We start from the raw sequence: 60,948 nt of genomic DNA, 5'->3' as shown, positions 1-60,948 counted from the left end.
TACCTTAATAATCTGCTGACCACATACAGTACAATCCCCCACGCTTGCTTTGATCTCAAGGTGCGGGATATCTGTTAGTACCTAGGGTAGAAAGATCTACGGCAGGCTGCAGAGCTTTCTCCTATAGAGCTCCTCAGCTGTGGAACGGTCTTCCACCGGATGTGCGGGTTTCAGGCTCACTTTCAATATTCAAGTCTAGACTAAAAACACACCTATTTAGTTTAGCTTATAGGGACACTAGTTCTAGCTCTAGCTAGCTTCTCACTCCCAGTTAAACCTATAGTGTGAGGTGTAGAGCTGGGTGGAGATCGGTGCCATTGGCTTTGGATAAACTGAATTGACAGTGCTGTCACTCTAGCTTCACAATTGCTTGTGGGATTGGAGTGCTGACATTTCAGGGACTCCCCATGCCTGCATTCCCACCTGCCTCTCCCTCCTACTTATGCTGCCATAGCCATATCTGCCGGAGCATTGCACTTCATATTGCACTCATCTAACTTTTAGCACTGCCTATAGTCTCCCTTACTTTGACTAATTGCATTTATTTCCACCACCTTCTCCTGGGTGGTGCTACCTGGAGCTTTCAATCTATCAAGATGTCCAGCACACCCTGCAACATGTGACGTCGCCACTGCCAATGACGACCGTGCATCCAGCTCGCCGTTCTGCCAGTGTCATCTTCCTTGTATGACCCGCTCCCTGCCTTCTGGCTGCCTGGCGATTGGAGGAAGTGTTGGCACCGGCTTTTCATCTCCCCCCTGCTCCCCGTTTGTGTTTCAGACTAAACTGTATTTGACTCTCCCTGCCGGCCCCTGGAGGATGGGCTCCCCCTTTGAGTCTGGTCCCTCCCAAGGTTTCTTCCTTCTAGGGAGTTTTTCCTTGCCACTGTCACCTATGGCTTACTCACTGGGGGCTTTGGGTGGGGATGCTGTAAAGCGCTTTGGGACAATGTAATGTTGTGATAATGCGCTATACAAAAATAAATTTGTTGTTGTTGTTGCTGTCGCTAGTGGCGCTAAGGAGACAGGAGCCGTTCGGGAACAGTGCCTGCCGGTAGTGGCAGGTCTAATGGCAGGTCACGTGGCAGCTCTAGTGGCAGGTGCCATTCAGATACAGTAGAGAAGCACCTACCAACCGCTCATGGAAGTAAACCAGAGATTCTGTGAATCGGCTAGGATAAACTGGGATACGGAAATAAATTGAGGACTTGTTTAATCTTTGTATGACTACGAATTATATTATTGTTGCTGACTGTACATCTCTTTAAGATAATATTTGAGAAAACAATGATTGTACTGTCGCTAGTGGCGCTAAACAGTGACAGGAGCCGTTCGGGAACAGTGCCTGCCGGTAGGTGGACAGTCACCAAGTTTCTTTGTTTCTACCATGCTATGTTAAAAGAACTGAATTAAGGTGTATCTTATCCATTCTGGAGAAGATGAATTGGCACAAGCCACACCAAACAAAATATGTTGTTTCCAGATTTCCAGATCAACTTATATTGATATTACCACAAAATAACGGCCACGCCTATCAATGGATAAGATGTGCTGTTTGTAATAGGAATATTCGATGTAATATCCGCACAAAGTGTAACATCTGTTGAGGTGCAACCCAAAACCCCTGTATCCTATACTGATGTGAGTCAGTCACAAAGATACAATAATTAATTGTTTAATCAATTAATGCAGATGGTATGAGGTATGTACCTGTGAAGCTGGTATGGCATGTTTGGTATCAAACTGATTGTTAATCACCCCTGATTCCAAATCTGGTCAGTGATTACCATAAAAGTGGATGTATTAAAAGTTATAACAGCTTAATGAAAATCATCAGTAAAGGGAGAATCAGTCGGGCCATAAATCCCTAAAGGACTGATACAGACCCCCTTCCGAAAGCCCGCCAAATGGATGGCCAGCCATTGGGCCAGGATTTGAATTCCTGGTCATCCCTATTCATGAACTTTAGACCATAAAAACCTGGACCTCAGAATAAAGCAGCGTAGAGAACACCCAGCAGCCGTACAGAAAAGACCATCATCCCGGGAGACGAGAAGCCCACCAGAAACCCTCCGGTGAAGGCCCAGCTGAACAGAGAACAGCACCCAAGACAAAGCTTCACCAGGAGAGAGAATCCAAAGGGGCTCCACTCCACTGCTTCAAACGCCGCGCCTTCCTGAGTGCCATCGGCTCAGCAGCTCTGCCATCAACTGCCAAGACCCCCCCCCCCCACTCTTCAACCAAGTAAACCAACTAGGAATAAATGCATGTCTTTTACACAACTTTAGCCTCCGTCATTGAGTGTCTCATAATAAGTTCCTGCCTTTGTGCGATCTTGCTACACGCTCTGAACCTCAAACTCGCCTGAAACATCGCGAGACTCTCTCTCATCGGCCGTGAGGGGGGCTTCGCTACCCATTGTTTACATTACCTGGTGATGCAGCTCACTGGACGAGCCTTCTAACCCAGGTTACTAAGTGATACTGGTAATTAGTGAATCCCATTTAAGTCTCACATTAACAGACTCATTATTATAGAATGTTTTTTTATAGAATGTAATAAAGATGATTCAGAAAGGTAAAAGGCTAAACTATTTCATGTTTGACTCATATGGTTTTTTAAAAATTATTTATTATTTAAAGAATTTAATTTCTATTGTTTGTCCACTGAAGGTTTATAGGGATTTTAAGAAGTATTTAGTTAAATTACTTATTGAGTAATTAAGTTACTTTTCAGACACAGTAATTAGATAAGTATTTTAAATACAACATTGATTAAGTAATTAGTAATTAGTTACTTTTTTAAAGTAACTTACCCAACACTGATCCTGCGAGTGCAAATGATGTGCAATGTCCCAGAAATCTGTCATCCTGCTGATCAGCGGGGGTAAAATTAGCCAGCAAAACATTTACCGCTGTAACCTTGCTCCACATTTTACTACCAATCTATCCTGCCCACCAAACCCCAACCACACCCTAGTCTGCAATATATACATATATATGATACCAGCCATTAAAGCATTGACCAGCACCCCCGCCCTCCTGGATGCCCCTCATCTGCCTCCCTGAAAACAATATCCTTAAAGTGGGAATGACTGGTAGACCGAGGCATAGCGGCGGCAAAAGACAAGGAGTATTTCTGGAAGGAGGAACACAACTTTTATAAAACATCCTACCATAGTGCTAATCGATAGCCCTAACCCAGGGGTGGCCAATCTTATCTGCAAAGGGCCGCTGTGTATGTGGGTTTTCGCTGCAACTCCCTAATTAGATTACTAATTAGAGGACTGATTGGCTGAAGAGTCCTCACACCTGGGTTTGAACAGCTGACCTAAAGGTTATCCCAAAAACCTGCATACACACCGGCCCTTTGCGGATAAGATTGGGCACCCCTGCCCTAGCCCTAACTCTTACCCTAACATTACCCCCCCCCCCCCCAACCCATAAAACCCTTACCGTAACCCTAACCGCTAAAACCTAACCACTGTTTCCAGCTCTTCAGCAAGGAAAGTCGCTATTGGCTGTCCCAAAAGTCGCTATAGAAGTCGCTAAATGACGCCATCGCCTCATTTGCATAACGTGATTGTAATTGAAATGGACGCTGTAGGAGAGAGGAATAATATCGTGGGAGAGACAAAAAAGTGTTTTTCCATAGATACGTTTATATCACCGGCAAAAGTGACCCCAAAGAGACAATGGCGGAGTTATTTTTTTAAGTTTGCTTAAGTGTACAAGTCACAGTAAACAAGTGAAACATTTTTAACCATAACATTTTTTTGTATAAAATCTACATTAACAATCTACTGTAAATGGACCAAAAAAGGCCAATTGAAAAAAACTGTCAATGGCAATGTGAGAAAATGATGCACATCTCCTGCTGTGACTGCAGCTGGGCGGGGTTGCTGCGCGCTGACTGGGCGCCTGTGAGTGCTTTGGGACGGAGAGGAGCCCACGGCAGCACCCGCTGCCCGGTGAGAAGAGCAAGGACGATACGTGCTTTCACGTCAGAGTCTCCAAAAGTATCCAGTAACACCAGAAAAGGTCGATAGATTTGTCGCTAGTCGCTTTTTTGAAAAAGAGTCGCTAGAGGGGTCTTAAAACTCGCTAAATATAGCGACAAAGTCGCTAAAGTGGCAACACTGAACCTAAGACAGTGGAAATGCACATGCGCAGAAAGGCTGGATAACACGTCTCTAGGTAGGATATTACGACAGAACACTGCAAGGAACACACACAGTGGGAAATTTATACAAGGCTAAGGGCAGGCGAGGATCATACAGGGTTCACACAAGACAGGCAAACATACACTCCACAATCGGCTAACAAGAACAGTACATCAAGGGGCTATTTACAGTTACCCGCGGGCATGCCGGATATGCTAATCCCCCCCAGCACTACAACACATACACACACAAATATATATATATGTATGTGTGTGTGTAAATGTTTGTATGTATGTCTGTGTGTGTGAGTGTTTGTATGTGTGTGTGTGTGTGTAAAATGTTTGTGTGTATGTGTGTGTGTGTATGAAAAGAAAGAAAAAGGTTAAAACTGGCACCTTGGTTATTTTAATACGAATAATACATGTGGCGTCTTTTAATTCAACGCAAAACTGCATGCTACGCTGGGTGCATTTATATAGCCTTCTCCGGATTAAAAAAAAAAACACGCCGCTTAATGAAATCTATAGTAGAATATGACAGACCAGTAGCTACAGCATTTCATAGAAACAAAAATCACGATATATCCAAGTCTTAAAAAAAGAAAAAAGCGTCCATTTTTGGAACGTACCAAATGTACCAATGCATCGAGGGAGACCAGCGTCAGGTTCGCTGACTAAATTAGTCCTTATGACGGTTTTGTTTTGGAGTATTTTATGACTAAAAATAAATACTGAAAATACTTTTAATAACATATATGAGTTTCTTAGTGTGTTGCATGAAATAGATTTTTAAAAATTGTTTACCTATTTTTTTTTGAGTAGGTACGGTCCTTTTCCAGCGAGGACTGGGGTCCGTGCCGGTTGTAGTGCACATGGTATGCTGAGGAAAAAATCCTTTATTGTGGTTGTAAAATCAATCATCAGTATTTTTTTTTACATCTGAATCGGCGAGACACGCCTTAAATGCGGGATACTGTTATGGAGGACGAAGTTGAGTTTGAAGAAGGCGAGGAGCCTTCCTTTAGCGACCCGGAGGACTTTGAAGACGACATCAGTGATCAGGGTGAGAAAGCTGCCCAGATCGGCCAGCTGGAGAGCTGGATCTGCGGCCTGCCGCTTAATCTGCTGAAATGCAACTAACCAGTTAGTTTAAACAGCGCAGCAGAATGCGTGCTAATTACCCGTAGTAGCTCAGTAATCTCCCATCTTTTGTTACTCGGTGCTAATCGCTGGGTAGTAGATTGCAAGCACAAGTACGCATATATATGCACATATATGCCGACGCTGACACATGAAATGTCAATGTCAAATAACTGATTTGGCTACAGAGTTGGATATCGATGGTGCATATCAGTGCATTAGTAGCGTATGTTACCTCGCTATTGATAATAAGTCTTGGCTCCAGTTGTGATAAGGTTAGATGGCTTGATACCTCTCCGGATAACGATTCTGCATGTATAAGATCGTCTGTGCACCAGACATCCATTCATTGATGAATATGCCTTTGCTATTCTGTTATTTCCTCTGCTTTGCTTAAGGTTAACAGCATTCTAAAATGACACCAGATTTCAGGCAGAAATAAAGAGGCCATGTGGCTGTTTGGCGGGTCGATTGTATATGACAGCAGTGGCTCAGGGCAGTTTGTGTTCTCTAGAGCTCCTGGAGGACGTCCTCCGAGAGAGACCTCAGGAGGCAGATGGCATCGACTCTGTCATTGTGGTGGACAACGTTCCACAGGTTGGACCAGAGCGCTTGGAGAAGCTGAAAAATGTCATCCATAAGATCTTCTCTAAGTTTGGCAAGATCACCAACGAGTTTTACCCTGAGGCTGATGGCAAGACCAAGGGGTCAGTGTGCCTGTGTATTGTCCCGGAGACTCTTGCTGAGCTGGCTGTACCTGTGGGTGGATGTGCAGATGGCGCTGATGTTCATAAGCGGCACCCCTCGTTCCGTCCTCAGGTATATCTTCCTCGAGTATACCTCCCCTGGCCAAGCCGCAGAAGCCGTGAAGAATGCTGACGGATACAAGCTGGACAAGCAGCACACCTTCCGGGTCAACATTTTCACAGACTTTGACAAGTAAGATTCTATTATGTTTTTAGCCAAAAAACTTGTGCGTAATTTATCATTATGCCTCGAGAGTTTCTCTGTCAAGGCCTGATGTGTGTGCAAAGCAGATTGTCCATGTGCAGGAGACCACAGTGAGGAAAATGCCTAGTTAGGTGGGACAAATCTTCTGCTGAATGAGGGAAATATGATGTCTGGGCGATGCAATGGCAAGACTCCCAGAACATATACGGTCTTGTGTTTTTATCGGGAAAGACTTGGGGTTTCATTCTATTAGAACTCAGCTTACTCTACCATATCTCAGGCACGGCAGTGTCTGTTTCTAGATCTGTTCAAGCTAGGATAAGCGTCTTGTCACCTCTGGGGGAGAGGTACATGTCCTACTGTAAGTGCTATGTGTCTACATGTATTCTTATACCCTTTCTATACCTCTTCTTATACCTCTTCTACACTTGTTTTTCCTCCTTCCAGGTACATGAACATCAGCGACGAATGGGAGACACCCGAGAAACAGCCATTCAGAGACTTTGTGAGTACCATCCTACTGTTACGCCTCACGGTGTTCCCACCTGGCACAGTAAACGGCATCCAGGTATAGTTGACACCTACGGGTTTGTGTGTGACATTCACCCAAGGGGAACTTGCGGCACTGGCTGGAGGACCCTGACTGTCGTGATCAGTACAGCGTGATCTTTGAATCTGGTGAAAGGACAGGAATATTCTCCAATGACGTCAAAGAGCCAATCTTGGTCGAGGAACGGCCGGTGAGTGATTTCACTGGGCTGCCTTTCTCTGGTTGGCCCTGTTGCTCCTGCTTTGGTGGGTTTAATCTGGCTTAACCCAGTGTCTCTCTAACCAGTCCCTGGGGCCCCCAGACGATCCAAGTTTTTGCTTCCTCCTTTATTCCCAGAGAGCAGAAATGTGGACTGTCTGGGGTCCCTGAGGACTGGTTTGAGAAACACTAGCCTAACCCAATTCATCTCTGTGTCCCCCCAGCGCTGGACAGAGACCTACGTCCGCTGGTCTCCCAAAGGTACATACTTGGCTACGTTCCACCAGAGGGGTATCGCATTGTGGGGGGGGGAGAAGTTCAAGCAGATCCAGAGGTTCAGCCACCAGGGCGTCCAGCTGATTGACTTCTCACCCTGTGAAAGGTGCTCTTTCTTTTTACGCAAAGGCTTTCCATGTTACGATGATTAACATTAGCAGGTTGCGATTATTGTAATGTGTTTCAGAAATGGATGACAGTAATGGGTCTACAGTAGTGCAGTAAAATGGTGTTTAGTGAATTCTTTAATGTTTTGAAGTCTAATGATGTATAACTAATTTGTCAGTTTTACAGCGTACTTTACCAGTTATATAAAAAAAATAAGTGGACTTAAACAGTGTCGCTATTTACGTAATTTTATTGACAATTTCAAAATACAGTACAGCTGTTTTAAACACTTAACAAATGACAGTACTCTACAAATTAAATTACTAAACTGTGTGTAATTCAAATACGCTATAATACAGTGCTGTACATAATCAATTAAATTCTATTTAATTTATGCAGCGCATTTTCACATTACATCATCTCAAAGTGCTTATTGTAGTTTGGCTGCTGCATCTCGTTGACTCATTTTTGGCGTTTTTTCATAAGCTTTGATGTGTGTATATTTGTCATTGAGAGAAAAATATGTCCTTTTTCCTGACATGTTTTCTGTACGCGCTGCATTAGCCTCAGGTAGCTAGCCAGAAGCAGATGGGTTACTGCAAGGCTAAGTAAGGCACTTGTACAGGAATGATTTTGTCCCAAGCTTTTTGATCCATATAAATGGTTGATCACTATAACCGTGATCACTATAAGCGGTTTCCACTGTATTTAAATTTAAAAATATCAGGATAAATGATAATATTGAGTTGCATGGCGATGACCAATCAGGTGTTTGTTTTCTGTATTTTTTTTTTAGATATGTGGTAACCTTTAGTCCCCTGATGGACACGAAGGAAGATCCGCAGGCTATTATAATCTGGGACATCCTGACTGGACAGAAGAAGAGAGGCTTCCACTGCGAGAGCTCAACACACTGGCCTATCTTTAAGTAAGTCTGCCTAGCTCAGGGTCCCTCTGAAGGGGTATCTTCCGCACGATTCAGGCTGTGTAGGTTTAGGTGAGGACCGAGAGTAATGAGTTGTATTGAGGAAGGATGGCTTTTCTGAATGTTTTGAACCTTTAGTGTGGTGAGTGATGTCGCCAGGCTTGCAGACCATCTCTTTTCCTCATCCTGCTTCAGCTTGTACTGGTAAATTATTATGACATCACCTGTTTTCCCAGGTGGAGTCATGATGGAAAATTCTTTGCCAGAATGACCCAGGACACCCTCAGCATCTATGAAACACCAGTGAGTATTACCTGCTGGTCCTTCATCAGCCCCTCCAAAATGGTCCTTCTAATGACACCTTTGGGTTTAACTGATGGGTATTAGAGTAAAGAAATGGATGGTTGTATAAGGGTGTTGGAAACTGTGGCAGATGGAGTAACTGTACATTACTCATCACTAATGGGTCCACTTCCTGTTCCACATCCTGCTGGTTACTTTATTGGGTCTAGTAGAATTATATTAAACTGATTGCATTCAGAGTCAAACCTCTCACAGGGTTTCTGCTTTTTTTTTTTGCCGTACTAGTTACCATCCTCTGCTTCCAAGGTCTATTTTCACCAAATATACCCCTAGGATCCATAAGGTAGTGTTTCTCAAATCGGCCCTTGGGGACTGTGGATTGTCTAGGAGGGAGCAAAAACATGCATCATATCGGGGTCTTTGAGGAGTGGGTTGAGAATCACTGCCTTGAAATACACTCTTGGGCAGAACAAATGGGCCGAACCCAAATTACACGACAATAATCTTTGGCCCATTGTTTGGCCTGGAGTGTATAGCTTGTGTTTGTTTTATTCTTTCACATTAAACTTGTATTCTGCTTTTCCCACAGTCAATGGGGCTTCTAGACAAGAAGAGTCTGAAGATCAGTGGAATAAAGTGAGACCCATGTTAAATTTGTAATCTAACGATGAATATCATTTTAATAGCTCTTCCTGCTTTTTTTTTCTACATATGGCTAGATGTGTAGTCATCAGTTTTATCAAACCCGTAAACACTTGGCAAAGGACATTAGAAGTAAGCATTAGATGGAAATCCAAATGACAGAAGATTTAAGTGCATGTGGTTCTGTTTTTATTTTTAGGGACTTCTCTTGGTCTCCAGGAGACAACATCATTGCCTTTTGGGTACCAGAGGACAAAGACATTCCAGCAAGGGTCACTCTGATGCAGATGCCATCCAGACAAGAGATCAGAGTCCGCAATCTCTTCAACGTGGTGGATTGCAAATTACACTGGCAGAAGAACGGTGACTACCTCTGCGTGAAGGTGGACCGGACCCCTAAGGGCACACAGGTACTCTTTCCAGCTCATTCATGGAAGGGATAATCTTTTCCTGATTGTTGAGTGGTGCCCTTTCTGAAAGTGAGTGTAATAGTGATTAGGTGACAAAGTGGTTAGCTATGTAGGCTTGTAACCTGAACTTTGGAAAGTGCCATTTTCTAAAATGTATTAAAATATCGGAGTGTCTATTTGCACCCCAGTGAAAATAGTGACATGGCATCTATTTGGCTATTTACACCCCGCCTTCTCACTCCTTGCTCCCTGGCTCCACAAAAAAACATAAACACTGTGTTGCATGCATGGTTGTACGTTACTTGAACAGCTGAAGGCGCCAAAGTGGGATGCAGATGTAAAAGTTCTGGTACATTAAACACAAAATGTACCCTTGTTTTAGCAGTAGTTAGCGAGCTGAAGGCGCAAAGTAATTTTGCTATCGTCAGCACTCAGTACAGGGTGAGAATTCCCCTCTTACATGTAGCATGTTGGGCGGAATTTTAGATTTTTTTGTTTTTTTGGGGGGTTGTTAAAAAATTGCAAGACTTCAATAACATTAGCCATGGAATTTGTAATTGAGTAGCATTGTTGTCTGCTGGCTCCTTGGTGCAAATAGCATTTTCCTTAAAATGACCACCAGAGCGAAACGTCACTCGCATTACTTGCATGAACTGAAACCTGCCCTGTCTGAGAAGGGAGTCCAAGCCCTTTTGGTTGCCCTGTAACGCCATCCCTCACCCCAGTTTAGTCTCTCACTTCTCCATCTACCAGGGTGTGGTCACCAACTTTGAGATCTTCCGGATGAGGGAGAAGCAGGTCCCTGTGGACGTGGTGGAGATGAAGGGTGAGCTGGGCTCCTTACAGTGACATTGGCGAATATGCACTCTTGGTTATTATGACCAGTCCCTGCCCTGCTGCCCCTTTCAGAGAGCATCATCGCCTTCGCTTGGGAGCCCAATGGCAGCAAGTTCGCCGTCCTCCATGGCGAGTCGCCCCGCATCAACGTGTCCTTCTACCACGTGAAGAATAACGGCAAAATCGAACTGATCAGTAAGTGTCCATTTACAACTGACCCTTACATCAGTCTGAAATGTGTTCCAGGATGTTCTCTTCCAGTTTCCTGAAAACAAAGTCTAACACAAGCTTGTTCTTCAGAAATGTTTGATAAACAGCAAGCAAATAGCATCTTCTGGAGTCCTCAAGGCCAGTTTCTGGTGTTGGCTGGGCTAAGGAGGTGGGTAGTCTGTGTAGCATGTGAATGTATGTGTGTGTGGCTCGCTCTTTCCATAAGTACACCTCATCCATTTTCTCTTTCTGGAAAGCATGAACGGTGCCCTGGCTTTCGTGGACACCTCGGACTGTACGATCATGAACATCGCTGAGCACTACATGGCTTCTGATGTTGAGTGGGATCCCACCGGCCGATACGTGGTGACCTCTGTCTCCTGGTGGAGCCATAAGGTATGAGATGGTCTCCCCTGCCCACTAGCGGTGGTTGTTGGAGATACCCAGAAGCCTAAGTGATGCATTATTGTGCCCAAGAGAGGTTAAAGTCCACCTTCTTTATTTCCATTCCGCAGGTGGACAATGCGTTTTGGGTCTGGACATTTCAAGGACGGCTCCTGCAGAAGAACATCAAGGATCGGTTCTGCCAGTTGCTCTGGAGGCCACGACCACCTACCCTTCTCAGTCAGGAGCAGATCAAGGTGAGGGTCAAACAAGGCGTACGGGGCATCTCTGCAAAGCCTGACCCTTGGGGCATCGGCAATTAATTTTGACTGTCTCTCATCATTCAGACCATCAAGAAAGATCTGAAGAAATACTCGAAGATCTTTGAACAGAAGGACCGGCTGAGTCAGTCCAAGGCCTCTAAGGTGAGAGTTCTCACTTTCTTAAGGGGGTGCTTTGTCTGCATGCTCACAATGGTTGCCATCATAAACCAGTCCAGACAGCCTGAACCTGGATGGTGTTGATACATCTACATAGTGTGAGATGAGATGATGTTTTTGATCCCCAGAGGGAAATTAAGATACGGTCAATGTTGAAGCAGATTCACCCAGACGATGACCAGTCCCAGTCCCAGTCGATGGCTTCCTGTGATTCATGCTCCCAATAACATAATTTTATTTTTATCTTTCGGTTTGATTTTAATCAGACCACATAAACTCAAGCACATTTCCCTGTCACTCTGATTGCTCATCTCCTGTTGCATCAACACTGAATCGTACTGTCCATATTTTTGTTTGTTTGTTTAACCATGTGACTCCCCGTCCACCTCTGCAGGAGCTGGTGGACAAGCGCCGCACCATGCAGGAGGATTACCGGAAGTACCGTGAGGACGCATCGAAGATGTACCAGGAGCAGCGGCCCCTGCGCCTGCAGCTCCGGGGAGGTACGTAAGTGCATGTGACTCATCTAGGGTGTCCCATTCCCACTCGGCAGTCCAAAGACATTCGGCTGGATAAACTGGCTCCAAATTGCCCGTATTGTGTGGCTTGTGAGTTGCCTGATGGACTGGCGTCTCACCCAGGGTGTTCCCTACCTACGCTTTATACCTCCTCGAATATGCTCAGCAAACCCCCCCACCCTCTACTTAGGTAGGCAGAACATGGATGGAGGATTGCAATGCTGGTCAAATTTAGAGAAAAGAAATAATGTGTACATTTATTAAGGGTGTCACGATCCTCCAAATCCTCGATTCGATTACATTTTCGATTCTAAAGTCACGGTTCGATTCGATTCTCGATTTAAAAAAAGAAACATTTGAAAGCATAAGCTATGCCATTTTAAGACTTTTATGCAATATAATAATATCTGACCTTTGTTCGCAATGTACCACACACCACGTTGTGAAATTTAAAATGTTTATTAACAATATAATGTAACAATAACTTTTATCTTGCGTTCTACTTGGGATTTCGTAGCGCGGTTCTAGCACGCTAATTAAATGCCTAAAACCAGAGTTTTCTACCACTGAATAAGGTCGCATGTCCGCGGCTATAAATACTCCTAACGCGCTTGTAATTGCCTTTGCACGTGTTGAGTTACTTGGAAGTTTTATTCCAAATGAAGACGGGAGAGTAGTTTGTGTTACACTTGTCCGTTTAACAGATAAATCTATGCTTTTGTGGTGCCTGTGGAGATGCCCTGCCATGTTAGTCATGCTGCCGGTGGAATAATGTTGTATACGTACATAGCAGAGCTTGCAGTAGTGGAAAAAAAGACAAATTCCACAACCATGATTAGTCCCTGCCATTTGGCAAGGAAGACGTGGGGAGTAGCACTAGTCTTGATCATGGTACTGGAAGTCCTACACCTGGGCAGGTTGGTTATAGGTTTGTGCTTGTTTGCCTTGCTCCAGAATGATGGGCATCACCCACTTGATCCCCTCTTTCATTTCCTGCACAGTCCACTAAAGTTCAGAAGGGGGATGGTTGTTCTTCCCAGGCCTCGCTGGCTATATCAAGCAAGCCTCAGGGTTGTCTCCCAAACAGGAGCTTGTAGAGGGTGATGCCCATGGAGGACTGGGGTACCTACCAAATTCCAAACAAGACACATAGTAGTATCATGTCCCCAGTTCTAGCCATTCGTGACAGTCATGCAATTTAGCATGTACTTAAGGGTCTGATTTAAAGCGTTCGACCAGCCCATCTGTCTTGGGACGATACACTGAGGTATGAACAGATTTTTTCACCGTGCAGGAGGTAAATGCAGAGCCCCGGTTAGTCCGAATCTCCTTAGGGAGGCCCACTTGGCTAACGAGGAGGAACTGCTCCCTTGGTACGAGGACCAGGATGTACTCATAACCCCAGGTAGACTTGGCGAGGGATCCCACCAGCTCTATTCGGATGAAGGGGACTATGATGATGAGTGGGGGTGGGGGGGGGGGGTTGTTGGCATGCAGGCAATTGACTGGATACGCTGGGAAAAATCTGAAAATGGATGAAGGTTAGATGTGGGAGGCTTACCTTCAGCAATGGCATCCCTTACCAGCTCAAGGGAGGTCCCTAGTCAGGGGAATCCTGCCCAGTAGCGGCCGTGGGCTTGGGTTGTCTTCAGCAGCAGGACCTCAAACCCTGGCCAGTCGCATCCCAGCAGGACATTGACATGCAGCTGTGGTACAATGCCCATCTTCAGAGTCCACTCGCCTACGGGTTGGGCTATAGCTAATGCTATACAGTAACAGCCATGGTGGGAGATGAACACATGCAGACCAAGCATGTCTGCTTTCTGGGCTTCCTCAGTCTGGAATAGGGCCAGGATCTTCTCCGAGTCACGGTGGTCTGCGAGGTATTCTTCAATTTCTTTATGGGATTAGGCAGTAGCAGTTTGTGAGGCTGAAATCCCCGCAGGGTGACATCCTGCAGTCCAATGTGCAACACTTACTGAACTTATTCAAGACACCTTACAGCAGTAACACATATAAGCCAAAAATATAATAGTAATATGTACTAAAGAACACATATGAAATAAATTACTTTGAATACTGTATTTTCACTATAATTGTACTTTCAGCCCAATTCGCATCAGGGCTAAAATGCACTATGTGTTGTGACACATTACTCCTGCGATCATCATCAATATTATCTGCCATTTGTGCCACAGTAGCCCTTCTGTTGGTCTGTTCCACACAGGATAGCCTTCATTCAAATCTCGCATTGATTAGTCTTGGTTGCTGAGCACCCTGTCAGTGGTTTGTGGTTTCCCCCCCCTCAGACCACTCTGAGTAGGTGCTCACCACAGCTGACTGAGAGCTCCTCGCAAGCCTTGCTGTTTTGGAGATGTTCTGACCTTGTTGTCTAGCCATGATGAAATGGCCCTTATCAATGTCACTCAGATATTTATCTCTACCTGTTTCTTCTGCGTTCCACATGTCAGCTACTGAATGTTAGCCTACTGTCTAATATATCACAGAATTTTACATGCACCGTTTTTACGAGATAGTCAACATTATTTGCTTCACATGGGGAATAATGTTTTGGCATATTGGTGTAAATACAAGCTGTGGGATTCTGGAATGATTCTGTGGGTTTAACATGTTTTATGAAGTTTGATTTAGAGGAGCAATATCAGGTAAATTTCTCTCCAGCTTCTGAAAGTTAACCGTGGCATTTGCCATCCGTAGGTGTGGACACGGATGATCTCGACAGCAACGTTGACGACTGGGAGGAAGAGACGATTGAGTTTTTCATCAACGAAGAAATCATTCCCATTGGAGATCTGGCGTAGTCCATGTACGAGCTGTCTTGCGGATACCTCTGTGTGTGGTGGATTTACTGTTTTGGCCCGATTATAAGACAGCCCCCTACTTTGTCAGCAGCTAGTTTTTGGAATGCCAAATCTTATCTTTTATAAAGAAAAATAATTTTACTTGCCAAGAACATATGAGGTTAACTATATCACTGTTATATCACATTACAGTAAGTGTATTAAACAACAGACATTCCAATAAACAAATGTATTATTTGGATGGGAAAGGATAGATAATCAATAATACAAACTCCACAACCCTAGAGGACGCAGAATGTTTTTGATGCAGCAGAGCCACATAAAGAGCACAAACAGCATACAACAGCATGGCAAATGCTTGAGTAATTTTAATAAAAGAGATGACAGTTTTAAAATGAAAATTATTTTATTTATTATCAGCTACAATCTGTTTAATGCTGCCCGTGGGAAAGACAGGGACGCCAACAATCTACACAACACTCACTACGAAAACATGAATTCCATATTTAAAGTATATGGCCAATTTCCAGCCAGGAGGTGCATAATTGACACCATCTACTTTTGTATGTGTATAATGACATTTAAATTCTAGCCCTCAAATATAAGACGACCCTAGTTATTTAGATGCTTTGTTTTTTCTGGAAAAAAACATCTTATATTTGGGCCAATATGGTATATTGTTAATAAATATATGTAAACATTAATTTTCAGAACAGTGTAGAGGGGCAATAGATGAGGTGGGGGAAATGGGCCACAAGTCTAGGAAAGATGAGACTGTTCTAATGAAAGAAGGGTCACGTCTGCAGGCATGATGTAAATGTGCACATACAGCATTTATAATGCCGTGCATGTGGCTTTCAGCAGAGTCCATGAAAAAACAGTGCAGGTCAAACCATACCCAAGAGGACATGCACATTAAGTGTACTGAGTAATTAAGGGCTTAAAATATGTAAAACTAACGTAATTCACTGATGCAAGTTTTTGTTTTCTGTCAACAGTAAATCTGACTTCGAAGTGCTCAGTTGCATCGTGGAGGAGAAGGGTCTGGGATCTGACGTCTGACCCTGTTGGTTCAGCACAGTGCTTGTGCCTTTTAATACTGCGGTGAGAGGATCTTGAGCTACAGTCTTGCTTTTTCTGACATCTTTCCTGAACTGAGACCCCCCCCCCCCCCTTTTAATTTCTGGTCATTGTAGTGAAGAAGTGGGCCACATGGCCGCGTATACCGAGGCCTGGTGGGGACAATCTCCATGCCCGGGGATCACGACAGGGGTCTGTGTGAATTTTAGTGTGCGGAAACAGCACTACCGCTGCCTTTATCCTCCCCCTTTCAGGTTACCTGCTATTAAATGTGCAACATGGCAATAAAGTCAGTCGAATCCACCCAGACCTCAGCCTTCTGTTCTTATTTAAGACCTTTCTGCGATGCTGCTAAAATTAAGACCCCTTAAATCTCTATTCGCTGTCACTTTTCTCCATTTTCTCTCACTTTCACATTAGCTGAAATTAAGTGTAACATGGCAAGTTAAAATTGAATGGTTTACCCTCAACGTTTGTGTTTACGGGGTCACTGTGGCCAACCTCTAATTGCACGTGCAGACAGGTGGGTTTCAGCGACGGGTGTATTACGACTTTCTTATGCTGACTGACTTAGTAAGTAGGTCACTTCAGCTGTTTCCCATGGGCCTTTGCTGTCCTAGACCTTGGAGATTTCTTCGTTCACTTCGAAAGTGGGATCGTAGGATGGCGATGTGTACATTCGCTTTTGGCATGAAGGTAACCTCCCCGTGGCTATATTAGGACTTGCTGAAGGTGCAGTTTTCTGCATTTAACCAGAAGCTGTTGTATAGACTGGAATCCAGATGCAGAAGGCAAAAGTCCTTAAAGAACGTGCATGTAGAGGCGGGCTTTCATTGGCTGGTCTCTGTAGGCACTGGGTATCCATTGGCTCAGAAGAGGAAAAAAAGGAATGATGGGGGAAATCCAGGTCCACAAATACTGAAAGCGCCAAAGGAAGCTGACGTTTCCTGCAACTGCAACAGCCGTGCTAAATTGACTGATGGGCACAAGCGGAGCTTCTCCTCGCCTTACATAATGGGCGGTCTGAATTTCAAACTTAAGATAGTAAGAGTTTGACAGGAATGTAAACGCATGTCAGAGGGAAAGAGATGTGAGGGGATGCGTGGATAATGGTTACAAAGGGCTAACGTGACGTTAAGTAAACGTGACATTTACGTTTCTTTTTTTACTTTCTAGTTTGGTACATTCTGCCACCTTTCGGAAAATCTAAGGAAATTTGGCATATCAGGGGATGGAAATGCGATAAATGTAAAGGTCAGGTCTGCTCTGACTGTGTCAGAAAGCAGTTTCAGTTTTGCTGTTTTTTTAATGGGCTTGGTTTTATACATAGGCTTTGAGCTTCTGAGCTTGGTAATATTTAATGAGATTACTTTGTTTTTGCAAAAACACATTAAAGTTTCACTCCAGAGGAGAAAATTAATCTGTGATTTGTACCCAGATAGCCCGAAGTTGTCAGCAGGATATTTAATGGTATTGAAATTGCAGTTATACAAATGTCATGTGGGTTTGTATATTTGGCTGGGGTAGCTACGCCTAGGACAACAGCATTCGATGTGATGACAGCAGTGTTTAATGGGAGCCTATTCTTAGATTTGGGAAGACAAGACATGAATTATATGAACCGTTTTCTGTTTCTGCCAAGCACTGAAAATAAATTACGCCCAGCAAAGCTCAACTGTCCCATTCCCCTCCTCAGAAGGATGCAGCTTATTCACTTACAATCATAATTGCTCCTGTATCTCACTGAAAATATGTACTTCACGTGCTGTAAACTTCTTGTGCATGCAAATTACTGAAATAGTCCTTAATGTGATTCATTCTTTGAATTAATAAGTCATTTATGTTTATAAATAATGATTCTTATCATTGCTATTCATACTAACGCGCATTTTGTGCGATTCTGGGTATTTTTTCTGTTTGTGCTTGTGTTACTGGAATCGAAATATTATGCATCCTCACAGATGAAGATAAAATGTTCACATTCATTATGAGAACATAATGGTCCATTTGTATTCTTTGGGTTTATTAGCAGGTAAATGGTATAAATGCCAGGAACAGAGCTCATTTTTATTAATAAATTTCATGAAGCCTGTAAGAAATCCCATTTATTTTCAATGACTAGTGAAGCAGAACAGAGGATGTATTCTCTCTCAGAGAAGCAGTGAGTCCCTTCAGAGATATGTGTGAAAGATAAATCACAACTCAACACCGGTTCTAGAAATATTTCTGCTCTTTCACTAAAGGTGTTGTTATTATGATAAAGAGGGTTTATAAAAATGCCATCATGTTTTTTGCAATTATGTCCTAAAAATGACATTTCTAACTTTGTTGCGGTACCATGCTTTATTTAAGAACAGGTTCTGGTAGATTACTGAGTTAATGCATTTGTTAATTCCAATAGCAGATTTTGGTGCAGTGGGCTTGGTTTTAGGGATCCATCCCCAGACTGCCTTGATCAACTTCTAGACAGTTTCACAGAAAGCCATCAGCTGTTTCCTGAGAATATTGTTTGTTTTGAACAAAATGTTCAGAATCTTCCAGCCAATCAAGCTGAGTTGGAATTTTTCCAAACAAGCAAGGAAAACATTTAAAAACAAAAGAGTGTTTGCGGACACTTTGTGATGTCTCCGAACAGCACTCAGCAGACTGCTTGGGGCTTTACTGGCTGTTCTCTGCTTAAGAATGCTTCACTCTCAATTTGCAGCCTGAAATCCGTCTGCTATGGAATTAAGGCACGTCAGGGAATAAAAAAAAAACTCCAGAATGGAATTTTCCAAAAAAGCCAATTACTCAAAAACCAGATTTTTTTTTCAAGGATGCAGAAGCTAATGAAAGGTGCTTTAGGCCAGATTCTATGGTCAGTTTTAATATTTCTTTAGTTGAGCTAATCATGTGGCACGAGTTCATGGGCAGCAGTGCCGTTTCACACCGTTAATTCCAGGGGCTGGAATCCCATCTCTGCTCTGTGTAGAGTTTGCTTGTTTCCCCTGTGCTGAGCAGGTTTCCTCTGAAGTCCAACGACATGCAGTTAAGCTAACTGGTATCTCTGAGTTACCCATAAACTATGATAGTGTGTGTGTGGGTCATGTACAGATTATATTGCGGGGACTTTGGTCCCCACAGTGTGATAAACACCTGTTATTTTGACATTGTAGGGACCATTTTTTCAGTCCCCACATGGGGAAATTCATCCATCCATCCATCCATTGTCCAACCCGCTTATCCTACTGGGTTGCGGGGACACACATGCACACCCAAGGGCAATTTAGCAACGCCAATTCACCTCAGCATGTCTTTGGACTGTGGGGGGAAACCGGAGTACCCGGAGGAAACCCCACGACGACACGGGGAGAACATGCAAACCATGGGGAAATTCAATTTAATAAAAATCTGTGACTGCAATAAAAAACTTAAAAATGCCAAAAGTCTTGTATTTTGATTAGTTACCTAGTTAACCTTATAGTTACGGTTTTGATTAGTTAGCCTTATGGTCAAGGTTAGGGCTGGGTAGTGGTTAAGGTTGTCACTGTTGGGATTTGGGTTTTGCCAATCAACATCAATGGACATCCCCACAAAGATGTGAATACAAACCTGTGTGTGAGTGTGTGTGTGTGTGTGTGTGTGTGCGCGCATCTGGCCTGCGATTGACTGGCCCAGGATTATGCCCTATGCTGCCTGACCCTGATGAGGATAAGCAGTTGGAACTGGGTTCCCCAATTCCGGTCCTGGAGGGCCAGAATCCAACACAGTTTGCAGATATTCCTGCTCAACACATACCTTAATTAGATAATTACCAAGGCTATGTTCAGCATGGACTATGGTGTGTTGAACACCATGTTGTGTTCTGCAAGTGTCACAGCTATGGCTAGAATCCATTGTGGGCTCTACCGTTTTAATCAAGTGGGGTATTCATACACGTCACTGCTGACTGGGTAACACCTCTGACCCACCAAGCTGGAGAAAATGTACCTCAAGGTCTATTGCACAATGTTTCACACTGTTTCGAAGGGAACATGTCGTTCAACCCAGAAACCGTAACAAAATGTTGCACATTGTTTTCAGCTGAACGTGTCCCAGGTTTAAATAGGGGAGTGTTTGAGAGGGTAAGTCTGCAAACTGTGGGGACTTGGGGAGCCCTGAGTTAGAGGATGGACGGATGCACGGATGGATGGATGGAGTGACATCCACAGTGTTCCCTGCTTTGTAGCCATTGCTACCTGGGATAAGCTCCTGCTGCCCCCTCCCCCCCCCCCAAAACCCTGTAATGAATATGCAGATAGATGACGGTAGAAGTCATCGTTTTGACTTTCACGGCCCATGGTCATGTCGGTATTTTAAGTGAGCACTTCATGCAACGTGATGTGAACATTCAGAATACCCACAAGGTTCAGGTTCCATGAACACTTCAAACTGATACCTTCCTTGCATTTAGTTTGATTTTGTGCATTAGAGCAGAAAATTGTTTTTTCTCCCCCCATAGTCGATGCTGTAAGTGTACCATTAGGTGATAATTAACCTCTCTGCAGGCTGTTCCCCACACATGGCCTGGGGGGAGGGGGGAGGCAGGATTTAGTTTCACCTGCTGATTTTGGCCTCGTTCAGCAGTTTTACCTAGACACCCGTGAAGGAGGCTGGGATTCCTGTGCGACACGGGGCCTGTCATGACATCTCAGATTTTCAGCTTTTGAACTGTGTGGCAGGACAGTCACCTCAGCACATTACTGAACATTGGGGGGGGGGGGTCACATATGAAATCAGACTGTGTCTGAAAGTGGTTGGGTGTCGCTAGACAACCTAAGAACAAAAACTGGAGAGTAGTGCTCGTCTGGAAAGCAATAAAAACAGGAATGCAGGCTTTGTTTTTCAGTTTAAGCTCCAGTTCATTTTAAGGCATGACCACGTCACCCGAATCCAAACCACAGCTGTGCTTATGAATGGTTTAAGCATCTATGGTTTTCCTGACAGTCTTCCCACAACCAACTTATATTGTGAAATGAGCCGTGTTTTTTACGCATGACATAAAGCCGGCCTTCGGTGACAGATGCAAACAGGACCTGGACACCATTGTCTTGCAAGGCTGTCACTCCTTTAAGGTAGGGGGGGGGGGGGGTGTCACTCCTTTATGGTAAGGGGGCTGCACACCATTCTCTGCTATTCTGATGCGGGTTACACTGAATGCTGCAGCACTGACACCCAAATGATCCACGGCAAAGCGACTAGTAAACAACTCCAACACCCAACTATAAGCTCAATAACCCAATAGCATTCTGCTATGTTAATCATAAAACGACCTATCAATTAAGGCTTTATGGTGTAATTTAATGGGAATGACCTCACTGTATATAAAAAAAGAGCTGGAAATATTCTGGGTTTCTTGCATGAGAAAGATCTTACACATTATCTCTGCGCATCCAGTATTGTTTATAAAACTTGTGATTCCAATGTGTGTTTCTTACATAATGAGCAGAAGACCTTGATGCTAAAATGAGCAGTGAATGGACAGCACCTTACTACAATTAATAGAATAACAGATAAAAAGGCCTGTAACTGGAATGGACATTACAATAGAAAGTGTTTTTATGGAATAAAACTTTCAGTAATTGCATTTAAATACAAAATTGCTCATAGGCCAACCTGAATATTTTTTCTGCTGGATGTAGAGTGAATAATCAGATAGTGGCAGACTGAGTCGTTTTCCCCGCTGTGTTTAACGGCAGCATAATGCCAGTCAGTTTCCAAAGCCAGAATTAGCAGCATGTAAATCTTGCCGCCTGGGGTGTTGGGGGCAATTCTGACCTTTACAGGAGCTCATTCCCCCCTCCCCCCCACGATTAAATTTGCCAGGAGTAGGGGGGGATCCCCAGTAAATTTTGCCAAGCCAGAGGTATGAAACATACAGTATACGAAAACCTGGGACAAATCGCTAAAACTGTTGTTTTTCAGGGGGCTGCAGCCCCCCTAAATAGGGTCTAGAATTGTCTTTGGTGTTAAAGCCTCAAGTTAGCATTAGAAACATTAACAGAGGAAACAATGGCATGGGACATACGTGGCGAGACCTTCCGTGGCTTCCCAGTGGAAGAAGGGCAGCTGGGCATTTTTCAGCCACTGGAAGATGAAAGCCAACGTCTAAGACATGGAGACACTCGGGTGAGCAAATCAGCACTTTAGTGATGCCTCACGCTGACAACGGTCTGACGCGACCTGCCACAAAGCCGGGAGCGTTGGCATCAGTGTCTCACACGGGGAGACTCTGACAATAATGAGTACGGAGGCAAACTGAAGCCACATGGCATTTCTCACCAATTAGTCAGTTGCCAGTTTATTTACATATTTATGTAAGCTGTGCAAAAATGCCAGGCATAGTTGTGTCAGTTTGAGCATATATTTATATCCAATATGGGAAATAACACAAAATGTGCCAATAAGAAGTATCAAACTGAATGTTGGCTAAAATAACTGCAAAATCACAATTCACACAAATAATAAGTGATGATTACGTAACTATATGCTGACACATCATTTTAAAGCTCTCTTGACATGTATTCAATCTTTATTAACACGATAATCCCACTTCCGGCTCATGAGAACAAACATTGCATTGACATGTTTTTTTGGTGTTTGTTTTTAGCTGTGCCTCCCACATGTAACTTCACGGTTATTTGACACTTTAACTTCATCTAGGCAGCCTCAGACAGCATCAAGCATCCTGTGCTTAACAAAGGCTTCCATATAAACAATAATAATAACTGACAAATATATAAGCTTCTGAGCAACACTTTAACTCCTGGGTGGTATTCTCCATACGTCGCTTAAATCATCCAAGATCAGAAGCCTCATCTTGGATCAGCTAACGGCGGTAAAACTCATCCGATTACATCGGATCTCCAAACGCACCTGAGGATTAGATTAGACTAGCTGGATTCAATAATCTGAGATGATTGCGCGCTCCCATGCTGCTCGAAAAGCCCATATATATCTAGGCTAGGAAACATGATCAGCAAGTCGCTTATTGGTGCATAGAGATGGCAAAAGAAAGAGCGTAATTTTTTTCCCATGGCTGAGCAAGAAGTTTTACTGGAGGGGTGTGATGAAGTCAAGGAATTAATAGGTAAAAAATTAAACACCGCAAAAGCGGCCAAAACTTGAAAAGAGGGCTGGCAAAACCTAGCAGACAAATGAAAGGCATAAGTGTTTATTTATTTATATGCAATGTCAAATTTCCACAGTGTTACATCATTAATTGATATTTATTCATTATAATACAGATCAAATGTAAGCACAGAGAGGACCTGGGAACATGTTTAAGTTAATACGAAAATACACTTCAAAACTGGTAAATCTTACATATCATAGCATAAACAGTTTCAAGAACATTTGTTTTATTGATACATTATTATTATTATTCCTTTAAAAGCTAGTAAGAAGAAGGTGGAGCTAAAAGGATCTGGTGGAGGTCCACCTGGTCCAGACCTCACCCCTGCTGAAGAGCTGACTCTCCAGCAAAATGCCCGTTGCCCTGTTTCTGAGGGCACTGGAGGGGGACACTCCTCCTCGGGGCCGGTGGCAGGATGCAGCACTGCTCACTTCACTGCGGGTGAAGGATCAGCACTGCACATATATGCTTTGTGTGCCGTAGGTGTGTTTTCAGAGGCCTCGTGGTTCAGTTTCCATATATTCTCTTTTTGATGATTCAGTTGCAGGGAGTGTCATAAAACTTCCACCTGTGTCTGAGCAAGTAGAGGCTGACCCGTGTGACGTGTTGGATGGGAACACATTGTCACAGTGACCACTCTTCAGGAGAATCGGTAAGGATGTAAATACTTGGTATTTAGTAATGTATGAACTCCACTCCAAGCATTCCTGTACTGATAGTGATGGATATGTTGTGCAGGAGCCCATTGCCAGCACGCAAGCCCCTGCTGGTATACAGTCCGCATCAAAAAAGGGAGATGTGCAGGTTAGTTGAGATGTTCTAATGAAGCTTCTCGAACCATTTGCTGTATTTTGTAAACACGTGAGTGACATGGCACAAAGGGTTCAAAGTGCTATACTGTGAGCCTTTTCCTGACACCACCAGAGGGTTAGTATATATTACTGCAGATGCAAGAGGCACCATGCAGACAAAAATCCTCTCTCTTTCTCTCTCTCTCACATTTTGTGTACTTTTTAATCATTCTCTCCCCCTAAGGAAGTCTTTGGTAATAAACATACCATTTGTGTTGAACAATTGTGTCATCATTATTAAAAATATTGGGCCACGATTCTGTCTCTGGCAGCTCTGCCACTGGGTTGGTGTAGCTGCAGCGACTCAAGGTCGCCATCAGGCTGCAGCACCACTTCCGGATCCCTCTCTTTCCTGATGGTGGCTATGTTGTGTAAGACAAAGCATGCAACAACTATGTCACATGCTCTGTCGGGTGCAACCCTCACCCTGTTTAGACACTGAAATCTCCCCTTTAGGTGGCCAAAGGTCAATTCAATTCATGCCCTTGTCCTAGACAGAACTGCATTATATCGAGTTTGTGGTCCAGGGTTGGGGTTGGGGAATGAGGTCATTAAAAACTGTCTGCAGACATCCCCCTGTCTCCAAACAGGACCCCATCATGATTACCAGCTTAAAATTTAACAGTTTTGCATAAAATAAACGCTTTGCCATGATGTCTAAATATGTATGGGTATTACCTCGTTCAAGTTTCCAATACAGGTTTGATTGCCTAAAAATTCTGGAATCCTGAACTGACATTGGCCAACTAGCCTCCACGTTTGAAATGATGCAAGATGCAGCATAGATCATCTGAGAATATATTCATAGCATGTATGTTAGACAAATTTATTCACTATGTCAACAGGCCTATTGGCTGTTTTCAGCTGTAATGTAATTGGTTACACTACCTGTACATTAATACCGTGGATGTCAGGCAGAGAGGGGAACAGACGGACAAGGATCCAGAAATGCAGGGAAACGATCGGTTTATTGATAGAACAGCGGCAACGCCGAGGCGGTGCTTAGGGGAGGGGAAAGGCAGACGGAACTTAGAATCGGCAGGCGAGAATCGTAATCGGTAGACGTGGGCGAGGGTCGATACCAGGTAGAGCTGTCCAACACTGAAGCACAGGCACAGGGCACGAAGGGGGACGACGAAGAGGAGGGCGGAGGACGTCGGGACTGGAGGATCAGGTATGACGAGGACGCTGAGGAGGGAAGGCAAACAGGTGAGGTACAGATACAGGTAAGACAGGCAGATCCGGGAAGGCAGGGCAGACGGAAGACAAGTAGATTGCTTGGTATGGCTGTAAAACATTAGCTCAATACTTCGCAATGTCCTTCTGTTCAATAGGTTCTTTTATCCTGTGGTTTGATTAGCGTTAATCGGCGTCACTTGCGGGGTTCCGCCCCCCAGGGGCGTGACAGTGGAAGCCTTTTCTATTCAAGTAATCCCCTTCATTTGCAATTGATGGGGCCTTGGTTTGGATTGGAGTACAGTCCAGTGCTCCAATCATATTAAGGAATCATGGGGAATGATAAAATTAGTTTGATTTTAAAGTTCTTAAAGAAACATAGGTTTTTGCCTTTATATTACCTGCAGTGGCATAAAAGGCCTCTTTAATTGTCTGCACATGTAGGTATCCATGAAAAACAGTAAAATCTCTGAGGAAGTGTTCCAGAGCCAAGTAGACTTTGCAATTTGCCTGACAAACAGCGCTCACTGACAAATTTTCTGCATCTCCTATAATATACAAGTGCGGCTTGCAAAAAACCTCAAAGCGATGCGCACAGTCAGCGTGGTCATGAGTGCACGATTTCCCAGACTTGGGCTCCAAGTATAAGCAGCTAACAAATTTCTGATGTATAGTTAGTAACTAGTTAAGTGTGCGAGCTCATCCTTGTTTAAATAGAACAAACCGAGCAGGTTTGAGGTTCGTGATTTGATACTATGAAGAACTGAGAGATCTAGAATCAAGATAAATCATCGACAGATTAATGCTGCTGATACAGAGAATGCTCCTCTGAAATGTGAAGCAAGACACGGCATGAAATTACACCAGGCCATTGTAGAGTTACAGCTTAAATCGTGATCGTTACTGTCTGTGAAGCACATCTTGACTCAGTCAAGATGATGTTCCATTCAAGGTTCACTGCAACCCCGCACTGGATACGCTGTCTGGATGGATGAATTATTCATAGGCCTACATAGATACCTAAAAAAATAACTGTTTTAGTAAAAACATGCATTTTCAATAAATATGAATCCAATGTGGAAACATGGCACATTTCTATATCATAAGTTTATAAATACTTTATAATTATGTTGTATCTGGAGGCACACTATTTATTTATATTTTTATTATTTTCAGCTTGGACTGAATGCTGTGGAGACAATTCACTGAGACCAAAACTTCCATTTTTGGAAGAGATACGGGGTAGGCCAGTGTCTGTAGCGCTCTGCAGTAAGACATCATTTATTATAACTTCCCTCCTAAAACTATATCTGAGGATTCCTTCGCTGGACTTGCTCACCATACCACTTACATATGCACGTACAATACATAAATGAATACACAGATTCAATTTGTATGTATGTAAATTAAATGTATGTATGAATTAATGAATAAATAATATAAACAATAACCAACCAACAAACAAATAAATGCCATTTTAAATGACGTTTGAAATGTACGGTTATCAGCCGTCACATTAATCTGATGCGTCGGCAGCCGCTTTCAACAGCTTTCAACGGCACTCGCAAGCGGAAATCTCGCGATATTTCATTATGATTCCCCCGCCTCCTGGTTTATGTAGCGAGCATTTCGTGCATCATTTTAGTCGCCGATGCCACCAGATGACAGCGTGGAGAACCTTAAAAAAAGAGGTGAGTTACAACGAGCGATGTGCTTTTAAGGGAAGGGGAGCGGTTGGTTCATTCATTTATATTTTCAGACGCAGATCTCCTGACAGCCGTCAAAACTGCATACCTTTTCAAAATTTGCTCTGAAGGGTCTTACGGAAAAAAGTGATCCGAAATCGTTTCGGTGCAGGTCTGGTCTGTACTTTGCTGAGAAAACGCATTAAATTATTTAAACTTTGTGTGATTGAAAGGGGATCGTGGAGGACGCGGTGGACTAGCAGACAGGCTCTATGGGGGCTACCTCCGGGCGGTCGCCGATCGGTCTGGGTGTAGAGCCTGCAGGAAAGGCGCATCTTCCATCGGAAAGGCTGCGGCGCTGGCAGCTGTGGAGGGAGGGAGGAGGGGGTGAGCAGGAAGGCTTGAAAGAGATACATTGTATTCCGCGGGGGGACACAGTTGCATTTGATCAGTAGGTGCAATCGTTTCCTTTTATCAGACCATTCAGTTACCTCGGATTTGTAGATCCGTTGTGATTTCTAGCTCGACATAAGAGTAAATATTAAAGAGGAAGTTTTCAGCGCAGCGAGAAAGGCTTTTCCCTTAATGCCGGTGACCGATCGCTGTTGTGTCAACTGATTCTGCCAAACGTGCAAACGTGAAGTTTCCTTGGGCTCAGCAGCAGCGCTGTTGTTTTTAAACAAGGTCTGCGCTCTTCATCATGTCATCATGTATATTTAATTTGTGCGCAACGGCAATTGGATATCTTGCCACATTCGGCGAGGAACTTGTGTTGCTGCCAGGTTTTGATAAATAGGTTAAAGTACTATAATTGAATATAATTTAATAAATCTAAAATGTTAATAAAACTTCGTTATCCTTAGCTTTATTTGTGGTCGAATTATTATAATGCACTCGGCACCGTCTCTCTTTCTCTCTTTCTTTCACTCTGTGTGTGTGTGTGTGTGTGTGTGTGTGTGTGTGTGTGTGTGAGAGAGAGAGAGAGAGAGAGAGAGAGATGAAACCTTGTTTTGCGAAAGAAACCATATCTATATTTCGTGTTTTACTGATTTGTATTATGTTCCTGCTTTGTTTTAGATTTGATTATTTAATTTATACCATACCAATTTGGATAAAAGGTCCATGGTGTGAAGTAATGGTATGACATCCATAGTAGTACTTCTCAATCCACGGACAGGTTTCAGTTTTAGTTTCAATTTATTCATTCTTACATTTAAAATGTGTAACAGAAATACCCAGTCCAACTCAGTTGATTGCCCATTAATAAATCGTACTTTTGTTTTTGGGAATTGAATGTTTTGAAGGGTTATTTCACTGGATCGTCTGTTTGGCATGACTGACCACACAGGATCGAGGCCGACGTCTGCAGTGGAAACGGACTAGCTTACTCGCAACCAGCCGCAACTTTAGATGTTTAATGTCAAATCTTTCCATTCACTGAATGGCATTTCTGTTTCTTAGTTTTTGTAAATAACCACGTTTTTTTTTTTTTAACTTGACCCCCATCCCTCCTCCAATATTTGTTTTGTTTATTGTTGCTCATTTGGATTATTGATTATGAAAGATGCCAGAATTAGTGGAAGCCAGGCAAATTTTACTCTCTCCAGGGTGGTGAGTTTTGGTGAGGGAATATTTGTATGTAACAGGATAGGTAAGAAACATCAGCGTCAAAGTTTTGACACCTAGTGTCTGGATCCGGTGGGTTTGGGGTCTCTGGAAGCTTGAAACCAGGGACATGTGGGAGCAGTTTCTGGCTTACCCCACAATCCAAGATCGCCAATGGGGACATTTTAGACCCTCTAGAAACCTTTTCAAAATCCATAATAATTCTGTATATGTTTAATGTTTCTAATAATATTTAGAAATAAAAGAGGAGTTTCATCTGTGCAAGAGCACTTCATAGATGATTTTATTGCATATGCTGAACATTATTATACAGATAACATTTGCTTTGCTCTCTCTTTTGTCTTGGTCCAGGACCTGCACAAGGGAATAGTGATTTCCTGTACAGCGGATGGTGACATGGAAGTGAGATAAGAATGGAATTTCTTCCGTTCGGATCAGATAAAATGGGAAAACCGAGACTTTTTCGCATCTTCCTGATCCTGGGCTCCCTGTTTATGATCCTGCTGATTATAATTTACTGGGATGACGTTGGAGCCACTCATTTCTACCTGCACACCACCATCTCTGGGCCCCATTCCTCTCGCATCCCCCCCGAAAACCAAGCCAGGGTCAGACACAAAGCGGACGACGACAAGGGGAACGTCTTCCTCTCTGACGTTGATGCCTTCATCAACCAGTTCCTCGAGGGCACCTCCGAGCCCAGTGAGCAGACGCAGGAGGGTACCCCCGGCTTCCGCAACCAGTCAGGTGAGGCGGGGAAGCCCGAGGAGAAATTTGTGCCACGACGAGAGTGGAAGATCCACCTGACCCCCATTTCTGCTGAGAAAAGGCAGCGGCAGGAAGACAGGAAGCAGACCCTGCGAGACCTTTGCAGCAACAGCACAATAGACTTCCCTGGGAAGAACCGGACATTCGATGACATTCCCAACAAGGAGCTGGACCATCTGATCGTGGATGACCGCCACGGGATCATCTATTGCTATGTGCCCAAGGTGGCGTGCACTAACTGGAAACGCATCATGATCATGCTGAGTGAAAGCCTACTTGTTGACGGCGCCCCCTATCAGGACCCCATGGACGTTCCCCTGGAGCATGTCCACAATAGCAGCAGCCATTTCACCTTCAACAAGTTCTGGAAACGCTATGGCAAGTTCTCCCGCCACTTGATGAAAGTTAAGCTCAAGAAGTACACCAAGTTCCTGTTCGTCAGGGACCCCTTCGTGCGACTCATCTCAGCTTACAGGAACAAGTTTGAGCAGGAGAATGAGGATTTCTATCGGCAGTTCGCCGTCGTCATGCTGAAGAAATACGCCAACTACTCCGATCCCCCTGCCTCTGTCGTTGATGCCTTTTCTGCTGGTATCCGTCCATCCTTCTCAAACTTCATTCAGTATCTGCTGGACCCCCTGACGGAAAAGAAGATGCCATTCAACGAGCACTGGAAGCAGGTCTATCGCTTGTGCCACCCTTGCCAGATAAACTATGACTTCGTGGGAAAGCTGGAGACTTTGGATGAGGATGCCGAGCATTTGCTTCGGGTCCTGCGGGTCGACAACATCGTACAGTTCCCCTCCAGTAAACACAACCAGACAGTTGTCAGCTGGGAATGGGACTGGTTTAACAGCATCCCACACAAATGGAGGCAAGACCTGTACCGGCTTTACGAAACAGACTTTAAGCTCTTTGGGTATCCAAAGCCAGAGAAGCTACTACAGAAGTAGACATGCCTCTGTCAGCGTTTGTGTGGGGCTGCAGTTTTGTTTAAAATATAGAAATACTGTAGCATTACATCCCATGGTCGATATAAAATTTAGGTTAGAATGCCGAGATTGAGGTCACATTTTTCCAGTTCAAGTGAATACTATATTTTAATAAGATTGTGGCACTTTCTTGTGCCACCCGGACTATGTTTTCTACATGGAATAAAAAGGGTCAAACTGAAGAACGCGGGGCTTTCTGCTACACGCCTGCGATACCACTCACGTGACATGGATCGAAAATTTACCGCTCAAGCACAGGAGACAAGGAGGGATAGGAAAGACGATGGCATGAAATGGGTGTTGAAATGGCGTGTTTGCCATGTATGTATGCATGTATATGTATGTATGTATATATATGTATGTACTGTATATGTATGTACATATATATGTATGTATATATGTATATATATGTGTATGTATGTATGTATGTATGTATGTATATGTGTATATATATATATATATATATATATATATATATATATATATATTTTTTTTTTTTTTTTTTTTTTTTTTTTTTACTGTGGGTGTTGCTGCAAGGTTAATTGCCATATCTAAGGAAAAGTGGTAGTGATGGAAAACTTAACTGGTTACTAGATGATAAATATCAAAAAAAGATTTTTTTTTTAATAGGGAAGTGTTTTGTGTAGCTTAAAAGGAAATGAGGGCAGCTTTTATATAAGTGAGGAATAAATGTCCGTTGGTAGAGTATCATCATAACTTAACTAGTACTGTTTTTTTAGTGCTTTAGAGCTCATTAAGCACTCTTTTAGTGAGGAGAAAAGGACAAAAGTAGGCCATGCACTGCTGACCTCATCCACCAGCGGCAGTTTGGCCAATGAGAATTGTGTGGGCTTGTTAGCACTTAGCCAATCAGCACATCACACACAGGAGTATTTTCTGTACCTTTTTAGGGACTGTAATTATAAACAAACAAAACCACACATTGTATTACGTTGTGCTAAAAGCATGCTGTTGTTTAATCTGCTAATTACTTTTTATAATCAGGCTAGTGGTCTTCTGCCCGGACTGGATATGTAGTTCTGTGCAGTTGTTTTGTTCATCCCTTGTTTGAATTAATCAGGTATCAATATATAGAAACAAAGAAATGTCTGTCAAAGTTTTGCTGTACTAAACTTATTACTGGCAACCATGACAAAATGTAAGTATGCAACAATTCAATTTTATTAAATTTGAAATAGTGTAGCGCCCAATATTTCAAATAATTTGACCCTTTGGTTTCAAACGTTAAATGAAAATGTCATATATGTGCGTGGTATCTAAGTGTGCTGGCTGCTCATTAAATTTTAGATCCAATGAAAAACAAGATTCTGGACAATGGAAGGACAACATATTCTTATTCCCAATAGAGTTGTATTATTTGCCTTTGATGTGCTATTGTGTTATTTTTTTTAAAATGTATATTTGGAAGTACACAATCGTATCTAAGGCGCTTGAAAAAATGTTTCCTCTATTTGTAAGCCAGTCTTAAATGGTCGTTGATTTAGAGGGGGATAGAATATTTTAGTGAAATTCATAGTACGGTGTTTTCAAGCTGAACTTGTGAACCGGTGATAACTTGCTGCTGTTTGCACACGAGTGGATTCTGGAATGTTCCAGCTTCCCTCTGCGGGAATTCTGGGAGAACAGTGGAAGGGAACGTTGGCTTCAAGAGGTGTCTGGTGTTTGGAGATAAAATAAAGGGATTTTTTTACCTCTTCTGCCCCAATCCGAGCCTAAAGCCCAACCATCCCTGAGAACCGTACAGCTGACTATCCTAAGCTGAGGTGACTGCACTGTCCGACTCGTTTGGGAACAGTGCCTTGTTCCTGATGGGGGGTAGGGGGCTGAGTTACATGCCAAGAAATATTTTTATAAATTGAATTTATTTTATTGACTGAGGCTAGTCTTATTTCTCTGGGAATATTTTAAATCAGGATATTCTAACATGCATAGTAAGTTTATGCTGAGTGTAAATCAAATATGGCACCAAAATTATTGGTTATATTTTGAAACTTTTGAATGCTTGTTTCTTCCAAGGAATCTATGTCTCTTTTTTGGCCTCTGTGTAAAAGTTCTTAAAAGAGGAAGGACTCATTCTTTCAGATGCAGCTGCTCTGTAGCATGAAAAGGTGTCAAATATTTTATATCAAATGTTTACTCTCTGTTTTTCCTGTAAAATCAGTAGAGCCCTGTATGTTATATTCATGTTATTTCAGTTGGCCGCCTAAAAAATCACTGTGTTTCCAAAGTGTATGCACAAGGCAGAACAACGGGATATCAGCTTAAAAAAAGCAAACAGAAAACGGGTGCATATTCATGCTTGTGTAATGTTATTAGCGTGGTCAGGCTGATTCTTCTGCTTGCCGATGTGAGCCCTTGGTGGAAACTGTTTTTAAAACTTATTTATTTCTGTATTATTTAAAAAATATATAGTTCCATAAGATGGGGTAAAGAGAGTATGAAAAAATAGGGCAAAAGGGAAAAGTAATAGATCAATGCATGATTTATGCCTTTTGAAATTTTTATTCTTGGTGATTTGAATAAAGTTTACAGTGGCACTTGCCTTTTGTCCTTTTTTGTATTTGTTTTTTTGCCTGTGACGTATGAGCTGTATTAATGCATCAGGAAATACAGTGTGTTGAATTAGCCAGTCAGGTGTTTGCTTACTGCTGTCTTCAAAGCAGATTGGGTGGATTTCAGGTTAAGGTTCTAGCTGTTGTGTTTATAGAAGAAGCGGTGTCTTAGCCTAGGAGTATAACAATTCACCCAGCTGTGCTGAATCTGTGAAGCACAACATCACAGAAGTGATGTAACTGCAGGTCTATTCTGTCGGTGTCATTTTAGGGTCCCGATGAAGGCTTCAGGGTGAGCTGAGACATGCAAAGGTCGATGTGGGATGTGCTTTCCTGCCAAAACACGTTACCAAGTGAAAATCCTCGATAGAATGGACAGAACAAACAAAACATTTAGCCAAACCCTTCTTAAAAATATGAATGTTTAGACAGTTTGTGAAATTCAGAACCATTTCATAGCTGTGAAGTTGACACCTCTAAGCTTTTTCTTAGTGCTGCTTTGTAGATCGCTGTGTGTAGGCTGGTGATTTCGAAGTCTCACATTTAGCAACCATGCTATATGTTACAAAATCTTGCTTCTTGGCTAACGAAAAACCCTGCAGCAGCCAGTGTCTACAAATAATACTCATGCTGCTTTTTTCAATCTTCTCTATTGTAAGCAAGCTGCAGTATCCGGAAAATGATGAAATATTCCAGCCTGCAGTGATTTGACATCCTGTGATTTTCTGGTGATCTACCAAGGTGATATTAGTTAGATGCTTGTTGATTCAGGTGGTTAATTTCACAATCTGGTTTCCTTTGCATACGGAGATTTGTCTTGCTGCAGAGAATTACGATTATGCAATGCTCAGGCATGGATAAATCAATTTGAAAACCCATTCAGATACAGAGCAAAATTTCATCTCAATCGTTTTAAGAACGTTCCTTGTAGTTTTTCTCTCCCTTGGGCCTTTTCACACGTTCCTGAGTATTTAAGTACTAACACTGAAATTAACCATTTAGGTTTCAATCTAAACCCGAGCAGGTTTCATCCAGCCCCGAGCAGGATTGCAGCACTTTAAAGAATGCTGGAGGAAGTGTGCGACAGTCAAAAGGCAAAGCCTTTTAAAAGCCTTGTCAATTACATTACCACTACATTAGTTGTCTATCCTATTGCATGGGTGAGGGTAATAAACAAATGCATGCTCTGTCATGCATAAGCTATGTACTATCAAATGTAAATTTATCATTGGCTAACCCCTACTGGGAGTGAAGCTTCCCTACTGTATTTTATGAGAATATGTTTATGTGCACTATTTTCCACTAGGTGGCACCACTGTGCCACCTATGGAGTAAACCGATAAAAATATACATAAAAATAAACCCAAGAGTGTTAATATTATAATACATGTATGTAAAACAGAGGTTTGAATGAAAATCATTTTGGGTATGTAGCCATCCTGGCTGTCCCTGTGTCATTTTATATGCTGGCTTTATATCCAAGTGAGAGAGCCAGATTATGCACTTTTCAAACCCACATGACAGAAACAACAGGAGATATAAAAAATGGATGCTGGGTGGTATGGAAATATGTATTTTTATTGTCTGGTTCCACTAGTGTGCTTCTGAATGGCTCGGGAGCGTCTGTCATGTATTAGCCTTCAGGGAAAGGTTAGTGTCAGGTCTCATGCTTTGGGAGGTGTTCTGAGATGCGGGTGTGCATGTGTGTGCATGTGTTGCTCAGTGTTCCATGATAGGAGCCAATGAGTACGCCAATTCTTACCACTTCCTGTAAGCTCATGGCAGCCTGGGTACAAGCACAACATTGTCACCATCCTAATGCGCTTGACACAGTGGGGTGGATCATCGAGGTACACTCTGTGAGTACTTCATGTTGTGGAAATAGTTTCTAATTTCAAGGTAATGGGAACTCTGCTCAACCACTGTTCGATCCTGTGTTCTCCCATTTAAACAGAACCAGGCAATGTGAGCTTGGCATGCCATTAGCTTTCATCTTTCAATGAGTGACACAGCATCATTCGAAGGGGACAAGACAGTTGGTGCACAGCTCGTTACCTTTGCTGGGTCATATAACCTATTAATGGATATTGTGTTCCATAATAGAGGATATGGAATAAAAATGGCATGCAGTATCAATGGTAGTCTTTCATGGCAGCGCTGCCATCATGCTGAACCACTAATGATTTCAAAATAAAGCAGGAGTATCTAAGTCTACAGGTTGAGTTAAAAAATAACATTAGACTCACTAAGAGGAATGTAGAAAGGAAGATTGCATTGGAGGCTAAGGATGACATTAAAAGTTTCTTCCAATATTTTAACTCCAAAAGAGCTCTAAAAGCTGAAATCACTATCAAAATCTGCAAGATAGTAAGGGTCTTATAATTGAAAATGAAATTGATATAGTAAATGAGTTTAATGATTATTTTCCACGGGTGTTCACAGTAGAGAACACAAATAACCTGCCACCATGTAGTACAAATACAGCATCGTCTATCACCAATATATGTATAACTGAGGCTGATGTGGTACAAAACCTAGCTAAGATCAAAATAAACAAATCGCAGGGCGCTGATGGCATTTTACCTATAGTTTTAAAAGAGATGAGGGATATTATTAGCCAGCCTTTAACTTTACTATTTCAGAAATCCTTATCTACTGGTGTGGTACCTTCTGATTGGAAGCATGCTAATATAACACCCATATTCAAAAAAGGGGATAGAAGTAATCTAGCAAACTATAGGCCAATCAGTTTAACTAGCATTACTGGAAAGGTAATGGAAGCTATAATCCATGTGAAAATGCTAGATTACCTGGATTCAAATAACATTCTGAGGGATAGCCAACATGGATTTAGGAGAGGTAGATCCTGTTTAACGAATCTACGTGAGTTCTTTGAGGAAGCTACAAGAGAAATTGATCACAAAAAGGTCTACGACGTGATCTACTTGGATTTCCAGAAGGCCTTTGATGTTGTCCCCCACAAATGGCTCTTGCTTAAGCTCAAAGCTGCAGGGATTTTAGGAACTGTAGCAGCTTGGATCGAAAACTGGTTAACAGACAGGAAACAGCAGGTAGTTATTAGAGGCACAGTGTCACAGTGGGCCTGCATTCATAGTGGGGTACCGCAGGATTCAATTTTAGGACCAATATTGTTCCTAATTTACATTATTAATATTGACACCAATACATACAGTAAACTCGTAAAATTTGCAGACGACACCAAGGTGGAGGGTGTAGCAGATACAAAACTAGCAGCACAGAGGCTACAACAGGATCTTGATTTAATTAGCGACTGGGCTGATACTTGGCAGATGAAATTATGTAAGGGAGCAGAAATATAAAGTACAGATATTTTATGGGTTCCACTGAAATAAAGGTAGCTGATTATGAGAAAGACCTCGGTGTGTATGTTGATGCTTCTATGTCCAATTCTCACCAGTGTGGGGAAGTAATTAAAAAGACCAATAGAATGTTGGATTACATCTCTAGGTGTGTGGAGTTTAAGTCAAGGGAGGTGATGCTAAGATTATACAATTCATTGGTAAGACCCCACCTAGAATATTGTGTGCAGATTTGGTCACCATACCTTAAAAAGGACATTGCTGCCTTGGAAAACGTTCAACGTAGACCTACAAGAATGATTCCTAGTCTTAGAGGAATGTCTTATGAGGAGAGGTTAGCTGAGCTGAATCTGTTCAGCCTTGTGCAAAGGAGATTAAGGGGGGACATGATCCAGGTATATAATATTCTAAAAGGTCTCGATGCTGTTCAGCCAAATGGCTACTTTAATATTAGTTTAAATACTAGAACTCATGGCCATAGGTGGAAATTAGCAGGAGAACATTTTAAAATGAATTTGAGAAAACACTTCTTTACACAGCATGTAGTTAGAGTATGGAATAGTCTTCCTGCTATTGTAGTGCAAGCTAAAACCCTGGGTTCCTTTAAATCAGAGCTAGATAAGATTTTAATAACTCTGAACTATTAGTTAAGTTCTCCCCAAACAAGCTTGATGGGCCGAATGGCCTCCTCTCGTTTGTAAATTTCTTATGTTCTTATGTTTCCATACCAGCAAGTGACTCACTGGCCCAATAGTTCCAGACTTCTGAAATTTGTCTGCTGGTAGGAAAGCAATGATGATGATGAAATTTTCAAGGAAGGAATATATTGTAAGTGTTGGATCATGTTCTCGCTTGGTGTGGGTAAAGGAGCTCATTACCATTGCCATAAATCACAATCAAACTCATTTACAAAGGACAGCACTTGTAATGAAGGTGGAAATGAAAAATGACCCCCCACCCCCCCGCTGACATGGGTTCACCCTGGAAGGGGAGTCTCTGCACTTTTCTTTTGCTATGCAATTCTCTGCCTCGCCTACCAGTCCACACCCACATCCCGTTAAAACCTACATGTGTGCATTTCCAGAATCAATGGTGACAGAATCGATCAGACTTTAGAAGGGCTTGCTCTCTTAATATATCATTTTACACTTCTGGGTGAATGGGAACATGGATTAATTGGTCACACTAATGAAGAGCACAAAACTAAAATATATTGAGGTCTTTCCCACAATTAGATAGTAATTCTTCTTTGTCATTGTCCTAAGGATGACAAGTTGTGAACAGATGAACACTGATATGTCTCATTGTGAAATTCTTGCCATGTAATGACTCATCAGTGAGTAAAAGACTACAATACAGAATTTGTGCCCCAACAAGATCAATTAAAAATACCTATTCAGTATCATAGATATAAACTAATAATTTGTTGCCTAATTAAATCTAGATAAATAGGCTTTATTAATCCCCATAGGGGATAGTGCAGGATGAATAGTATGACATTATACACCAGTCAGCCGTAACATTAAAACCACTGACAGGTGAAGTGAATAACATTGATTTATGCAGTGGGCAGTACCTACAAAGGTGGTCCAAAGAAGGCCAACCAGAGTACCAGTGACTGGGTCATGAGCACCCAAGGCTTAATGATGTACTTAAGGAGCAACGGCTAGCCTGTCTGGTCTGATCCCACAGAAGAGCTACTGTAGTAAATTGCTGAAAAAGTTAATGCTGACTGTGATATAAAGGTGTCAGAGCACACAGTGCATCACAGCCTGTGCATCACAGTAGTCGCGGACTGGTCAGAGTACCCATGCTGACCCCTGTCCACTGCTGAAAGTGCCTACACATGAGCAATGGAAGAAGGTGGCTTGATCTGATATGTCATCTCTAGGTGTGTGGAGTTTAAGTCAAGGGAGGTGATGCTACGATTATACAATTCCTTGGTAAGACCCCAGCTAGAATATTGTGTGCAGGTTTGGTCACCATATCTTAAAAAGGACATTGCTGCCTTAGAAAGGGTGCAACGTAAGGCTGCTAGAATGATTCCTGGTGTTAGAGGGATGTCTTATGAGGAGAGGTTAGCTGAGCTGGATCTGTTTAGTCTCGAGCAAAGGAGACTAAAGGGGGACAGATATATAAGATTCTAACAGGTCTGGATGCTCTTCAGCCAAATGGCTGGAAATTAGCAGGAGAACATTTTAAAATGAATTTGAGAAAGCACTTCTTTACACAGTGTGTAGTTAGAGTATGGAATAGTCTTCCTGCTAGTGTAGCACAAGCTAAAACCCTGGGTTCCTTTAATCAGAGGTAGATAAGCTTTTAACAACTCTGAGCTATTAGTTAAGTTCTCCCCAAATGAGCTTGATAGGCCGAATGGCCTCCTCTCGTTTGTAAATTTCTTATGTTCTTATGTTTTTTGTTACATTGTGTGGATGGCCACACGTGTGTGAGTCATTTAGCTGGGGAAGAGATGGCAAAAGAAGGCAAGCCGACAGAGGCAGTGTGATGCTCTAGGCAATGTTCTGCTGGGAAACCTTGGGCATTCATGTGGATGTTTCTTTGACACGTACGACTTACCTAAACATTGCTGCAGACCAAGTGCCCCTTCATGGCAACAGTATTCCCTGATGCCAGTGGCCTCATTCAGCAGGATAATTCCCCCTGATTTCAATCTCATCAGGCATGTCATGGACAAACAAGCCAGATCCATGGAGGCCCCACCTTGCATCTTATCTGCAGCTAATATCTTGGTGCCAGATACCACAGGTCACCTTCAGAGGTCTTATGGAGTCTATGCTGCTGTTTTAGCAGCATGAGGGGGGACCTACACCATATTAGGCAGGTGGTTTTAATGTTATGGATGATCGGCGTATGATTAATAAGAAGAAATTAAATGACAGGGACACCCCAGCTATTATAGGGTTTTCTTGACAGTGTTAGATCATTTTAATTGGAAGCATGTGAAAATATGTGGGTAAATAAACAGATGCTAAATATTGAATATTAAAGAATATGTTACAGGAGATAAAAATGGATATGTTCTGATTCTCACTATTTAACACAAACCCGGGAACAATCTCTGTCAAGTGTGAAGTGGATGGGGTGAGAAACAGCAGCTCCAAATCTGACAGTGTGGTTTTCTCCTGGAGAAGATTGGAAATAAGATGGAATTGCTGCATTTTTTTTCTTGACAGCATTTGTTATTCTAATTTATTAGCAACCAGTTTGTAGCCATGTTGGGCAGAAGATCTAGGATCAAACGCATCTTATCATGTCTCTCCCTTTGTCTCTGGGTGACAGGATGTGCAGGGAAATCAGTTAGACCATTAATAAAAAGGCAATCTGAAGTGGCTTCAACTTTATGGCACCTCTTTGCAAATTCCTGTTAAATCCCAACACAACATTTTTCAAGCTAATGAGCTTAAATGGGAAGGTCTTCCCGCCACGGTCCTGTCGTCTCCTATTAGACCCCGAGACAAGGATGGGTGTAGGTGCCTGAGAGCAGTAATTGCCTGGATCCTTTTAAATCTACTTAAACACTAAGGCGGTAAGAGCCACAGGTCATTTGTCCTCTGATAATTAAATATGGGTATTGCTGCTGCATCTCCTAGGAGAATGCTGTCTAAACAGACTCTGTTTTCTAGTAAAGTTATGCAATAATTTGAGACCTGGCGCTGTAGTTCTGTTGGCTTCCAGCTCACAACACAGGTGACTGCCAAGCCATGAGATTCTCCTGATATGTAGCCTTGAGATGATTGGCTAGCCCAGATGATAACACCATCTACAACACTGGTGTGGTGTTTTCCAGAGAGCCAGATATTTAGCTGAAGGTTAATTTAAGAGATTGCCATCGTAATTTGCATATTTTTAACCTTCTGATTGTTAGGAGCTCTTGAGGATGCCTCTTTGCATCTGCTGCGCATATTATGCAGAAGAGCGTTTGCGCTGCAATGCTTAATGATGATGGCAATTGAGCCATCCTGATGGGCTCGCGCATGTGAGGATGTGCTTACAGTTTATGGCGTGTTTATGAAATGTTAAATGAAATTGCTATGATTGCTTGTGCTCTGGAGCTCTAGAAATGGACTGTTTACGAAATGTCAAATGAAACAGCTATGATGATTTCAGCAATGATGCTTTAAGACCTGACATTTTCCTGGTTAATTCTGTGCTTAAAGCGTGAAATTACAATGCATCGTAGTTTCTACTTGTCTCTTTAGCTGAATTTCAATTGGATATTCCACCTTAAACTGCAATGATGTAACACTGATGTTATCTCTCAGCGGAGGGGTGAAATGCCCAATGTAATGCGCCAGAGCGTGTTTTCCATCCGCAGGGAAGGATATTTCCTGGGCACAGAGCCTCATGTTGGCTACTGTTTGCTGTTTTCCAAACCACTGGGGGAGGGTGCATTGTAGCAGACTGATCTGAGTGCAAAGGCAAGCTCTTCTGAGCCTCTTTTATACCAATTGCAGGTTCACATCCTATATGTGTCCACTGTAGTGCCCACTAAGGTCCTTAAGCTGAATTACTTAAGCAATGCATCCATTTATATTAACAGTTGAAAATAGCACATTTTTTTGGACTGAGCAGTAGCTAAGCAATATGTGTGTAGGCAGTGTGTAGCAAATCATGTCCACTCCCACCTACTGGTTGCGTGGAAAGACAGACAGATTGGCTCCCTACCCACTCTATGGGCAAGTGCTGGAACATGGTAGAGCAGTAACCATGATGAACACAGACAAGACTTGGCAAACCCCAAATCAGAGCTGCAGTCAGTGAGCACACTCTGTGAGGTCATTGAAAACCTCAGTTTCCTGAATTGTTTTCCCTGATGGAGACTCTGAAAACCATAGAGGTTAAGTGTTCATCTCTGTTTCCCAGTGACGGGGACCTTTGATCTGTCAAACCAAAATTAAAATACAGGCATGAGATCAAATGGAAAAAAGTCAAAGATCAAATTTAATTTTACGAATGTACTCTGCTGCCTCTTCATTCAAGCCTTAATAATTCCAGGAAATAGGGGTGTACCATTTGAGATTGAGATCAATAGCTGGGAGTAGGATGATGATGTCATTCTCTAAATACATTTTTTCCAGTGGGAATATTCATTTGTTACGCAGCTACTCGTCACGGATCATTATCGCTAACCTCTTAACACCTGCTACCAAGGACAAAGCCTCCCGAGTCCTGCCCACCTGGCAGTGGGAGGCTTTATGTATTTCTGTAATATTAATCTACTATGACATCAATTGCCCCAAAAAAGGCACAATGATGTGCTTAAAGATAAGACCATATGACACACCCACGGAAGGTCACCTACCTCTAGCTGAAGCACTATAGCTCGTGTTATCATCGAAGAGAGCTGTGTTTCCCAAACCAGTCCTGGGGGACCCACGGTTGGTCCATGTCTTTGCTCCCTCACAGCTCTCTGCCAGACAGTTCACAGTTTTGCTCCCTCCCAGCTACCGGCGGGGAGCAAAAACATTGACTGTCTGAGGTTCGCAAAGACTGGATTTGGAAACACTGGTCCAACATACGTCTATCAGTCCCAAGCAGAGGAGTATAGGTGAGTTGTACTTTTCTGAATATGATTTACCTGGCTGATGGCGAGGAATTAAGCAACAAGAAACAATCTTTATTGACCTAACTTATAGTAAATTTTGTCATTACAATAATCCATCTAGTAATCTGCAAAATTAACAATTAGTGATAATTCAGTCAATATAATAGCTGGGGCATTTTACAGGTTTTATGAATAGTACTTATCTGTATTTAAGGTATGGGTACATCAGTGTGGTCTTTTTACTACAGTGATATCATCACCAAATTGGGTGACTGTCACAGTGATGTCCAGTGACTCATACCATTGCTTGGAGGTGTTTTTGTTTTGCTGTGGACATATACTTTATATTTGTTTACTTTGTGGAACAGAATGTTAATTATTATTACTGAAGGCCATTGTTACTGACTGCACAGAAAGACATTAGGTTTCAGTGTTCAGGTGTTCCAGATTCCAGCTAGCAGCTTAGCTGTTTCACAACACCAAGATTTCTGCTCTGAATCTCTGTTCTCAGAGTTGTAGCTGGTGGCTCACCATCTAGATTCACAGAGTACAGGCTCACTGTAATAAAATTATATGGTCTATAGCCTCCTGTGCTTCAATAATGCTACATCTTACTCTCCAGGAACACTAATACCATTACATGAAATGTTGAACACAAGTGCTGGGGGCCAAAAGTCGGCATGGCAAAGGGATATTTGGCCTCACAATGGGAAAAACGTCCACCCATTTTCCCATCTATATCTTATAGCAGTGTTCATCAATAATCATATTGCATTTGGAAGTAAACTATTTCAGCACAGACTGTAGTTTTTAAAGACATTCTATTTCCACATTTTCTTGGTTTTCCTGAAGGTCATGAATATTACATTACGGTACTCTGATGGCTCTGACTAGGGCAACCCATGATAGTTAGGTCTCTGCTCAGATGCCTGTTATTTTCACGGTTTGAGTCTGTTTCACAACAAAAACCGGATAAAATGTATTAGTGAATAACCGCTGTTAATTTGCAATGCAATCTTCTGAGCAATTCTGGGGATCTTTAATATGCTACCCGCAGACCTGCAGCTGGATTCCAGCGCAAACGAGACCCGTGCAATGGGAAGAAGGAGCAGGGGTGCTGTGACACTCAGTTTTCTTGCATCGTTAACAGGGTTATTTCTTTCCGACGTGAGATCTCGCAGGAAAACACAGGACAAATGAAGGGTTTTGCTTCCTAATGAGGAATGTACAGGTACCTTCAACTCTGGTTTCTGTTTTGTTGGCACACGGCTGACATCTGTAAAATCTGAATAAGCCTCTCTGAGAATCATCACATACACCATGCTCAGCAACAAAATAAAAGATGACAGGGTCTGTTTTTATACGAGTTCTGTTCTTCTAGTCTGAAACAATTGCCTAATAATTGCAAAATGTAACTTTTCTGGAGTAGTGTTTCCCAGTCAAGTCCTCGGGAGCTGCAAACAGTCCACGTTTCACTCCACCGTGAGCTGGAAGGGAGCAAAAATGTGTCTGTAGGTCCCCAAGGACCGGATTGGGAAACACTTTGTTAGAGAGTTCTCTATCATTTTGCTGGGTGTATTTACCCCCTCTAATAAAGCTTTGCATGTACAGCAGTTGTTGTCTGGGCAAATCACACAGCTGGAGAAGCACCATCCCACTCACTACTCACCATCCATCCAGAGTGAGCTGTTGTCCCCAATCAATGGCCCCATGGCAACTCTCACCCAATCACTCAGGAAGACTTCAGACCTCCAGCAAGTCTTCAGAATTCCATTTTAATCAAAGAACACAACGTTCTAAGGTTTTCAGAAAGCTGAATCATTAAAATGCTGCAGGACCTGACCTGCCTGTCTCCAGCAACACTAAAGCACTCTGCTGGCCAGCTTGCTCCACATATTTCCAGTCAGTCAATGTTTCAGTGCCAGACTGTTTCCAGTCATAACCTCTCATTACTACTGTTAAATTCTGCCCCTGTTGACTCCCCCAATATTTTTGAATATGTTTGCTTATGTTAATGTTGCCTTATGTTAGTGTCCCTTTTGTATTTTGTATTTGAGTTTTGTATTGGGCAGGTTCTATATGTGCCGAGGTAAATTCCAGTACCTGAAAAGTACTTTGGATTCAAAAAGATTCTGACTTTGGTGTACATGAATATTTAGTGCAGAACATGTGCATGTTTTTTCCAGTCCTGTTTCATAGCCTATTCTTTTGTTCTCTGTTGAAGAGACCGCAGTGAAAATCTTGATCTTTGAAACAAGGAGAGCTATGACTCTCACATCAGTCTCTGGCATCTCAGAGACCCACATGTGTATGCATATGCCTACATATTTTACAAACAATCAAAGCCATTAATGTACAGACCATTGACACATGCATTCTTAAAACACACATGACACACTACATCTATCTAGAACTGTAATATTCCAGCATTAAATATAGTAAACAGAATAATACTTTTTTTTAATTATCGATGGAACATTAACAATATGTGCTCTGCCGTGGATTGGTTCTCCATCCTGCGTGATTCCCTGACTTCTGGCTCTGGACCCCCGGAACCCTGCACAGAACCAGCGGGCACAGAAAATCGATGGATGGATATTATCAATAGTAATATGTGCAACATTGGTGAATAACTTCTTTACCGAGCTTGTGAGGCATAGTTGTACAGTCCTTTTTGTGTCAGGGCTACCAAGGCATACACCTGTAGCACACCCCAAGAAAGCGCCTGCTCTTTGGACAGAAGTTTGCAGTTGTAAGGAAAACTACAGATATCCCAGACAGCAAAAGGTAACTGTGGCAGATCTGGGCCAGACATTGGATAGAATTTGGTGCAGATCCGCAAAACGGGTTTGCGCCGGGGTCTTTCTTTCCATCGGCCCAATACCGGCACGGATTTGGATTGGGGATCAGGAACAGACCTTGGCCAGTACTGGCCCGATACAGTTATTAATGCTATGATATTTGGTGTGGATCTGGCTCAGATCCGTGACTCAAACTTTACATCTGGGGCTCATTTGGCCCTGGTCTGTGATTGGTGATTAATTTTTTCAGCTACACCTGGGCCAGACATGGCCCAAATAAATCCCCACGCATTTCTCATCTTCAAAACAGTTTATTTTTATTTATTTTACATTTCTGAATCTCAATCTCATCCAGAGAACACATAACATTTTTTGTCATTACAAAAACTCCAGTCATATGAAAAATGTAAAAAAATATATTCAAAAACATTGTGACAAGCTTGCGTGGAATAAATTGTTCAATTCAATATCAATTGTATTTATAAAAAAAATAATGCATCATGCAATAATAAAAAAATAATAATAACGAATTTACGTGTGTGCGGAGACCAAGTGTCAAATAGCAAGACATTGAAAATAACAGTCAACTTACATGATAGTTTGGATGGTTAAAGGAAAACAGGTGATCAGCAAAAGTTGGAGCCAGTGGAACCGGGTACAGGTCTGAACATAAAAAAAGTACATTTATTTTACTAATCTCTGAATATACATTGATCTGTGTTTGTTTGTGTGTGGTGGTATCTTACTTGGTCTGTCACTGAAGAGTAGGAAGTAGCACGTCTGAAAGTAAACTGGGAATACAGTTTTCAGACTTTATTCAGGAGGAAAGGAATTCAACATTTGTGCTGGATGATGTTGGTGGTGCCTATAGAGAGTCATTTCCAAACCTTAATGCGTTATTCGACAGGGCATCAGGTGGAAATAAAGATCAAGCAACAAGTTTCAAAATCAGGGTACAGGTGCATTATGTGTCTCAAAATGTGACTGTATGTATGTGATATAGCTGGTTACCTGCAAGAGATGATGGGCAGCTTGACCTCAACTTGACTAGCATCAGCAGATGGAGTGGAACAAAACCTATGGAGCACAGTTCAAAGAAATAGGAGATATTTAGCTGCTCAAAAAAAACTCTAACACTGCTGCAAAAATGAGAATCTGAATTTGAAATGAACAAGTAAGAAACTGAAAAAAGGGGGAAAAATACACTTAATGTTTCACCTAATAGATAAAATACACTTCAAATCTAAATAAACATTTGTTCAAACACTATCAAAATTAAATCTGAAAAAGATTTTATGCTAGCACTAGCAATAAACGTTATGCAAACATTTAACTAAACGATGTTTGCTGATTTATCCAAAAACCGTGTAAACAGGGTCCCATCAACTGGGCCTACTAAGTTTGAGCAACTTTAAGTAACGTTTGCATGCTAACCAGATAAATGAACTGGAAGACACAAACAGGCTGGAAATGAGCTTAGATAATATTTACTGCCAAGTTGGTGACACTGAACCCAAAATTAGAATTTTACGCAGACGTACAAAAATATTGCCCGCATCTCATTGCACATAACATCCACGCGAACGGAGATATTCACCAATTTTGAGAACAGGCTTTCACCACAATCGCCAATTCTTACTTTAAGCCTACTTTCGCATTAGTTATGTTTTTTAATCGCATGGATGGAACTATCAGCTATATGTCAATCTGATGTCAATCTTAATATAGTTTTATAATGCACTTACCAAGAACCACAAGCAGGTCTTCACTGGTTGTTGTGTGACTCTTCAGTTACCTCTTACTGAGGCACGTACACGCGCATCTGCGAGATTTAAAAAAGCGCGGGTCCGGTCTGCGCTGCTGCTCCGGATCAGATACGGACCTTTCTGACGGACTGTCAGTCAGAGCTTGTGGACAAATATGCTGCAAAGCTGGCGCAGAGGTGCATAGTGAGTGTGACTGCTACGCGAATCTAGTGATTCGAAAACGGATCCGGCACAGAGGGAATTGCTGTCTGGGATGTTTGTTTGTTATGATACAGAACATAACATACTAGTTCATTCAGTTCTGTCCTTGTCATTTTGCTATTGGCTCCCAAAGGGACACTAAACACAAGCACGGAAAACATTGTTATTCACAGCAATTGACTGAACTCACAGTTTTCTTTTCTGATGTGCATACCACTTCAAGTTGTTTCAATAAACGTTGGGTGGCAGGGTGGCCTTGCAGCTGCCAAGTGCCCTGTGCTTCCTGGAACGGGCTCTAGGCTTCCTGTAGCCCTGTCAGGCACTAGGCTTCCTGTAACCCCGTATTGGGTAAGTGGCATGATAGATGGATCAATCTAAAGCTATTTCAGCAGCGTGGCTTTTCCCCTCCTGTTGGACAGGTCATCAGACCAGCAGACCTGTAACCAATATAGAGACGAGTTTGCGCACATCTCGGGAAGGGGGGGGGGGTTTGTCACCTCATCAGACATATCCAGTAATTAGGTTAAGTTGTCTGAAGTGAATGATTAAACACCCAGGAGCAGTGGGAGATTTGGTATAGTGGGGGGCAGCTTTCCAGGAGGGGCTTCCCAGCGTGCTGTGAATGAAAATACCTTCAGCATTCTCTGCATTTATCTCCGAGTCTGACAGACAGGCCCCATATTCCTCCTTATAAGCCTTCTGTGTGACTCTCACTGAGAATTGCCCTTCAAAATGGATCACATTTTGTTAGGTTTTCTAAATATTACAGGCAACACAACAGAGACCGAATGTCTGATTGCATTATTGCATTATTATTTATTGGCAATCTGTGTGATTTACAATTGTGGATATTTATGATATGTGATGTTACCTATATGCAATATTTAAGAATTCCCCATATGTTTCACATTCTAGTAATCAATTTCCCTTAAATCCCTGGCGAGTATGTATAATGCAGCAAAGGTTGTGGTCAGATGAGACTGGGGAATTGGATGAAACTGCTGAATACAGATACATGTAATCAACATCAACGTGAAAAGGGAAAGAAAAAAGTTATGCAGATTTCTACAGCAAATGGGAAAAGTGGCATATTTCAGGGGAATCAGTAATAAAGCACCATCCATCCATCAATTGCTTATCCTGATCAGGATCAAAGAGGGGTCTGGATCCCATCCCAGGCAGCACAGAGCACCAGGCAGTGGAAGACACTGGGCGGGATGTAAAGCCTAAACTCAATCCCTTAAATTTGCCTGCTTCAGTTATTGACTTCTACCTGAGTCTGCTTGAATGTGATAACACAGTAATCTGTGTTACCCACACCTCTGTATATTCACACGAATAACTGCAATAAATTCAGCAACATGAGTCAATTTTACCAGTATACATATGTCAGTTAAAAAAAAAATAACTAATTGTACATTCAGTACCCCATGAGAATATTTTTTTTCCTTGAAAGACTTGTCATATAATCTTTCTTGGTTTGACTTATTTTTATTTGAAGAGTCAAGGATGCTAAAACTTTTTGGGTAAATATTTAGGGTAAACAATTGGTGAAGATGACAATTAGAAAAATATATCAGGTATGTTTGAATAGCTGTAGGCCTGTTTGTACTCATCTGACTGTGAGTGCCAGTCTGTAAATGACCACTCCTCCACCTCAAATAAAATGTCTTCATTAAACTAAACTGAAGACCACAAATAAGGCTAAATGGGTTGTTCAGTTTACATGATCAATTGGGTCTTGCTGAAAGTCTGAATGCACAGGAAAAGAACACACAGCATATAATGGTGTGTAAGCTGACTGTGCCGTGCGAGAGCAGCGGGTAAATCCCGAGGGATGCAGTACTGAGGCTCAGTGTAGCTGCACTTCACACACATCTCTATGTTCCTCCAGCCACTAGCAGAATATGTCACTTTATGTTTGACTTACTGGATGTTTGCATGTGCTGCCACCAGTCTGTGACTCTAATGTGCATTTACTGTTACAGTTTTTTCCAATCATTTTAACGCGTGTCTCAATACCATGTCCACTTTTTCAAAACACTTAACACATGCACCATACCATTGGACCATGTGAGCTAAACTACTGTATGTATACGTTTGCATTGCTTTGACACAATATGCATTCAATCACCACTTCCCCCAAATTTCATGAATACTTCTCGCAGTCGGTGTTCGCCACCAGCAAAACTTTGTACAACTACAGCCGATTTTTCAGACGTTTAGATAATCTGTTCAAAACAGTTAACTTTCAGGTCAAAACCTAATGAAATTTAGAGCACTGTCAATTGAAACATGCTGCATTTTGACAGACAAAGGACACTATGCACTTGCACTAACACAAATAATTATGCTCCTAGCAGAAATTTCATAATTTTGTTTTTGTTTGCTGCTTCGTTACCATGTACATCATCTATACGAATGAGGCCATGGAGTGTCTCTTTCCTTTTTGCAAGGCAACACAATGTAATCTGTGCAAAAATAGTGGGTATGGCAACACATATATTACAGTATAACATTTACATGTATTCATTTAGCAGGCACTTTTAACCAAAGCGACTTACAGTGAAGTACTATATCTACAGAGACAGTCCCCCTGGAGCAAGTTGGGGTCAAGGGCCTTGCTCAGGGGCACAATGATGGCACCTCCTGGGAGTGAACTCACAATCTTCTGGGGTTCCTAATGGGAGCCCAGCCAGATCCCTAACTACTAGACCACCACCATCCCCCTAGATCAGAGATCTCCAACTCCAGACCTGGAGAGCTACTGTCCAGTAGGTTTTCTATCCTACCTGGCTTCTGATGAGCCACACCTGTTCCTGGTATTTACTTGAGTATAGGTGTGACTCATCAGAAGCCAGGTAGGATAGAAAAACCTACTGGACAGTAGCTCTCCAGGTCTGGAGTTAGAGACCCCTGCCCTAGATCGCCCCAAGCATTTTACAATGGTTGCAGCTGAAAAGCTGAATGAAAACACACACCAGCCTGAAATTTCAGCTAAGAACCTATCTAGGAATTTGTTTGGTTAGTGCCAATTTGCCATATGTACAAAAGGGGCCATCTTTGGATTGGCATTTTCTGCTAGGAATGAAGTATTTACATACTGCAAAAAAGAAATAGCAACACTTACATGATTTCTAATTAAATATATTGCAGCATTTCAGAATTGGTTGGTATTACAATTTTCACATGCAAAAGTAGTTCTTTTTTATTTTATTTTTACAGTGCAACATGACAGTAATTTGTGCCAAACTGGAGGATACAGCCACACTTTATATATGTAATTTGCAATGCTGAAAGTTGTTAGTGTTTTTTAGCCCATTGAACATTGAGTGCCCCAGCAGTGTTGTTGGGTGACAGCATTTGTCATTGTTATGGCAGTATGAGTCACTTTTGGGTGAATTGTGAAACGTTTTGGTGGTTGTAGGGCATTTTGCACCAAAGGTTAAGTGATGTGCTCAGGTGTGTATTGGTACAGCCCACTGTGTGAAGTGTTGTGAAAAAGTGGACATGGTATTGAGACAAGTGTGAAAATGATTGGAAAAAACTGTAAGTGCATATATATTCCCTTTTTTCTTGAGTCTGTTTGCTCATGCAAAATGAAATGCGATTAATACAGATTAAAAATGAATGATATTTAATCATGATTAATCGAAATTAATACACATTAAAAATTGTAATCGTTTGACAGCACTAGAAACAATGCTTGCAAATACAAGTATTATACATTGGACCATTTACAGTTTTTCTCAAATGCTAAAACACATTTCACAAACGTTTCCTCCATGTTCCCCAATGTCTAAACACAACACCCTTTTCTAAAGCTACATAAACACAACCACACCTTCTCACTTCAAAACTCAAACTTTCACACCAAAAGAGCAGCTCGAAGCTTTCAAAAATGTAAACACTATACACATCATTACACACTATAGCAAAACAATTGAAAACACAATGCTCAATTTGTGAGAAGGTTCTTTGTTTCATAACTGCCAATGCATATTTTTAGAAACTTTACAGTAACGGATCTTCTTAGATCTCTGCAGAGGATTAGGCATTTAGATTTGTGAGTTTCATATGAAGAGTATAAATCTATAGAAAATTCTGCATGTACACTTCTGTAACACAACTCAATGCAAAAACAGAATCTATTGCACACAACAGTACTCTTGAAAACATGATCAGGGTGTGAAGTTTTTTTATTTACTTTATTCACACCACACACACACCACAATCACTGTGCGGCATCATGTCGCTGAGCTGCATCGGGCCACATCACCTCATCCACATAGCAGGCTATATTGTCTCTTGCCAGGCACCGCGGGAAAAACGCCCTGGAATGGCGAATCCATCCTTGGAAGGCCTCCACTGGGATGTCAACACAGGCCAGCTCCATTGCCCTTAGGAGGTTCTCTCTAGTGTATGGTTGTCTGTCATAAACCTTCCATCTCCACAATGAGAAGAACTCCTCTATAGGGTTCAGGAAAGGGGAGTAGGGTGGCAGACAGACGTTTAAAGAGTGGTTACTGTTGGTGGTGAACCACTCTCTGATTTGGTTTGTTCTGTGGAAGCGGACATTGTCCCAAATGATCACATAAATGTGATGTGCGGGCCCAGGATGGTGTTGTTGGCGGTCCAGGAGGATGTCTTTTAGCTCCTCTAGGAAGGTGAGGAGACGTTGGGTGTTGTAAGACCCAAGGACAGCATGCCGGTGGACAAGCCCCTCCGAACCCATGGCCACACAAAGAGTAATATTACGCCCCCATTGGCCAGGAACCTCAGTGATGGCTCTTTGGCCAATGATGTTACGGCCTCTTTGCCTTCGTTTCTGCAGGTTGAAGCCAGCCTCATCCAGGAAGAGGTACTCATGAGGTCTGGCCATCGCGTCCAACTGTAATATCCTCAATGAAAAAGTGAAAGTGCACAGGTGTTCAGAACAACAGTCAATCAGGTAGCACAGTATTGTCCAGAAGTAATGTAGGCCACTGAGCAACACAGTATGTCCACTAACTGTACTGTGAACATGGATGTATACTTATTTGCACATACTCGTAACGTAGGTCTTTGTGTTGCGCAGAGTTGCACTCAAAGGGAACCCTATACTGTAGACCTGTTTCATTCGCATCTTTTGGCGCCGGAGAACTCGGTCTATTGTGGCCAAGCTGACATCATCAATGCTCTCAAAGTTGACATTATCGGCAATGACTTTGTCTCTGATCTCACGAACCATATCCACAATGAGGGTTTCTTGTGCCGCTGTAAATATGGCAACCCTCCCACCTCTATGTGGCATTCTTTCAACTCTAAAGAAAGAAACATGTGTTGTCAATTGACATGTTTTGCAATAACAACTGATTTGAAACCAATAGACTACTTTCACAGGGTTGTAAAACTGTATTGTGACAAAGACAGCAATAGAGTACAATACCTGTTGTGTTGTCTGAATGCCCTGATAATGGTGGCCACGGTGAACCTACTCAGGTTTGGACGGACTCTTAGTCCTGCTTCAGCCATTGTCATGCCATGGACAATGACATGGTCAATGACTGTTGCTCACATCTCGTCCGTAATGATGGTGCGAGGTTGTCTTGCTCTCCCTCCTGGACCTTCTCCTCTCCCTTGTTGGCCTCCTCCTCTTCCTCGTTGACCTGCTCCTCTTCTTCCATGGCCAGCTCTTCTCCCTCCTCTGACTCGAATTCCTCTTCCCCTGACTCTGCCTTCATCCATTGTGTTTGTTTGGAATCTTCAGCAAACTGTGCACTCTGGACTTGCTTTTATACATGTGGTCACAGCATTAGCAACAAGTGTCCTCAATTTTGAGTCGTTGTGTGTAATGAATGATGCCAGGTGTGTTCATTGTGTTCAAATATTGCTGACTGTGGCAAGCATTTTGCATCACATGAGCTTTCATTTGAGAATATGAGCAGAGTTCTTTTGCAACTTGTGTTTTAGCAAGGAAAAATGTGTTTAGATTTATGAGAACGGAGGATTGTGTTTTGTGAATTGTGTCTTCATGTGAAATGTGTTTATGATATTGGAAAATGGTGGCTAGATTTAGTAAATGTGTTTAGACAACTGGTCATTTGGTTTAGAGGATTGGCTTTTGTGTTTTAGCATTTCAGAAAAACTGTAACATGTTTATTGAACATCTTGAACACGACTCAGATGCATTCCATCTGCCACAGAAGTGCAATACCATGGACCCATATCAAAAAGCAAGATTTTTTGCTTAGCCGGACAACTTGTCGGATTTAAGGTACCTCAGTTTAAATGTTCTTTATCTTCATTCACTTACAATTAGCCCGAACTACTGTAAATCCGACTAATAATCCGACATCATGAAATCCAATTCTAGCTCGGTTAATTGCCATTGTTAGCAATATCAGTTGATAACACATTGCGTACGGTGCTTTACGTATAAAACTCCGGAGCAACATGTCCACAGAAAAGTTGGACAGTATAGTGTGTGCGACCGATTTAATGAGCCACAAATGAGAAGTAGTGCTTAAACAATATAAAACTACAACTTTCCCTTCTGTTGATAAAGGGCGCAGCCATCTTGGATTCTGAACTCGGGATCCTCTGTGCTGCTCCGAGATATTTCTCGGATCTCCGAGAAACGGGAGCGCGCATGTTGTCACTTCTCGGAATCCAACTCGGAACACATGTTCCGAGGGCAAATGGAACGCACCAAAACTGCCCGAAATGGGTTGACAGAGACATGTCAGGGATTTTGAGTCATTCTGCACTGCAGATGGGTTAATTGCATAAAAAAGTTTTATCAGATTAATCATGCTGATGGATTAATCCGCGTTAACACGTTAATTTTGACAGCCCTAATTCTTTCATTATTTATAAACGTTACCGCCAATATTCATGCAGTAATGTAGAAATGTGATGCCAAAATGTGTCGATGTTTCCATAATTTTGGCTACTAGTGTGTTTTAAGTTGGGATGTGTTTCATTAAAATGCAAGAAAGTACTAAATATTACCTTTAGGCTAGAAATTGGGCTTAACTTTTGGGTCTTCAATTGGAGAAAAAAACAGACAGGGTGAGCGCTGGGGTTATTCCAAGTGTTTACTATGCAAGAACTAGGGGTGGAGCCGAACCCGAATACGGTATTCGGAAAGGCACAAATAATGTGTTTTTTACGAATACTTATTTCGAACAAATACTTAAAAAAATATTTGTATTCGGGAACAAGAAAAACTTTATATCAAAAAGCTGCGTTTCCTCTTGAGACCGCAGTGCATGCCCGGATGAGTGAGTGAGTTCAGGAGTCGGGGGGGGGGGTTGTAAAAGAGGTGACTGACACAGGCTGCTCCACACAGTAACAGAGAAGGCTCGGCTGAGCGAAAAAAGACTTAACTGTATCACTATTTTTGTTGAATAGATTTTTGTACCTTAACTGGGTTCCGGAGTGCAACGCAAAAAAACTGGATTTTTACGCCTATTTTGAATTTTACTCGAATACGAATACAAATACAAATACTTTTCCCCCCTCAACAAATACAAATACAGATACAAATACCGGCTGCTTTGCACACCCCTAGCAAGAACCCAACAAAACATGAGCTGAAGGTGACCCACACATCGTGACCTCTGTCCTATAGCTTCAGCAAAACTAGCTTATGCTTGGCAGGGACCTGTTCTAGATTCAGCACCCGGGAATGGAGATATAGGGCTTAAAAAGATCACCCCCTATATAATTGTTGCTTAATTGATAGACAGTTAAGATGCTCAGCAGCAGTGGGTTGGCGCTGCCCACACGTCATGGTCATGAGACAAATGGGTAACTATTATGGTGGAATAATGGACGGATCCATGTTGTGGCTTTACAAAAACAAGGAACTTCATCAAACGCAGAAAAGAAGAAACAAAAGGAACCATGAGGGGTCTAACAAAGGCAGGTAGGTAGAACACAAGAACCAAAGCATGGAGCAGCATAGGAACAAACACAGCCAGGCAGAGAGCATAAATCAACACAAACATCTAAAAGCAGAACAAACACAATAACCAACTGAAGCACAGAGGAAGGACAGCCCATAAATACATGGATAATGAGGCTTAACAAGGCACAGGTGCGGGCTATTATCAATCAACCACACACACAAGAGACTAGGCGCAATGAGGAGCAGGTGAGGACAATTATAAAGCACTAAAGACTTCACACACTAGGAGGGAACTGGGAGCATGTTGAAAAAGAACATAACCACAAAACTAGACACAGGCAGGGTAAACTAGAAACAAAATGTATAAACAAGGACTAATGTATGAACACAGGAACACAGGCTATGAAAACGTATATGTCCCGCAAAGTTGAATGACAAGATACTTGCTACTCAGCTGCACACTTAGCTCATTCAGCCATGTGGCAGCCCTGGAAACAGAGGAACACACTAGGAATAGAACAGACCAGGGAAAAATCAAGAGATGGAATGGCCAGTGACACCTGCTGGCCAAACAGGGAGATGACAGGCCAAGTCTGAAAGGTAACACTAATCCACACTAAAACATTATGCAAATTATGCAAATGCGTGAGTTTATTTACAGTTTCTCTGTACTGGGATACTTTCAAATGATGGATAGAATGTTTTGCAGAAAATCTTCAGTTTTCCTCAAGGTGTTCCTCAATTTTGACCTTCCAAACGTTTAGCCACCAGGCTCCTTCTCAAAGAACCTGGTGCTTGTTCTAGTCCGCCCTGTCACAATAAAGATTTTGATTGAACCTGAAATGGGAAATGGCACGCATCTGGTGTGACACTCACACTTTCTGACTCTCACACAAGAAATCTTATGGCAAATCCATATTATTCCATTGTAAATTTAAAATTAGCTACATCAAAACCATTGGGGTGGTTTGCAAATCCTAAGACTATTTACAAGGTAATAAAACTCTTATATACATGTAAATGCGCGTGCATGTGTGTGCAGACTTCTGCCAGCCAGCTGACCGAAGTTGGTGACACTGTGATATATTGGACTACAACCATATTCCTTCTCATATTTTATTGCTGAAATGACTAATATCTGTAATAGCAATTTAGCTACTCAAAAAGATGCATATTTGGGTCTCTTAAAAAAAGTAGTTATGGTCCAGCAATTAGGACTGTACCTTCAATATGGTGGATCACCACAACGAATGCTACTATCTAAACGGCCTACAGGAGACAGATCTGTGCTGTGATGGACCTTGTGCTTTCCATTAAAAACAAATATATATTGCTTGGTCTGTTTGATTTTTTGCATTCATTTAATTCATATTTCTGCCTATTAGTCTGCTGATTAGGTTGACATTCACTGTCTGTGGAGGCATCCCCATCTGGCTCTATAGAAGACTGCATGAGAGCATCTGGATCCTACAGTGCTGCCTGTCCTGGTGGTCCGGTCTATGCAGTACCAGCTCTGCACTTCATTAAGCTGCCGCGACTCACGACAGTCGAACAGATGGCCGCATTCGAGTGAACTGAAGTCCGAAAGCCTCAATTGAGGACTTTCATTCTTTCTTCCTTTACTTTCAAGGGCATAACTCATCAGATTTGCTGTGTGTGATACCAGCTCATTGATCGTTTCACAAAAGACCAGAGGGGGCACATCAGAAATTCACAAAATGCCTTATATTCACTGCAGTTATGTAATCATCGACACTTTCAAATTATGCAATGGCTTTTAATTTAGAGACAGTTTGTTTTAAAAATGAATTTTACTGGTAAAATAAAATAAGAAAAAAACCCATCCATCCATCCATCCATCCATCTATCCATTCATCCATTTTCCACCAGGTTGCGGGGGTTAGCAGTTTAAGCAGGGATGCCCAGCCCTGCCTCTCCCCAGCCACCTCCTCCAGCACCACTGGGGGAATACCAAGGCGTTCCCAGGCTAGCTGAGAGATATAGTCTCTCCAGCGTGTCCTGGTTCTGCCCCAGAGCATCCTCCCAGTTGGACATGCCCGAAACACCTCCCCAGGGAGCCATGCAGGAGGACTCCTAACTATAGATGCCCAAACCACCTCAGCTGGCTCCTTTCGATGAGAGCAACAGCTCTACTTTGAGCCCCTCCCGAATGTCCGAGCTCCTCACCCTGTCTCTAAGGCTGAGTCCAGACACCCTACAGAGGAAACTCATTTCGGCCACTTGTATCCGCGATCTCATTCTTTTGGTCACTACTGAAAGCTCATCGACTGGTAAATGGAAAGCTTTGCCTTCCGGCTCAGCTCCCCATTCACAAGGACAGAACGGTACAGCGTCCACATTACTGCCGACGTTGCACTGATCCATCTGTCGATCTTCCGCTCCCCTCTTCCCTCACTCATGAATAAGACCCCAAGATACTTAAACTCCTCCACTTGGGGCAGCAGCTCATCTCCACCCTTTTCCAGTCGAGAACCATGGCTTCATACTTAGAAGTACTGATCCTGATCCTGGCTGCCTCACACTCAGCTGCAAACTGCCCCAGTGCCCGCTGCAGGTTAGCCCGATGACGCTAGCAGGACCACATCATCTGCAATAAGCAAAGACACCATCCTGTGGCCCCCAAACTGAACTCTCTCCACCCCTTGGCTACGCCTAGAAATTCTGTCCATAAAAGTTATGAACAGAATCGGTGACAAACCGATTTGTAAAACATACCTATACTGTTTGTTAATTTTACTTTAACTTAAGTGATATTTAAGTCTGTACAAGAATAAATGCACTGAACAACCAAGAAACAAAAATGCTGTTTATTCAATGATTACGGCTAAATAGCAACAACAAAGGCTATGGTGTTACGCCTCCATATAGTTTTGTACAAACCAGCACATAATTATGTAAATAACTGATCCAATTTACATTTCTAAGGCCAACAATTAGACCAATTACCCTCAGCATTATGCAAAGAATTGTTTTGGAATCCTTGAAGAATTCTTACATCTTGCAGCCATTGTGCAAGTCGCAGCACAGTAATTAGCTGTCAATGCGCAGAATCAGAGGAGATCAGTTGCTAAGGCACTGCGCATATAATGAGAATTGGCTGCACATAAGAGAAGGGGTGTGTCAGTAATGAAACTAATGGTTACGAGATGTGCACGGTAGCATGTTAATTACATGTCATCCATCATCTCAGATGCAAATTCAGTCAAATATGTAATGGAAGCCGTCAATTCTGGGAGAATTAATGTATAATATAAACAGTGCAGAAGTGGGGTAATGATATTAGGAATCAGGATCTGTTCCTGCCTTGTCGGTCTTCACCCCGTTTGGCCAGCAGGTGTGGCTGGCTGTTTCATCCACTTCACTGTGTTTTGTAGTTTTAGCACCCTTCTGTGTTCCCAGTATGTTTCTCTATTCCTCGGGTTGCCCGCTTAACCCTTTCAGCCGTGCGACAGTGACCATCAGTCCATCCCTACTGTCGTGGGATCTTTGCTGGTTATTTTAATTATCAGTTTCCCCAAGGTTCATACCTGCTTGAGTTTTTATTTCTGTATTGGTTCAGGTGTTTAGGTTTTTGTTCTTGGTTCTTCCCACTTGCACCTGGTTTTGTTGTTCCTGGTTTTGTTAGTTCCTGGTACCTCTACGTGTTTTGCTTCATTGTTAATTATCCACACCTGTTTCTTGGCTAACCCTTTATCAATATACTCTGCTCAAAAAAAACGAAGGAACGCTTTGAAAACTCATCAGATCTCAATGGGAAAAAAATCATGCTGTATATCTATACTGATATGAACTGGGTAATGTGTTAAGAATGAAAGGATGCCACATTGATTGATGGAAATGAAAATTATCAACCTACAGATGGCTGAATTCAAAAATCAAAGTGAAAAAATGATGCGGCAGGCTAGTCCATTTTGCCGAAATTTTATTGCAGCAACTCAAAGTCATACTTGGTAGTTTGTATGGCATCAATGTGCTTGTATGCATGCAATGGGCCGAAACATAATGTCCCAGAGGTGTTCTATTGGATTTAGGTCAGGCGGGTGTGGAGGCCAGTCAATGGTATCAATTCCTTCATCCTCTAGGAACTGCCTGCATACTTTCACCACATGAGGCTGAGCATTGTCGGGCAACAGGAGGGACCCAGGACCCACTGCACCAGTGTAGGGTCTGACAATGGGTGCAAGAATTTCATCCCAATACCTAATGGCAGTCAAGGTGTTGTTGCCTAGTTTGTAGAGGTCTGTGCATCCCTCCATGGGAATACCTCCCAGACCATCACTGACTCACCACCAAACTAGACATGCTGAACAATGTTACAGGCTGCATAATGTTTTCCACGGCTTCTCCAGACCCTTTCACGTCTGTCACATGTGCTCAGGGTGAACAAGCTCTGATCTGTGAAAAGCACAAGGCATCAGTGGTGGATCTGCCAATTCTGGTATTCAATGGCAAATACCAATCCAGCTCCATGGTGTTAGACAGTGAGCACAGGGCCCCCTAGAGGACGTCAGGCCTTCAGGTCCCCCTCATGATGTTTCTGATTGTTTGGTCAGAGACATTCACACCAGTGGCCTGCTGGAGGTCAATTTGTAGGGTTCTGGCTGTGCTCATCCTGTACCTAATTGCACAAAGTAGCAGATACTGGTCCTGCTGATGGGTTAAGGACCTTCTATGGTAACTGCCTATCTCCTGGAATCTCCTCCAAGCCTTTGAGACTGTACTGGGAGACACAGCAAACCTTCTGGCAATGGCACGTATTGATGCGCCATCCTGGAGGAGTTGGACTACCTGTGCAACCTCTGTAGGGTCCAGGTATCACCTCATGCTACCAGTAGTGATTCTGACCGTAGCCAAATGCAAAACTAGTGAAAAAACAGTAAGAAAAGATGAGGAGGGAAAATGACATTTTTTTGACTGATTCCTTCAGTTCTGTCATTGCCATTTTGTTATTAATTGCAATTTTTGTCACTGGCTCCCAAAGGGATACTAAGCACAAATATGTGGTGTTTTATGTTATTGCGAAAGATGCCACTAAGCAAAATTAACTTTTTAATGAACTCAGATCAACTCTTTTAGAACTATAATTTTGGTTTCAGTGTATTACAATTTCAAATGAATATTGTTGACCTTGCTATATATAGCGGTGGCTTGATGATTAGTGAAGTGCACTTGTAATTGATAGATTGCTGGTTCGAATCCCTAACCAGCAAGGTACTGCCCTCAAGCACTGCTTCCTGACTGCTGAATTACCTGTCCCTTGCTATGTCACATATGGGTTAAATGCAGAGGACACATTTCGTTGTGGTGTGTCAACAATGACCACTGATCACCAAATTGAAGTGTGTGAGTGTGACATATTTTTGTAAACAAATGGATAAAGTTATAAAATTAATACATTTGCAGTACTTTTAGCAAATTAAAGTGTGAGCACTGTATGTTCCACCCTGGCTCTGTTCTCTTGCCAGTCATTACGTTTGTTTGCTGCCTGTTACCCGGAGGTGAAGATGCTGCTTGCGCTGCTTCCTGTGCTTCCCTCAGCCCGTCCCGCTGTCATTGTAGTCTTTATTACTTTGTTTCACCTACCTGCCTTGTGTTTTGGCCCCTTTATTTCATTCATTCATTCATTCTATTTCCAGTGTCGTCGTAGTCCATTCTCAATAAAATCCACTCGTTGTCCCCAGCCGCCTTCACTCCTTCCCTCATTCCCCGATGTGAAACAACCCAGTGATGGATTGTTATGACCATGGGAATCATGGAAATGGACTTTTAACTCCGGAAGGGGGTCCTGCTGTAGTACCACTGAGAGTGGCCCAGTAAAATATCCCATGGATTTGTGAACTGTCCCAAGGCTTTAATGTGGGCTCCGCCTCCTGTTCAGGGCAGACAGGACAAGGGTCCCCAGGCAATTCATCATCCTTTATTTAAGCATGGTTCTGGTGCATCATTGGCTTGTTAGTGTCTATCTCAGTGTAGCTGATACATCCTGTTCAATCTCAAAGATTCCTTTCTGAGTCAGTGGTCTCCTTATAAGGAAATAATATCTCTCAAATTTGCCCTTCTGTCGCAATGGAACCTGGGCTAGAGTCTCTTCTAAGCCTGTCCACCTCTGTGTCGCCATAACCTGCACCCACTTGAATATACAGCACTGTGCAAAGGTGTTAGGCAGTCAGAATAAATGTTTAAAGCTATTTGTCTGGGAAGTAAGTGCACTCTTGCCAAGAACAAAAAACACAATTTAGCATTATAACATAGGTAAATTAAGAATAGCACAATAAAAAACTAGTAAGATTTTTTTTTTTTCTCCAAAAACTCGCTGATGTTTCGTTGGATGGCCAGACCACTTCAGTTCCCAATCATCTCCTCAGGGCCACCCCAGCCATTCCATGTATTTATTAAATTTCACCACCAGCTCCCTTAATCAATTAACTAGTTTAAAAAAGTCATTTTTATTCATTAGCTTGAAAATTTGTGCTAGTCGTCAAGTTAAAATATCCATGGGTATGTGGAGGGTTGCTGCAAATACTGGGGTTATAAGTTTTGAGATAACTATGGTAATACATTTTGACAGGCATAATAGCAT

At 42.4% G+C, this 60,948-nt stretch overlaps 2 protein-coding genes and 1 long non-coding RNA gene across 4 annotated transcripts; 2 read left to right on the top strand and 1 right to left on the bottom strand.

The window, feature by feature from the left end:
- Positions 1-4,793: 4,793 nt before the first annotated feature.
- On the top strand, positions 4,794-16,263 carry eif3ba (eukaryotic translation initiation factor 3, subunit Ba). Its single transcript, XM_023829991.2, has 19 exons — positions 4,794-5,223; positions 5,815-6,007; positions 6,120-6,239; positions 6,699-6,756; positions 6,863-6,991; positions 7,224-7,381; positions 8,180-8,311; positions 8,545-8,611; positions 9,201-9,247; positions 9,453-9,663; positions 10,417-10,489; positions 10,573-10,695; positions 10,801-10,879; positions 10,968-11,106; positions 11,226-11,351; positions 11,442-11,519; positions 11,929-12,037; positions 14,771-14,879; positions 15,873-16,263. The coding sequence occupies exons 1-18, from the start codon at positions 5,124-5,126 to the stop codon at positions 14,872-14,874; spliced, it is 2,046 nt and encodes a 681-aa protein (XP_023685759.2). The 5' UTR covers positions 4,794-5,123; the 3' UTR covers positions 14,875-14,879; positions 15,873-16,263.
- An 8,613-nt stretch (positions 16,264-24,876) lies between these two features.
- LOC111858600 (uncharacterized) lies at positions 24,877-43,592 on the bottom strand. Of its 2 annotated transcripts, none has more exons than XR_011984778.1 (3): positions 43,355-43,592; positions 27,103-27,184; positions 24,877-25,146 (listed from the first exon to the last, which is right to left on the bottom strand). It is a non-coding gene; the product is annotated as an uncharacterized lncRNA (long non-coding RNA). The 2 variants fall into 2 exon arrangements; XR_011984777.1 differs by lacking the exon at positions 43,355-43,592 and adding an exon at positions 27,311-27,511.
- On the top strand, positions 26,726-30,570 carry chst12a (carbohydrate (chondroitin 4) sulfotransferase 12a). The gene is made up of 2 exons (XM_023829996.2): positions 26,726-26,825; positions 28,797-30,570. The coding sequence occupies exon 2, from the start codon at positions 28,859-28,861 to the stop codon at positions 30,164-30,166; it is 1,308 nt and encodes a 435-aa protein (XP_023685764.2). The 5' UTR covers positions 26,726-26,825; positions 28,797-28,858; the 3' UTR covers positions 30,167-30,570.
- Positions 43,593-60,948: the final 17,356 nt, after the last annotated feature.

The sequence above is a fragment of the Paramormyrops kingsleyae genome, chromosome 22, assembly GCF_048594095.1.
Source record: "Paramormyrops kingsleyae isolate MSU_618 chromosome 22, PKINGS_0.4, whole genome shotgun sequence".
Lineage (NCBI taxonomy): Eukaryota > Metazoa > Chordata > Actinopteri > Osteoglossiformes > Mormyridae > Paramormyrops > Paramormyrops kingsleyae.
The sequence above is the reverse complement of the archived record's forward strand: the minus strand, read 5'-3'. Positions and strand labels throughout refer to the sequence as shown.

Excerpts from the sequence above, each read along its gene's own strand:
- eif3ba (XM_023829991.2), top strand. The coding sequence starts at position 5,124 with ATGCGGGATACTGTTATGGAGGACGAAGTTGAGTTTGAAGAAGGCGAG. Across the intron at positions 9,248-9,452 it reads CTGAAGATCAGTGGAATAAA|GGACTTCTCTTGGTCTCCAG; the intron begins GTGAGACCCATG and ends TTTTATTTTTAG. Across the intron at positions 12,038-14,770 it reads GCGCCTGCAGCTCCGGGGAG|GTGTGGACACGGATGATCTC; the intron begins GTACGTAAGTGC and ends TGCCATCCGTAG.
- chst12a (XM_023829996.2), top strand. The coding sequence starts at position 28,859 with ATGGAATTTCTTCCGTTCGGATCAGATAAAATGGGAAAACCGAGACTT.